This window comes from Mesoplodon bidens, assembly GCF_964165515.1.
Source record: "Mesoplodon bidens genome assembly, chromosome: 17".
Lineage (NCBI taxonomy): Eukaryota > Metazoa > Chordata > Mammalia > Artiodactyla > Ziphiidae > Mesoplodon > Mesoplodon bidens.
In genome coordinates, this window is record NC_138174.1 from 7,572,188 (window position 1) to 7,643,592 (window position 71,405).

General features: G+C 48.0%; 1 protein-coding gene across 1 annotated transcript; it reads left to right on the top strand.

Moving 5' to 3' along the window:
- The first annotated feature begins 1,947 nt into the window (after positions 1-1,947).
- ALOX5AP (arachidonate 5-lipoxygenase activating protein) lies at positions 1,948-26,378 on the top strand. The gene is made up of 5 exons (XM_081214672.1): positions 1,948-2,347; positions 8,089-8,188; positions 16,875-16,945; positions 20,482-20,563; positions 25,942-26,378. Exons 1-5 carry the CDS (start codon positions 2,137-2,139, stop codon positions 26,102-26,104), a joined length of 627 nt encoding a protein of 208 aa, XP_081070798.1. The 5' UTR covers positions 1,948-2,136; the 3' UTR covers positions 26,105-26,378.
- Positions 26,379-71,405: the final 45,027 nt, after the last annotated feature.

Below are 71,405 nucleotides of genomic sequence, written 5' to 3' on the forward strand. Positions count from 1 at the left end.
TTTCTTCCCAGGCGCCTTCTCAGCTTTCTAAAGTGGAGCTGGCTGGACATTGCACTCCACGCCTCCGCGCCCCATCCTGTTTGCGGGGCTCCGGGGAACGAGCCGCAGAGGCTTGCTCCTTCCTGCTTTCCTGCGTTCCTGGCACCTGGCAAGATTGACGCCCTGGGCTGACCACGTAGGATTCTGTTGATGCTGTTTTCTGTGTGCCTGCAGATCTTGGTGCAAACTCAGACGCCACAGACCTAAACACTGGAGCAGGAAGGAGGTCAGGATGAGCCTTAAAGACATCAGGCTGTAAGATACAGAGAATTCTTTAAAGCTGGGCATTTAAAATCTGGGATATAAGTGGTGAACAGTCACAACATGGCAGCAGACGCATCGGGCACTCCTCACCCAGCCCCTACCCTGCCCAGTCTTTCTTTATGGAACGGTGTCCCTCAACCACGTGACAACTGTGGAAAGCACCAGGTCCTTTCATTTTCCTGCCATCTGGTGGTCCTAGGAGTAGGTATCTGACCAGCCTGGGCCAATGGGATTGTCCTAATAGTTCACTGAGAAGAGTCAGCCCTTTACAGGTGCCAGAGCTGTAAGACATAAAACTCCAGAGCTGGAGGTGGTGGAGGTATTTTCCACTGTGTGGAGAAAACTGGTCTGCAGAGAGAACATGGCTGCCGAGTTGTGAGAAAGTGGAGAGAGAAGGAGAGAGACTGAGACAGAGAGCTCCGTTTGAGAGGCCCAGCCTCATCTCCGCTCTTTTCAGTGTTTGGTTGTTCAGTTCCTTGGATTCTTTGAGTCAATACATTTCCCTTTTTTGCCCAAGCTAGCTTGAGCTAAGTTTCTATTGTTTGCAACTAGAGTACTTTTCAAGGGGCCTGGCCTTCACTTCTGATGCACTGTCACTAAGACAGCAGAGGTCTTAGAAGGGCTAACACTTTATGGGGACCAGACCCCTTGTCTACTGGGACCTAAGCGTTCCCTGACACCTACAAATAAGATCTCGTTCAGGTGAATACACAGATCTTGCTAGTGCCCAGCCCCTAACCAATCTTGTAAAGACTCCACACGTTGTGAAGTGCCCCAGGCACCCAACGGGAGTTCTCAAGAGCATCATGACCAGCCAGGGCTGCCCTTGCTCCTGGCCTCTGTGCATCCAAGCTCCAGACGCTTGGGTCCTCCATGGACCCCCATGGACCTCTTTCACTCAAGCTGGCCTCAGCTGCTTTAGGTATGAGGCCTGTGTGATCTCTTCCCCGTGCTGGCCTCGCCCACAGCAAGATGCAAATCCTGCTGCCACTAAGTAGAGTGGCCAATGTTCTCTTTCTTTTTACTTTCTTTCTTTTTGTTGTTGTTGTTGTTGTTTTTTCTGGCTGTGTGGCATGCGGGGATCTTAGTTCCCCGACCAGGGATCGAACCCGTGCCCCCTGCATTGGGGTCGCGGAATCTTAACCACTGGACTGCCAGGGAAGTCCCCCAATGTTCTCTTTCAAAGTGAGGTTTTGATAAAAGCTCTTCTTCATCACTGCCAAATAGATGTTGAGCCTGGGATGAAGTTTGCAGAATCTTGCATTTTCTGTGTAACTTCCGAGGGAAGAAAACTGTCCTGTAAGATGCCAGGCCACCACCTACCTCCCTCAGCAGGTTCCCTCTTACACCTTCTCTCGACTCTTATTATGATGCTGTGAAGATTCCAGGGAAGTAGCTCAGGAATTACCTCAGAGAAGCCAGCTGCAGTGGTTAACAGTCCTTCCTGTGTGGAAGTTTTCCTGGGAGACCCCCTTTCTGCTCCTTATCTAAGTTCTTTGGTTTAGTTTTAATTCTCTTGTTGCTTGTTTCCTGTGGAAACAGAGGCATCAGCCGTCCACCTCCTCCTCATTCATTCATTCATCCAGGGCTTATTACTTGGCTGCTACTCTGGACCCTGCCCTGTGTCAAGTAGTTATTTTTTTCCTGGGAATTCAAGGAAAGAAAGAAAGACAGTACTCTGAACACAGATCTTTTTGGTGCTCAATAAATAAAAAACATGCTTCACTTTTTCTTGCCTTCCTGCCTCTCTCCCGAGCCCTGCTTCTTCTGGCAGGACACGCTGAGCCAGGGTACTTTGGTGGCTATTTAAAAAAAAAAAAAAAAAGGAAGAAGATGAAGCCCTGTAATTGTGCTGGGACGTTTGGAAATTCTAATGATGAAAGGCAGAGTCCGGCCCTCACTTCCCCTTCCTGCACAGTGCAGGCCTGGGGTGCCACAGAGCTGAGCAGTCCTTGCTGGGAGCCTGAAACAAACATGGATTACGAAACCCTGGGCGATATTGTCCTGCTGGCCATCGTCACCCTCATCAGTGTGGTCCAGAACGGTAAGGGAATCCCCTCCCTCAGGGTAGATTTTGTTTCTAGTTGCTTGAAAGTCAGGCTTACACAGTTGTGTGTGTGTGTGTATGTACACTTTTGTCTTTATCTGTACTTGTATCTTTATTTGAATGTATAGGGGTTTGAGCCTTTCTGCGTGAATTTAGGTTTTTCCTTCTCCCAATCGTCCTTTCACGTTAATGGGGATGATTAATCATGTCTGTAGGGCCAGGGCAGCAAGCTGTACAAAACCCGTCACTGGAGTGTCTGCAATCAGCATTTTAACTATGAATTACTGTGGCCAGAGACCAGTTGGAGGGCAGGAAGGCTGGAAAGGGACAATCAGATATATGTTCACCCAGACACTGGGTTATACTAATTGCAGCTGGGCTGTCTTCACCTGTCACCTCTAGGCTAAGAAAAAGGAAACTTTTGGTAGCTTCCTGTTGGTCCAGGCCGAGTCGGGGGAAGCTGGAGGGTCTCCTCCTGTGAGAACAGACTCTTTTCATCTCTCCTGAGATGCCCCAGGCCCTGGCCCTGGTCTGTCCAGGGGGTCCTGGACTTTTCCATAGAAGCACAGCAAACCCGGAGCAGACTTGAGGTGGACGATGAGATTTCTAGTTATTTTTGGCAGATGAGATTAAGTCTTCTTCTTTGGTGCAAGGGGGGAGGAGAGATTACAGATGGCCACATGTCTGAGTTTGAACCGCAGTCTTTCGGCCAGCCATTTCAGATAGATAACGACAGGGCACAGTGGTCTCCCTGACACAGTCCCATGAACTGAAGAGGCTTCCTGGTGGGGGAGAGACAAGTGTGGACCAGCTACTGCTTCGGGCTGGAGACTTCTCCTCCTGGGCACACAGATGATTGGGGTGCACGTGCAGCGGTGTGGAGAGCACGGCCCCAGCATCACAGCCTCTGTCCCTCCCCATCCAGTCCCCCCAATTCCCTTTCACAGCGTTGTCCCACCCATGCTCGGGGGAGAAGACATGCTGCTGCCCTTTTGAAGCCACAGAAGGAGCCCTTGCCTCCCGCTCAGAGGCTTAGGATCAGCCCTGCTCCCCTCTGAGGCAGAGACCAGGGCTCCGTGGTGTGATGCAGACATCACCCTGTGAGGACTTGTTGTTTCTAACTGTTAAATGTGCCCATGCAGGGGAACAAGAACAATGCAAATGACTTGGAAGGTAACAGCTCTACCTGTTTTCACCGTTGAGATTTTAGGCAAACACAAAGGTCCAGTTGTAGGTCCAGAACTTCTCTCTGCAGTTCTAATTAACCTCGATGTTGCAGCCACAGGTCTACCTTACTGAGGGCGGAAAATATGCAAAAACTCTGGCCCCACCCCCAATTACATTTGATACCCTTTCTGTTAGCTTTAGGAACTATTTACATGTTGTTGCCAGGCATGGCGCACTTTGTCCTAGTCCCAAGACAAGGAGGTCAGTCCCCGTGTCTGTGACAGTGTTGGAGAGCTCTGCACTCTCGGTACATTGTGTGAGCCCGATTCCCCAGGGGCAGGGCCAGAGCCCACCCGCCTGGTGGAACCTCCTCTTCTGCCTCCCCGACGCTCGTTAGTCATCAAGATCTTTGAACTCATGGCCCTCTTCCAGCTTGATCCAGCAGTACACACGTTTGGAAATGCAGACCAAGTTTAAAGTACCTCGTTCCAAGAGACCTGGACCAGAACTACCAAAGCCTGGTTTCCCAGGGAGTGTAGAGAGATGGATTTCCTATGCGTAGCATCCAGAGGGCCTCCAACTTCTTGGCCAAGGTGCCAGCAGCTTTGCCATGAAGCAAACCTGGGAAACAGATTTAGAGAAAGTGATTTCCATAGGAAGCCAAACTAATTAGACTGGGAGGAGAGGGTGAGCTGAGGGGAGGGACCCGGGCCTCGTGCGCGGAGGCCTGAATGGTGACCGCAGAAGTCTTCTTTACAGCATCCTCAAGAGCCCCTGCTGAACACTCCCCTGACGGGGGCTCACAACGCACTGGCCTTGCCCTTCCCATTGTTAAGTGTATTGAGAATTTGCTTTGTGTCAAGTATGGTGCTGGGCATAATATTATCTCATTTAATCCTTGCACCCTATGAAATATATAGTATTATATTGCTTTGTTTTTTATTTTTAAAATTTTTTAACATCTTTATTGGAGTATAATTGCTTTACAATGGTGTGTTAGTTTCTGCTGTGTAACAAAGTGAATCAGCTATACATAAACATATATCCCTATATCCCCTCCCTCTTGCGTCTCCCTCCCACCCTCCATATCCCACCCCTCTAGGTGGTCACAAAGCACTGAGCTGATCTCCCTGTGCTATGCGGCTGCTTCCCACTAGCTATCTATTTTACATTTGGGAGTGTATATATGTCCATGCCACTCTCTCACTTTGTCCCAGCTTACCCTTCCCACTCCCCGTGTCCTCAAGTCTGTTCTCTATGTTTGCATCTTTATTCCTGTCCTGCCCCTAGGTTCCTCAGAACCTTTTTTTTTTTTTTTAGATTCCATATAAATGTGTTAACATACGGTATTTGTTTTTCTCTTTCTGACTTACTTCCCTCTGTATGACAGACTCTAGGTCCATCCACCTCACTACAAATAACTCAATTTCGTTTCTTTTTGTGGCTGAGTAATATTCATTGTATATATGTGCCACATCTTCTTTATCCATTCACCTGTCAATGGACACTTAGGTTGCTTCCATGTCCTGGCTTAATTCACAAGTAAGCAAAGTGGAGCTTGGAGAGGTTAGACCATTGGTTGGAGGTTCCAGAGCCAGTAATGGCGAAACTGGGATTCAAACCTACTCCAAAGCATAGATCTTTAAACAGTGTATTTTGTCTCGAATTCATTCATTCAAACACTCACTACTCAGGAAGTTCTCTCTTATATGGAACTGAAATCTGCTGCCTTATAATTTCTATCCACTGGTGTGTCTGTTCTTTGGAAAAGCTGAGACTGTGCCTGCTGCTTCTGTGTTTACAAAGTCACCTGTAACATCCCTTCTTCAATGTATCATTCCTCCTATGACTTGGTTTCCAGAGTCCCTTGTCATTGGGTTCCCCCTCCTACCCCACTCCCCAACTTGCCATGTTCTTTCTAAGATGCAGGTGGGTGTTTTCCATGCAGGGAAACTGTGCCCGAGATTCCGACACCAGTTCTGTTAAAATAATGGATGTGTGAATTGTTCTTTTGTATCACGCTGCTGGCTCATACTAACTTAATGAAAATCTCAAGAGCTTTGTATGTGATCCTGAGAAAGTTATTTACCTTCTCTGACCACCAGTTTCCTCAACAGAGAGATGGAGTTACTAATATCTTCTATGTGTGATGGTTGAAGGTATTGCCTGAGATCATTAACACAGGTAGAGTAGCCAGCAGAGACCAGCATGTGATAAGTTCTCGGTCACCGTTTGCAGCCTTCTCTCTCCGTGTCTCTCTCTGTCTCTCTGGTTTGGCCTGACGTTAGCAGCCAGCCAAGAGAAGCGTGTGAGTGGTCTTTGCACGCATAGTTTCTGTAACGTGGTCAAGGAAAATAGGAGTTGGAGTGTCAGTGTTTGGAGGAGTGGACAAAGGTGGCCCAACTCTTTCACGTTTAGCTTAGAAGGAGGGGGAGGTAGACCCTAGTGGGATACAGGACTAAGGCAGGCCTGTTTTTGTTTTGTTTTGAGGGTAGGAAAGATCTGAGTGTGTTTCAAAGGTAAAGATTAGGAGGGAAACAGAGACTGAAGGTCAGGAAATGGGGCAAACACTGATGAACAAAGACCCGAAGAGGGTGGCAGAAGCAGCGTCAGGGTTGCAGGTGGAGGGCTAAGGCTTGGAAAATGTTCTTGGGCAAGGAGAGGAAGAAGAGAGGCAGACTCGGAGAAGGACGGCCACGCCGTGCAGTTGGTTGCAGAAGTAACCTCAGACTTTCTTAATACGGTCTCTGTTTACATGTTCAGGGGCAAGCGGTGCCACCTTGGGTTCTGGAAAGACAATGATCAGAATTTTCCACTGTATTCTATGGTAAGAAGGGACGTCCAGAGTGGACAGTTGGATACTTAAACCCTGTGTAGTCGATGGAATCCCTGAAGTGAGCTTCTATGTGACAGTAGGAGCTTCTTTCTATGTGACACACCCTTGAATGCCCAGCTGGAGTTGAGTCCCAACCTCCCTGCTCCCCGGTGGAGTGACTCTGAGAAAATTATTTAACCTCCCTGAGCCATAGGGCCCTTGTCTACAAAGTGGGGACAGTACCACCCACTTCACAGAGCTGGTGCCAGGCCCAATACAGGAGCATATGTCCAATGCCTAACAGAGGGCCTTCAGACAAGCCAGCCCTGCAGCTCTGCTCAAAACGGGCACAGTTCTAGGAGAGGAATGTACTTTTGACAAAAAGGAAAACGTGAAGACTTTTATTCATGTACACAATGGATAAGGCATCCTTTTTATGTCTTTTTGAGGAGCCTAAGAGGAAGTTGATGGAAAGAAACCCTGTGAGTGGGTCCCTGACAATCACCCTTTTCCCTTTCTCACTCTTGAAATAGGAGGAAAGGAATAAAATAGGAGGGGTGAGAGAGAGAGAGAGAGAGAGACCTTTATCCCACCATCCCCACCATCCAGCCTGCAGATTCGGTCCCCTCAGCATCTCTTAATCCCACAAGCATCACCCTAACCAGCTCCCTTCTGTCTTTCCCCTGTCCTGGGTCTCACCCCTTTAAACACTCACCATGCTAAAGACACAGTGGCTTTCTGGCGATGCCGCTCCTCAACTTACATCTGCCAGTAACTCCTTGTTGCTCTCAAGGTGGAAGTAAATTCAGAAGTTCTTAATGTGGCTCTCATCAAGGTCACGGTCATGCTGCCAAGTCCGGCAGGCACTTCTCAGCCACCGTCTTCTTCAGCCTTGGTTCACTTACTGCTTTCTCCCTGGGGCTCCCTCTGGCCACCCTGTCTGCACCCCCAGCGGCCCCTGTCGTGCTGTGCCTTCTCTTTTGTCTACAGCGCTTGGCACACTGTGTCGTTCTAATTTTTGCATTTTGTTTACTGTGTGTGGTCTGTCTTCTCTTCTTGTATCCTCGCCAGAATGTAAGCTCCTCAGGCCAAGGCTCTTTGTGTGTTTTGTTCTCAGACGTAAGCTGAGTGTGTGGCACATGGCAAGTGATAATAGAGAAATGTCATTGAAAGAACAATTCACCACCTACCTCTTTGGTCTCATCTGTAATTGTACCAGGTTCCACTTCCCATTCCCCACCACCAATAAGCTGGATGTACTGACCCCCAGAGGTTCTTGCCTCTGGACCTTTGCACGTTCCATTACACTAGAGTGGAGTGGTCTCCTCTGCTTGCCACACTTGTTCTTCAGATTTTATCTTAAATATCACTTCCTCTAGGAATCCTTCTGTGTCCCAAACACTGAATTAAGTTGCGCCCTTTGACCCTCGATGGCTCTGTAGTCTCACTCAATCTGATCTTAGCACAAGTCCCTTGTAGTGTAATTTCTTTACTTGGTTGTCTATTTCTTCCGACGGTCGGATCTTTGAAAGTGCGGGTCGTGTCTTGCTCACCGTTGAGTCACCAACACCAAATGCAGTGATTAATGGAGGGTAGCTGCTGAATAGATTTTTGCTCAGTTACATTTGATGGAGGACATTTAGGGCTCTTTAGATGTCAAGTTAAGGAACCGTCTAACATTCTAGTAAAATAATGGGATACCAGGCTCGTGAATGTTCCCCGTTATAAACCAAATCCAAACCTTTCCCTCTGGCAGGGTTCTTTGCCCACAAGGTGGAGCACGAAAGCAAGACCCATAATGGGTGGAGCTTCCAGAGGACGGGGACACTTGCCTTCGAACGGGTCTACACTGCCAAGTGAGTCCAAACCCTGACACTGCTAACTGACAGAGAGGGGGCCTGGGCACAGGGCTGCACGTCTGTCTGGGCCAACCTTCCAAAGGTGGGGGAGGCGGGGTTCCCAGGGAAGCTTGAACTTCACCTGGGAGACTTCGGGGGCACTTTTCCTCATCTTAGCAAGTGGTGGTGCGTAAAGAGAGGAAGCCGGGCTGTGAGGTGGCGGGTTGGAGCTCCGCCTGTTCGGGAACCTCTCAGCCAGTCATTCAGTCGTGGAGTTGACTGATTTTCTGGGGCGTTAGTCCAGAGGGGCTGCCGGGAAATCCAGCCATTGCTCACCAGCCGGCTTCGGAAGCAACAGGCAGGACCAGCTGGCAGCTGCCTGCAGCCCCTCAGGTCCCCTCGGTGGGGTCTGGAGGGGACTCTAGTGCGTTTCCTAAGCCAGGTCTCATGGAGCAACCAGAACGGAGAGAATGGGGGAATTATGCAATGGCTTCCCCACCTCTCCTGCTTTACTTCTGAATGAAAAGCTGTTTGAAAACACCTGAAGAACTCAGTGAAGGAGGCGGGTGCTATTTGGGATGCAAATCCAACATCCATTTTCCTCTCTGCTGAAGCATTCAGACAGAGGGTTCAGCCAGCGGCCTGTCACCTGCTTCTCTGAGCCTGTGATTGGCCTGTGAGAAAGGGAGGCTGAAGCTCTGAGCTGGCCTTCAGTCTCGGCTTGGAGGTGACTTGGATGTCTCCAGAGATCCTTCCAGAGTGGGAGTCGTGGCCACACAAGCAACGGCAGGAATAGCACAAGCCAGTGCAGCCCCTCGAGGCCCCTCTGTCTCCCGTGGGCCCCAGCCCCTCAGACCCAGCACTGCTGCGCAGTCTGATTCCGAGGAAATCCCTTCCTGAACTACTTACAGGGAGATTTCCATCTTAAGATTCGGACCTGCGGTGGGTTAATTCTCAGAATCCATTGAAGAAGCGTAAGGGCGCAATTTAAGCCATATTAGATGTTCACGTTTACAGGACGTGGAGGAGAGTGTGTGCGGTGCCCGCAGCCCCTCTGTGCTGTTTGCAGGGGAGATGGGAGAGGGCCCCTCAGACACACCCACGTGCAAGAGTGCAAGAGGGGCAAGGACAGTGTCCTTCATCAGGGGTAACGCCAGAACCTCCCCGCACATGGAATCCAAAGAACGTGAATGCCATTCTACCTGTTGGGAAAGGGAAGCTTCTTCCCGCCCAGATCACTACATTCTCACCGGCTGCCCCGGTGTTACACCCGGTGCTACACCCGGTGTTCTTAGGGGCACAGCCGGGCCCGTCTGGAGAAGTGGCGCAGGGCTGCATGCGGCGGAATTTCTCGGTACCGGGTGAGAAGCTAAGTTTCCATCCTGCCGGAAATGAAGAAGAACCGGGCCAGGCCAGGCCGCCTGGTGTCTGCCATCTCCCCCAGGAGCGCACTAGCCCTGCTTCTCAGAAGACGCCTCGCTGACGCCTGGTCCCCGCTGCCAGCCTCCAGGTGGCATCCCTGACGTCCGAAGGCGCTAGAGGAGAGTGGTGGGTGATTGGTGCCGCCTGGGGGTCCCCACCGCATGGGTGCTGCCACCCAGCTCCCAAACCCACGTGACTTTCCCACTTACCCCCCCGAGAGAGGGATGGGGGGAGAGAGAGCTGTGGAGAGGTCGGAGCTTTGGGGGGAGGGGGGAGCGGAGGGGGATTTTCTGTAATTAAAAGGTTGCCCAGACACTGCTGTGGTTTTGTTACAAAGACTACTTCCTCCCTGACCCAGCTGGCAGCGCCCTGTGTGTGCCTGGGGTGGGTTGTGGACGGTGCTGAAGATCAACCCAGAGGCTGCCGCCTGCTGGCGACGCTGGGAGCCCCCGGGTCTGTGTGCCCCAGCCAGGAAGCTACCAGGAAGGGCCTTATGTGATAGCCCGGTAGAAAGTCATCCCCAGTGATAGCTTCTCCAGGGGCCTCCAAAAGCACCAAAGAGGGGTACAAGAAGAGCCGGAGGGGTGTGAGAAGAAAAGAACATGTAGTTTATGTTGCTATCTAAAAAATAGGAAATTGAACTTTACTCAATTTTAATATACAGATTGAGAGAAGGATGTGTATATAATTTGTACATAAATACACCCGTCATAGGGTTGCATGATCAAAACTCTTGGTTGATGGCGTGTGGGATCATAAATGTTTAGAGACTGTATAAGGGGAAAAATAGCAGAAAGAATAAATGATGCTGGTGGATTGAAAGGGCTGATGCATGTTTTTCAGCATAAAGTATGACTGTTGAGTGATCCAGAGAGTTCAAGATTTGGGGGCTGTTGGTAAACAGACGTCCCAGCCAGGTGAGGCCTTCAGCTCAGACTCAGCCTCGGTTAGTGGGCTGCGCTACCACCCATCTCCCTCGAGGGCAGAGCTGAGTCAGGGTTTGAGAGTTAAAAAGATCTCGACCTTGACTCTGTCTTCATGTGTCTAAAACATAGATCAAAGTCCTGTCCCCAGCACAGCCAGAGCCGTCAAAGTTTGATTTTTGGAGAAAAGTCTCAGTTAACTGACCTAAGTTTCTTCTCCATGAGTGTGGGTGAGCACAGGTTGTGGAGAGAAGATGGGTCTCTGCAGATGTGTCATTTTCCAAAATGTGACCCATAGATTACAAGTTCATGGGCTGTTAACAGGTGTTAAAGAAAAGAATAAGTTCTGTACAGCAAGACTTTTGAGAAACTTTAAAGTACTAAGACACTGTGATTCTTGGTTCTACAAGAAGGAGAGGTCTTATTTAACTACAGACACCCTTCCTTTTTTTTTTTTCTAGAGCATATCAAAGGTTTAGTGTTTCACAAAATGCAGTTTGGTAAATGACACCCTGAGGTCCCTTCTCCCTCCACTGGACTCACTTCCAAGTAGCAGGGACTTATCCCAGGGTTGCAGGATTCTTCAATATACGTAAATCAATCAATGTGATAAACCATATTTTGAAGAATAAAAACCATATGATCATCTCAATAGATACAGAAAAAGCTTTTGACAAAATTCAACACCCGTTTATGATAAAAACCCTCCAGAAAGTAGGCATAGAGGGAACTTACCTCAACATAATAAAGGCCATATATGACAAACCCACAGCCAACATGGTTCTCAGTGGTGAAAAACTGAAACCATTTCCACTAAGATCAGGAACAAGAAAAGGTTGCCCACTCTCAGCACTATTATTCAACATAGTTTTGGAAGTTTTAGCCACAGCAATGAGAGAAGAAAAAGAAATAAATGGAATCCAAATCAGCAAAGAAGTAAACTGTCACTGTTTGCAGAAGACTTGATACTATACATAAAGAATCCTAAAGATGCTACCAGAAAACTACTAGAGCTAATCAATGATTTTGGTAAAGTAGCAGGATACAAAATTAATGCACAGAAATCTCTTGCATTCCTATACACTGATGATGAAAAATCTGAACAAGAAGGAAATGCTCCCATTTACCATTGCAACAAAAAGAATAAAATACCTAGGAATAAACCTATCTAAGGAGACAAAAGACCTATATGCAGAAAACTGTAAGATACTGATGAAAGAAATTAAAGACAATACAAACAGATGGAGAGATATACCATGTTCTTGGATTGGAAGAATCAACATTGTGAAAGTGACTATACCACCCAAAGCAATCTACAGATTCAGTGCAATCCCTATCAAACTACCAATGGCATTTTTCACAGAACTAGAACACAAAATTTCACAATTTGTATGGAAGCACAAAAGACCGTGAATAGCCAAAGCAATACTGAGAAAGAAAAATGGGGCTGGAATAATCAGGCTCCCAGACTTCAGACTATACTACAAAGCTACAGTAATCAAAATAGTATGGTACTAGTACAAAAACAGAAATATAGATCAATGGAACAGGTTAGAAAGCCCAGAGATAAACCCATGCACATATGGTCACCTTATTTTTGATAAAGGAGGCAAGAACATACAATGGAGAAAAGACAGCCTCTTCAATAAGTGGTGCTGGGAAAACTGGATAGCTACGTGTACAAGAATGAAATTAGAACACTCCCTAACACCATACACAAAAATAAACTCAAAATGGATTAAAGAACTAGATGTAAGGCCAGACACTATAAAACTCTAAGGGGAAAACATAAGCAGAACACTCTATGACATAAATCACAGCAAGATCCTTTTTGACCCAGCTCCTAGAGAAATGGAAATAAAAGCAAAAATAAATAAATGGGACCTAATGAAAGTTAAAAGCTTTTGCACAGCAAAGGAAACCATAAACAAGATGAAAAGACACCCCTCAGAATGGGAGAAAATATTTGCCTATATTTTGAAGCAACCAACAAAGGATTAATCTCCAAAATTTACAAGCAGCCTATGCAGTTCAATATCAAAAAAACAAACAACCCAATCCAAATATGGGCAGAAGACCTAAATAGACATTTCTCCAAAGAAGATATACAGATTGCCAACAAACACATGAAAGAATGCTCAGTATCACTAATCATTAGAGAAATGCAAATCAAAACTGCAATGAGGTATCACCTCACACCAGTCAGAATGGCCATCATCAAAAAATCTACAAACAATAAATGCTGGAGAGGGTGTGGAGAAAAGGGAACACTCTTGCATTTTTGGTGGGAACGTAAATTGATACAGCCACTAGGGAGAACAGTATGGAGGTTCCTTAAAGTACTAAAAATAGAACTACCATATGACACAGGCATCCCACTACTGGGCATACACCTAGAGAAAACCATAATTCAAAAAGAGTCATGTACCACAATGTTCATTGCAGCTTTATTTACAATAGCCAGGACATGGAAGCAACCGAAGTGTCCATCAACAGATGAATGGATAAAGAAGATGTGACACATATAACAATGGAATATTACTCAGCCATAAAACGAAATGAAATGGAGTTATTTGTAGTGAGGTGGATGGACCTAGAGTCTGTCATACAGAGTGAAGTAAGTCAGGAAGAGAAAAACAAATACCGTATGCTAACACATATACATGGAATCTAAAAAAAAAAAAAAAGGTTATGAAGAGCCTAGGGGCAGGACAGGAATAAAGATGCAGACATACAGAATGGACTTGAGGACACGTGGAGGGGGAAGGGTAAGCTGGGACGAAGTGAGAGAGTGGCATGGACATATATACACTACCAAACGTAAAATAGATAGCTAGCGGGAAGCAGCTGCATAGCACAGGGAGATCAGCTCAGTGCTTTGTGACTACCTAGGGGGTGGGATAGGGAGGGTGGGAGGGAGATGCAAGAGGGAGGAGATATGGGGATATATGTATATGTATAGCTGATTCACTTTGTTATAAAGCAGAAACTAACACACCATGGTAAAGTAATTATACTCTATGTTTAAAAAAAAGAAGAAGATAAAAGGTGGTAAAGACAATATAAAATTAAACATTTTAATACTGAAAAAAAAAAGTGGCAGCCCCGAGTGGGACCCAGGCTTTGTGACTTTAGGGACCACACGAGTGACCTCTAAGGTCTCTAAAGGCAGCTGTATCACTGACCAAAGGACAAAAGCTGCTTGAGTTCAGCCCAGCAGCGGCCCTCTGGCGAGGAGGGGCATGTATGCACGCAGCTGTGGATGGAAGATGTGTCAGAGGTCCTGGATGGGGAGAGGGACTGGCTTGAGCCAGAATGGAGGTTAGGACTCTGGGCGTATTCTAGAAATCCAGAGAAGAGCTCATTTTCTTAGAGTTGGGAGAATTTCATTCAATTCCAGGCAGACTGTGTTGTACCAGGGCCCATGGTGACTTGATATAAGAGGCAGGAATGACTGAATGGCTGATCTAATGCCACATCACTAGACACTTCTCTCTATGAGCACATCCCTTGGACAATAAAGAATTTTTAAAAATTTTGCATCACCCAGACAAAATCACAACTTCAAAACAAACAAAACAGAAGCTTGAGAATGAGAGGAAGCAGGGGAGAGCTTTGATATTAATAGATTTTCAAACTGTTGGAGCGTCAGGTATTAGATCCCATCAGACATGGAACATTATTCAACTAAATAAAGGAATTTTCTCTCTAGTTTTCTGAAACTGGGAGATGGATCTTTTCTCAGTCCTGAGTCTGCAGTTTTGTGTCTCTAATGAGGTGTAAGAATAGACGTGATGCATTTGCTTTGCGGCTGCTACAGTTATCACTTTCGGGCTTGTTTACTCACTAAGTGCTTCACCCCAAATGGCAGATTTGTAAGGGACTCCCGCCCTTCGGAGTTCTTACTGTGTCCATAGATCATTGGAAATCCTGGGTATCCAGAGCCCCCAGCAGTGTCATCTGGGCTCTTCTGGCTCTCCTGTGTCTATCCAGGACAGGGTACATTGGTTTCTTACCTTTTCCATTTGTTAACTTCTCCGGTAAAGGATTTTTTGACCATTAGAAAGGTCTGAAGGCCCCTGAGACCCAACCTCTGGGTTCTCTGCAGGGGACAGCCCAAAGGCTGGTCATTCCAGGGTTCTCAGTGGTACCAACTGAATCATGAGATCCTATCGGTTTGAACGAGGCTTCAAGGCTGATTTTTAGGGAACTTTATGAGAAACAGATCAGGAAGGATCCAGATGAAGAATCCAAAGAAGGAATTTGGATAAAAGGCCAAATGTAATTTGAAAATTGCGTCTTTGCTTTTACCTATACAGTTCGAATTACCTTAGACCAGTGGTTCTCAAACTTGAGTATGTATCAGAATCACCTGGAGGGCTGTTAAAATTCTTGCTGGGTCCGCCCTCAGAGTTTTTAATTCCTTAGGTCCAAGGAAGGCATTAACATTTGCATTTCCAACAAGTTCTGTGGTGATTCTGACGTTGCTGATCCAGGGGCCACACCTTGAGAACCAGTACATTAGACCATCGACTCTTAGAGCTTAAGTGGATCTCAGAGTTATTCTGTATTAGTCTCTTAGTTTTACTGGTAAGGAAACTAAGTCCAGAGAGATTGCTTTGCCAGTCACAAACAGCAGGTTAATGTCAGGTGGGGGACGAAATCCTAGTCACCAAATCCTTCCCGCTCTATTGCATTGCCCCTCCTCTTTTGAGTCTTCTTGTGTTGTGTTTCCACGGACGTGCATATTGATTGTTCTGATCTAGGCTGTAAACTCAAGAGAACACTTGCTGTTTGCTTTAGTGCAGGCATGCCTCTTTTTATTGTGCTTCACAAATACTGTGGGTTTTTTGTTTTATTTTGTTTTGTTTTTACAAATTGAAGGTTTGCAGCAGCCCTGCATTGTCACATGATGGTTACCATTTTTTAGCAATAACATTTTTAAATTAAGGTATGTACCTTGTTTTTTAGACATAATGCTATTGCACATATATTGGACTATAGTATAGCATAAACATCACTTTTATGTGTACTGGGAAACAAAAACATTCCTGTGACTTGCTTTATCCGGCATTTGCTTCATCGTGACGGTGTGGAACTGAACCCACACTATTTCTGAGGTGTGCCTGTAGAGTCGAAGAGGTAACACACCTGGTTTTAGAGTCGTACTGACCAGGCTGTGAATCCTGGCTTTGCTACTCTGTAGCTGGGTGACCCTGGGCAAGTTATTCAACTTCTCCAAGATTCAGTTTCTCATCTGAAACATGAGACTAATTGTGGTAGGCCGAATAATGACCCCCAAAGGTGTTCACATCCTAATCTCGGGAACATGTGAATGGGTTATGTTACATGGCAAGGAGGAATCAAGGTTGCTAACCAGCTGAATTGAAGTTCAATTTAAGAGATTATTCTGGATTATCTGGGTGGGACCCAATGTAATCACAAGGGTCCTTCAAATGTGGAAGAAGGAGGCAGAAGAGTTGGTGTCGCAAAGAAGACATGATCAGACATTGCTGGTTTTGAGGTTGGAAGGGTCCACAAGCCAAGGAATGCAGGCGATCTCTAGAAGCTGGAAAAAGCAAGGAAACAGAAGCGATACATCTCCAGAAGGAATGCAGCCATGCGGACACCTTCATTTTGGCCCAATGAAACCGATTTCAGACTTCTGACCTCCAGATAATCAATTTGTCTTGTTTTAAGCCACTGAGCTTGTGGCTAATTGTCCCAGGAGCCACAGGAAACGCATGCAGTCACCATGTGTACTCACAGGATTGCCTGAGTTTAAAGAAGACCAAGGGTGTAAGACACCAACACGGGGGTGAGGACTGAGCCCTACACAAAGCCATTGCTGCAGCAGCAAGATAACGCCGGGAGCACCAGCTTTGCTGAACCAACCCCGGTCCCTCTAATGCTTGAGGCTCGCCTTGCCTTCCTCAGCCTGGCCTGCGTGTCTGGGCTGACTTGTGTGTCTGACCTGAAGGTTTCTTAGTTGGGTCCCTCTTCCCTGCTGCCCCGACCCTGACTGCCGCCCAGCCCTGCTGTCCGCGGCGCTCACTTTTCAATTCCAAGAAGCGCTTTGGCGTAACTGGGAACAGGAATCCTGCCAAGGCGAATCCATCAAGAAAGTGGGTCTCCGATCGGCTTCACCAAGGAAGGGAGCGGATGGATTCCGAACACGTGTCCGCTTTACACACACCACTGTCTGTTTCTGACGTCTTATCAGGTAAAGGTCAGTGGAATTATGAATGGGGTTTGTGCTGTGCGCGACAGTGATTATTAATTCGGGGTTTCAGGTAATTTTCAGACTGCACTGCAGTAACGTGTCTTCTGATGTTTCCCCTTGTGTATTTATTCTACAGCCAGAACTGTGTCGATGCGTACCCCACCTTCCTTGTCATGCTCTGGAGCGCCGGGCTCCTCTGCAGCCAAGGTAACCCAGGCTTCTCCTTGTGTGTTCTCTTTCTGAAACATGATGCATCACCCGGAGATTCGAGTGCAGGCTTTTTGCTGAAAAGGCTTTGCCTGCCCTCCAGCTCCAATCCATGAAGCCCTGGAGAGGCGAGACACTCCGGACGCCATGTTTCAGCGGGCGGGGTGCCCGCGCGGAGCCCTGCGGTAATGCATCGCTAATGATGGCCCCCTGGTGGCTGGTGGAGAGTGGCTGCGCTGACAAGGGTGGTTTAAGGCTAAATGTGACTCAGAATCCTTAAGCAGTGTTAGCTCAGATACAAGGGCATTCTAAATGAGAGCGCCCGAGGGGTCTATTCTGGGCCAGCTGTCACTTGGCGGTCCTGCTAATCGGCTCCTGCATGTGGTCCTTCTTCGGTCCAGGTCTCCAGCCTCCCCGGTTCTTAGCAGCCCACGGTCTTGACTTCAGCAAGTTGACACCCAGAGTTGATTTAAAATTAAATGGAAACCCGAGTGGTGGGTTTTTTTTTGGGGGGGGGCCGTGCCACGTGACATGTGGAATCCTAATTCCCCGACCAGGGATCGAACCCACGCCCCCTTCATTGGAAGCACAGAGTCTTAACCACTGGACCACCAGGGGGAGTCCCTCTGTGGTATTTTTGGTCCCCTTTGGAGACTGGCACTGTGTCTGGTGAAGGCTCGGCATGACCTGGCCGGCTTCCATGCTGTGGCCCAGCGGTGCGTGAGAAAAGGCCACTAGTGTCCTCTGGCCTTCACTCATTCTATAAAGTAGGTAAAGTGGATATTATTTCCCCCTGTTACCTTTGAGGACCCTTTGGTTCAGGGACATAAAGTGACTTTTTCAAGGTTGCTCAGCTGGTGAATAACAGAGCCAGGATGGGAGCCAAGGTCTTTCTGACTAAATCCTGGATTTTTCACAAGTATCCTCTTTATTTATTTCCATAAAAATATACATTGAACACCTACTATGTGCCAAGCCCTGTCCCTGGATACACAGCGATAAATAAAACAGAGATGGTGGTGAAGCACACAGCAGTTGGCGAGATGGACCATAGAAAATAAATGAATGGATAAATTTTTGCCAAGAGTGAGACATGCCATGAAGGAAAAGAATAAGGTGCAGTGAGAGAGAAGAGAGGTGAGGGATGGTAGCAGAAACCACTTCAGGAATATCATGTGCACTGTAAGGCTGTCAGTAAGCTCACTCTTTATTTCCCACTTTCTGTCCTCAGTTTAACAAGAAACATGTCTGGCATCACTTGAAAAATCAAGTCAAACTACACTTAGACTCCCGATGATTCCTTTTATGCCTTAGACGATACTTGATACAGGTGAATCTGGAGTTGTTCTGGTTAGTTAAATACAAAGGGAGTTGGAAGGGGTTTCAGGGTCCTGGAAATATGCATTTTCTACCAAAACAAGTGTTGGCATTGCTGGGAGACAGAAGTGTCAGTCACCCCTGTTCAATAATCATCACTTCCTATGAATATGGTAGATTGTAGAGTTTTTTAGGTGAAAGGAGCCCCAGCCCAAACCCATCACTTTACAGAGCAGGAACCCAGACCCCAGGAGAACTTGCTCAAACCTGAGAATTTTAGACCCTGGATTTGAATCCACGACACCTCTCCTGGTGTTCCAAGCAGCCCAGGTCCACACCAGAGGTGGGCGCCATTCCCTGCATATGGGTGATGAGTTCAGCCACTTGGCACCCTGATTTCTTTTAGGTCATGTTCACCTTAGCTCCCAGTGAAAGAGAGATGGGCCGGTAAGTTAAAGCAGAGCCACCCTGAAGGGACCAACCAGGAAAGACTTTGTCCAAGGCAAATTGTGAATTGTGACAATTTTGTGACCTTCAGAGAAGAGAGGGTCAGAGACCAGAGTACCTGGTATGCCTCGGGCAGTAGGTGACACATAAAAAGTGCTCGGTTAATGCACTTAATTTGGTATTTGAATAACGCTGGGGGGCTTTCACAGAGCTTTTATACCCATACTTCTGTTTCACCCGCCTATTAATTCCTGATAGGTAGGAAAGCTGGAATCAGCCCTTTGTCCAGATGTGGAATGAGTTAAGCATTAGCTCCAGGTCATAATAGTCCTGGTGGGTCTGGGTTTCCTAACTCTCAGCTCCAAGTGTTCAGGACTCCATGGGGTTCTTTGGCTGGAATGCAAAGGGCATTTCTTTCCCCAGAGATCTTTCCTGAACTGTAGCAATTGTTCAGAAAAGGTTGCGCATCGCAATTCCTGGAGGCCCACAGGTGAAGGGTGTACTTTGAAGAGAACCAGCTTCAGAGCAGGCCTCTGGGTTCAAGTCCAGCTCTCCTCCCAAACACACACACACGCACACACACATTTACAAGCTGACAGTCTTACACAAGCCCCTTGGCCAATGGAGCCCATGTTTCCACATCTGGAAATAGAAAAGATGATATCAGTCATGTGAAAAGGATTCAAATTAGATGAAGGGTTTGAAAAGACTTTGTGAACTACACCGTGATGCCAATACAGGGTAACATGACTATTATTATTATTTTTTTATGTGAACATAATTTTTTATTTCTCTGAGATAAATGCCCAAGTGTACAGTTGCTGTACCATATGGTAATTCCATGTTTAGTTTTGTAGGAAATTCTTGAAGTCTTTACCAGACTGTAACATTTCACATTCCCACCAGCAATATGTATCCTCATCAGTGTTTGGTGTTATCGTTATTTTTTGTTAGCCATTCTGATAGGCGTGTAGTGATGTCTCATTATAGTTTTAATTTGTGCTTCCTTATAACGTCTAATGAGAATAATCTTCATGTGCTTTTTTTTGCCATTTGTACACCCCCTTTGCTGAAATATCTTTCATGTCTTTTGTTAAATTTCTAATTAGATTGTTTCGTTTTATTTTTTCTGTTGAGTTTTTTTTTTTAACATCTTTATTGGAGTATAATTGCTTTACAATGGTGTGTTAGCTTCTGCTGTATAACACAGTGAATCAGCTATACATATACATAAATCCCCATATCCCCTCCCTCTTGTGTCTCCCTCCCATCCTCCCTATCCCACCCCTCTAGGTGGTCACAAAGCACCGAGCTGATCTCCCTGTGCTATGCAGCTGCTTCCCACTAGCTATCTATTTTACATTTGGTAGTGTATATAAGTCCATGCCACTCTCTTACTTCGTCCCAGATTACCCTTCCCCCTCCCCATGTCCCCAAGTCCATTCTCTACATCTGCATCTTTATTCCTGTCCTGCCCCTAGGTTCTTCAGAACCATTTTTTTTTTAGATCCCATGTATATGTGTTAGTATGCGGTATTTGTTTTTCTGTTTCTGACTTACTTCACAACATGACTATTATTAAAGACCTCAGGTTTCTTCCAGCTGCAGGCTCTTTGCTGAACTTCACATCGGCCCCGACTGGCAGAAGCTGAGGCCTCTGCTCAATTTGGTGACCAACATTGATTGCATAATGACTGTATTAATATTGGGTTAACTTAGCATGCTTTGGGGTCAGCGACACTAACGCGAGGTGTTTTCCTTTCTCCACTTAGTTCCTGCAGCTTTCGCCGGACTGATGTACCTGTTTGTGAGGCAAAAGTACTTTGTTGGCTACCTGGGGGAGAGAACGCAGAGGTAGGCCACTGGGACTGTTTAAGAACCGTGCAGGGAGTCGTACTTTTTCAGCTGGAAGAGTGATCATTCACAACGGTATTCTGTCTACCATTTAAGGCCCCGTGGGACCACTCAGGGTGGGAGGGCAGAGGTCGACTGGGGTCCCTCGTCCTTTTCTCCCTGAGCTTTGCTGGTTCTGGAATACAGCTGGGGCCCTTGACTAGTTTTCCCATTTAAAAATTCCTCCACTCGGTGCTGGGCTCACAAAGGATGCTTTAACGCATTCTTTGCAACCCCACACCCTCTACTCCCACCCTGCAGAGTCTGGGGCTTGAATGACGGTCTCTGTCTGGCTTCCCAAAGCCTCCAGTGAGTGAAACATTTCATTGTTTGCCTTGAGAAACGAGAATGAAAGCTTGCACCTTGTGAGGAGCTCTCTTGAGTAACAGATCATCCGGGGACCCGCAGAAAGAATGTTGAGACAGTTAGATGGGCTAGCCGGCATCAGACGGAGCCAGTAGATAGAGTCACCCCTGCGCTGCTTACACACGTCGCCCAAAGCGGCAACTGTACTTTCCCTAGACCTGGGTTGGGAAGGCTGGATTTTAGTAAAATGAATGATAATACTTGAAGAAGAAATGTTTGAGTTACAATTTCCACCAGTTCCTGAGTGATCAGAATTCCTCATGGGCTCTGAAGGCCGGGAAGCTGCTCTGGGAGCTCCGCCCACATGCTGACCCCAGCCTCCCGCTCCATGTCTCTCCCTTGTGTGGCTTCACTTCTCTCTGTCTCTCACAATAGCGCCCCCTCTAGTGGATAAGGGACTCTCCGTTCAGAGAGCCTCCTTCGGCGGTGATGAAGGCAGTGCCATCCCAGAAGGTCACCAGGTGAAAACACTGCTTCTGGGGAACCCGGGGGCCTGCGAAGCTGAGTGATTTCGGGTGGTTGGATGGTCAGCTGCAGCCGGAGAGGAATGCTGGTGCCCCAGCGAGTCTCCTCCAAGATCACCTCCCCCTCATTCCTCTCTAGTGACGTTTTTATTTATCCTCTAAACCCACAACTCCATTACCTCTCACATCCTTATCAGTGCTGTCCTCAGTGATATTCTTTATCCTTCTTTATCCTGGAAAACCTCTATTCTGCCTTTCCCCAGAGGTTTATCTGTTGTCCAGAGTTGAAGGCGGCAGAGTAACTATCAGTGAAATGAGGGGCCCTGCTCTCCTGGCTGGCTCTCCCAAAGTCCCATCTTCCTCCCCCAAAGTCCCAGGAATTCAGCCCAGTCACTGGTCTCCTCTGTATCCGTCACCACTTGCCTGAGATCTTAAAGTTGCTTTAATTTTTAAATTTTTTTGGCCACGCCGCGTGGCTTGCGGGATCTTAGTTCCCCGACCAGGGATTGAACCCGGGCCCATGGCAGTGAAAGCACAGAGTCCTAACCACTGGACCAGCAGGGAATTCCCTTAAAGTTGCTTTAATTCCAAGACACTCTGTGGGACATGACGAAATATGTCCATTTACCCACAGGCTCTTTTTATTTCAAAGGTAGTCACTACTAGGGAATGAACAAGAATAAACAACAGGATATAGATTTAAAAATGGACACATCTCTGGACCTCATTGAAATGAGGCCTATGCTCTTAAATCCCTCCCTGGTCTCCCCCATTAGGTGGTAGGAGGAAGATCCCATCGCCCCTTAGCCCACGGTCTGTGCCAGTTCTGGACCCTTCTCACCACCGCTGCATATGCATTACTAATCATCATGGGGCTCCTTCCCGCCGAGACCAAGGATGGCCTCACAATACTTTCTCAACACAGTGTTCTGGGCAGTTGTCATCAGCAGAAATGATATACACTAGATGAACTGTCTGATCCGAATTTAGACCAAAATATAGCCTGAGGTAGCTGTGAGCCTGAGGGCCTCTGTGGTCATGTCAAGGGGATTTTTTTTTTTTTTTTTTTTGCTGTGCCGTGGGGCATGCCGGATCTTAGTTTCCTGACCAGCGCTCGAACCCATGCCCCCTGCATTGGGAGTGCAGAGTCTTAACCGCTGGGCCGCCAGGGAAGTCCCCAGGTCAAGGGGGTTTTTAATTCTGCCTTCTAGAAACTACTTGCTAATCCGTCTTCTGTTGTGGACTCCTCTCCTTCCCCCACCTTCTGTCCCTGGGCTGTGTCACCCTTGGACTCTGCAGACGCCTTAATGCCCTCCGGACCTGCTTTAGTTCTTGGCCTCACCAACACATGGAGGTTACTGCTCAGTGAGCTCCTTCCCCAGACCTTTCTCCCTTGGGCTCTAGATCATCTCTTGGGTCTGCTCCCTGCAGAAGTTCCAGTGTCATTTTTGGTCCAGTGGGTAGGTAAGTCACTCCTTGAGGTATCTCCCTCACCAAAGCTTCGCCTTCTGGCTTCAAGCTGCCCTGAAAGGATTTTACATCTCCCTCCTTTACTCCTAGAAGTTATGGCTCTTATTCTCAGTCCTTCTCCTGACACGGTGACCCCTTTCTCCCTGTCCTGATTAGGTCATCAGTAGCATCCTTAACGACACTGCAGTGTAGGATGAATTTTAGTTTCTTCCCCTTTCATTCTGAGCTACTATCTGGGCCCAAACTCAATGGCAGTTGGCATGATGTTACAAGACTCTCTGCCTTTTATCACCCGCCTTGCATCTAGGCTGCTCTATCTGTTTGTCCCTCAGAGCCCTGTTCCCTGTTGGAGCTCCCACTAAATTCCTCTTTGCAATTTGAAGCTCTCAACTCAGAGCTGGTTTGGGCAAAGATTGGCTGCGACTCGAGGCCTGTGAATTCGGGTTACCCAAGCCCACCTTCTCCTCATTGCCCACGCCCCCCTCGTTCACTCAGCATCATTCAGGACCTTTACTGACCACCTGCTCTGAGCAGGTACTGTGTCAGTTGTAAGGTGATAAGAGTAAGCATGGCAGAGACCTGGCAACCTCCCAGAGTCAGGGGCACCGTGCAGGACCCCAAATATTGAGCTTACAGAAATGATAATGGACACAGTTTTCAAAAGCCTATCTCCAAGCTTGAGACTTAAAAATGCAGTGAATGAAAGGCCGGAGCTGGGGACCCCCCTGTTCACACTTAGCCCTGCACATGGCAGCGTGCTGAGTTCTTGTCTGGGAAGAGTTACAGCACCATAGACCCATCTCCTTAGGGGAGATACGCCTCGAATCCTTAGAAATATCCTACCCAAATCAAGAACACCACTGTTTCATCAGGAGGTACTCCTGTTCCATCCTTCACCACAGATTTATCTTGAGCACGTTCTGAAATAGCTTCACAAATCACTTTTCCTTGTTTCTGTAATGAGCATATGGTGGCCTCATTCATGTGATAAATCTGAGTCACTACAATATTTGACTTTTAACAATTTAATTTCTCAGAAGCCTCTATTCTCTGGCTGAAAAATAGACTCCTTTGCTTTCTTTTCAATTCCTTATCAGCATTAGCAGGCAATTCTCTGTATTTGTCTTTGAGGATCACCATAACAAAGTGCCACAGACTGGGGGGCTTAAACAACAGAAATGCATTTTCTCACAGTTCTGGAGGCTGGAAGTCCAAGACGAAGATGTCAGGAGTGTTGGTTTCCTCTGAGGTCTCTCTCCTTGGCTTGCAGACGGCCGTCTTCTCCCTTTGTCTTCAGTGGTCTTCCCTCTGTGCATGTCCATGTCCTCACCTCTTTTTATAAGAACACCAGTTATGGTGAGTTAGGGTCCACCCCAGTGACCTCATTTGATCTTAATTACCCCTCTTTAAAGACCCTCTTTCTGGGCTTCCCTGGTGGCGCAGTGGTTGAGAGTCCGCCTGCCGATGCAGGGGACACGGGTTCGTGCCCCGGTCCGGGAAGATCCCACATGCCGCGGAGCGGCTGGGCCCGTGAGCCATGGCCGTTGGGCCTGCGCGTCCGGAGCCTGTGCTCCGCAACGGGAGAGGCCACAACAGTGAGAGGCCCGCATACAGCAAAAAAAAAAAAAAAAAAGACCCTCTTTCTAAATAGTCATTCTGCAGTACTGGGGTTTAGGAACTTCAACACATGAATGCAGGGGATACAATTCAGCTCATGACACTCTCTTTTGGGACCAAACTTTTTTTTCCCCAACAAAGAGCTAGAATGTGTCACTTCATGAGCAGGACTGTGAACAGGAAACCAAGGAGAGAGGAACACAGCCGGCTAAGGAGCTGGCAGTGCCTCCCAGACTTTACTGGGCCCAGGAGTCACAGAGGGAGCTTGTCAGTGGCACAGACTCTGACCCAGTGGATCTGGGGAGGGACCTGGGATTCTGCATTTCCAACAAGTTTCCGTGCTGCGGGTCCACGGGACACTGTGGGCAGCGAGGACGTTCATACTCAACGGTGGAATGATTTTCAAATTCTCGACACAGGAATATCAGGAGTTGCCTTATGAACCTTGGGGGTTCCTTTCAAAAAGATAAAATTTCTAACGTCGAACCTATGGATGACACATTCTGCTCTCTGACTGTAGCAAACAAGGGCCAAGCAGCATTAAGGCATCTGTTTAGCTGAGCTGGCTGATCTCAGGGAGCACTCCTGATTGCCACAGGGGCCCCTCGCCGGGGTCTTTACTAACAGCCTTAGAGTTCACTTGGCTGGACTTTCCAAACATGCCAGTGCTGCACATATGGACCAGCCACAGCTGTCATAGGAGGATGCTGCAGGGGAGAGAGGAAGCCAGGGCAGCCCCTGTGCACAGCTAGGTGGTCACATGTCACTGGGGAGACGCCTCCTGACACCAGCTGATGCTCTGTCTAAGCGGCTTAGGATTTCGAGCCTCTGACAGAAGGCGAGGAAAAGTCTCCCTCCTCGGATTCACTTAGACTGTAAGGGCCTGCCTTCCAGCGCTGGGGGTCGGCCCTCTTTAGTGCGAGCGTGAGTTATTCCCAGGCAGCCTCAGGAGACTAGATGGAGCCCTCAGAGGCCAAAGCACCTCTTAGACTCCACCAGCCTTCTTGGCTCATTGAAACCATCCTTCTCACATAGAGGCACTGAAAGTCCTGCATTCCACACATTGGCCAGCACAGCTCCTCTTAGGCAGCCCATGGGTTCCCAATCCCCGGTCAGAACCCTGCTGACCAGCAGAAGCCACCACCTTCATGCCATCCAGGAGCTGGCATTCCGATGGCACAGAGAAGCCGGAGAGAAGAGCCCTAATGGTGATGGGTTTGAGGTTCCTTTAGCTTGGTTTTGAAATAGATTCAATGACTAATAGTAGCTAAGACACTTCCATCCTTCATATGAAGTAAATGGAGCATTCTAGAGTAAAAGGAGCTGTAATTTAAACCCCCTGTATCTCAAAGTGATAATATTTTTTGTTAAATTGGTATCATTTGTGCTGCTTCTACAGTTTTCTATTTACTTTCTTTCCAGCACACCTGGCTACATATTTGGGAAACGCATCATCCTGTTCCTGTTCCTCATGTCCCTGGCTGGGATAGTCAACTATTTCCTCATCCTCTTTTTCGGAAGTGACTTTGAAAACTACATCAAGACAGTCACCACCACCATCTCCCCGCTCCTTCTCATCCCCTAACTGAATTCCGGGTGGGTGTGCTCAGCTAATCAATACCTAGAAGCCATCATAACTCAACCCTTTAAACGATGCTGTAAATCTGATGACCCCCTGGGCTTTGCAGCTTGAGTGAACCTCACTTTTCCTGGAAGAGAATATCTTCATGTCAGCTCCACCCTGGAACATGATGGTGGCACCAGATTTGCTCTTCAGATCCCGTCTGTGTGTTTCTTACTTATCCTGCTTTCCGAAGATGTTTTGTGACCCGATTTATGTTTTCCTAAAATAAAATGCAGACACATATGTGAGGCTGGTGGTTGAGTTTTACGTGGGTAAATTGCTACAGTTGAATAACTGCTTTGTTTTCCTTGACCTTAATGATGATGATAAAAAAATACGCTGTCTTCACACACACACACACACACACACACCTGGAAGGTCACCAGTGGTCAAGTGTGATTATCTCTGGGTGAAGAGATTTGGAGTAAGTGTTAATCTCTTATTTATATTTTCATGTATTCTTCGAAAATATTTAAGTGGCAAAAAATACCACTAAACAAAGAAGGAGACAGGACACAACTGAAGGCTGCCTTTTCCAGGTTGGTCTAGTATTGCCCCGACCCCCAGCATAGCACCCTATGCACGTGTCAACCACAGCAAATCCATAACACAATGTCAAGGTGTTTTTAGTATGTGCCACCCATCCCCACTAAACCATCAGCTCTTGAATGTTCCTATTTATTTTGCTTTTCCTGTGCCATGCTTAGAGGCTGGCACATAGCAGGCACCCAATGGCTCAGACTATTTGGGAACTCAAAAATTAACGTCCTGTATGGTGATGTATCGTAGGGGACAGTAGGCGTACGTCGTATGAGATTAAGATTTTTTTCTAACGGTTTTAATGAGATAAATAAATTGGGGAGAAATGCAAAAACAAACAAGCAGTCCTTCCTATGGACAAACAGACTTCCTTAAGAATCTTTTGTTTCCTTAAGAATCTTTTGTTGAACGTGTGCCCCCTACCCGCACCCCATGAGAACTAGGTTGGTATCTTTATGTGCTAGCATTGTGCCCAGCACTCTTTGTATCATTCAGTTTAAAATGTGCTGCAGGGCTTCCCTGGTGGCGCAGTGGTTGAGAGTCCGCCTGTCGATGCAGGGGACATGGGTTCATGCCCCGGTCTGGGAAGATCCCACATGCCGCGGAGCAGCTGGGCCCGTGAGCCATGGTCACTGAGCCTGCGCGTCCGGAGCCTGTGCTCCGCAACGGGAGAGGCCACAACAGTGAGAGGCCCGTGTACTGCAAAAAAAATAAAAATAAAATAAAATAAAATAAAATGTGCTGTAACTCAGTGTCAGAGCCTAAGAGGATGCCAGACCCATCGTAGGGGTCCCCAAATATTAGTAGAACAAATGAATAAGTAAAGTGCATGAGTTCATGAGTCACTGGCTGGTAATACTTAATAAAGTATGTGTGTTGAGCCATTGCCCGTATCAGGTACAGATTCGTAGTGGTCCAACCACTGTCACACCTGCTGTCCCTTGACAAAAAGAGCACAATTTGGAAGACAGCAGGGTGTGCTCAGGAGTCTAGAACACCCAATGGAGAGAAGCCAGCTCGTCGGGACTGAGCTCTCAGTTGAGGTGACCAGCAGTAGATGAGTTCCCTTTACCCCCAGCCGAGTTGCATCATGGTCACCATCCCAGGGAGGACGAGGCAGGACTGGGGCCACCTCTCCCCCCGGCTTTCTCCTGTTGGGAGCAGAACGGACGGAGACGTGGAGTCTGGCTTCAGGGATGTCTGCATCAATGTGTTGCATGTGTGATGCTCAAGGCAAGCAGGTCTCTCATTTCACGGGAACAGTCCTCACGGGGTCATGGTTTCCTAGCCCGTCTGAGGGTCCAGGCTGAGGACCCCCATCCAGCAGGAGCCAGTTGCCTCAGTGGAGCTGCTTCTGCTCTCAGTTCTTGGGGCGGGAGCAGGACTCAATATCCTAGCTGGGCCTTTCTTTTCTTCTTGGTTACAGGAAAGGTCATGGCAAGCTTCAGGATGCAAGTGGCCCCTGGGCCTACCTCAGCCTCGGTTGGTTCAGAGGATGGTAGGGTGAGAAATCATCCCAGTTTGCTTGGGACCAAGGGCTTTCCTGGAAGGTGGGGCTTTTGTTTTTAAAACTGGGACAGTCCTGGGAAACCAAGAAGAGTCGGTCACCCTAAGGGTGGGCTAGGCCAGAATATGCCCACTGGAGCCCGGGGACACCTTAGCTCCCAGAGGCCAAACTGGCCATGGGGCCTGCAGAGGGCAGGAGAGGAAGCAATGTGGTGGCCCATCAGAGGAGGCTCTGCAGGCCGTGGCCTGGGCAGGCCGGGCAGGGCTGAGGCACCGGGGGGATGAGACCCGCGTAGAGCAGTCCTCCTCCACATTGTGAATAAGGGGCTCTCAGGCGCAGAACTCCTGCACGAGGGACCCCGCCCCTAATAGGAGGCAGCGTTGCGCAGTGACCAAACTCTCTGCAGAGTTCCGGCCTCAGCTGGACCCCTGCTGTCACGTGTGCCGTCTTCCTCAGCCTCAACTTTTGCATGTGCTAAACTGGGCTACTAACAGTGCCAGCTTTACGGGGTGTTGTGAGGAACAGAGATAAAGCAATTGAATATGTTTTGCATATAATAAGTGCTGAAGATTATTATTGCTATATTTATTATATTCATTATTGTTATCTTACTGCATTCGTTTTCCGTTGCTACAGAACAAAATCCCACACACTTCGTTGTTTAAAGTCAAGTGCATTGACTACCACAGGCCTCACGCTGCTGGCTCTAATGCAGAGCTCTCCTCCCAGACTGCTCCGGGGCTCCCTCCATCCTTTCATTCAGTGTCTGTGGTCATCTCTTCCCAGAGCCCCCAAGACCACCGCACTGCGCCTGCCTAGAAGCTCATCCTTCCTCCGCCCCACTCCCTGTCCTCCTGCCTTCCCGCTTTTCTTGTCTGTGCTCATCACCACCAGAAATCAGACCACTTCTTTACCCCTTCCCTGGTTTCTTCTTTGCCTCCTCCACTGGAATGTAAGCTTCCAAAGGGCAGGGCCACTGCCTCTATTGTTTACTGCTCTACCCCAGAGCAATAAATACCCCAGAGCAATACCCCTATTGTTTATTGCCGAGAACAGTGCTGGAGCGTGATCAGTGCTCAAGAGACGCTTGTGAGCCAATAACAGAACAGACTGGGGTGTGAGCTTGTATCTCCTGGTTTACATGACGTGTGGTGGTGAGACAGGCCTGGAACCTGGACCCTTTGCTGCAGTGCTTGCACGTGGACACACCTCTCCTCGATCTACAAAATAGAAAGAAACTGTATGGGACTAAAAAGAACTGTGTGCATGCGCAGTTGGGGCAAATTCTGGACCCAGAAGATACAGAGACCAAAAAAAAAAAAACCCCTCAACTGCCACTTTTGAAGAGCCTGGAGCAAAAGCAGGGTATTGAGCCTTCCCCCTGCACACAACACCACCTAAGGGGTGGGCAAACTCCCTAAGCCACCCTTCCGGCCAGACCCCTGGACACACCTCACTCTCACGCCCTGTAAGAAACAAGCCTGCCCCGCCTCGGGAACGAACAAGCAAGGGAACCTGTTGTTAGTTCTCCCTCCCCGCTGCTGCAGCAGGGGCCCCGGTAAAGCCTTGCCTGAATTTCTTGTCTGGCCTCTAGTCAATTTCTATTGCCTGGGGAAGGCCAGGAGCCCTGGTCGGGAACAGTGAGGGTTGTGGTGGTGACATCTGAAGGACTATGAGTTGGGAGGCGGAGCCTAACGGATGATCTCAAGTTTTAGTAAGCAAAGCTCCAGCTATGGAGCTGTTAAAAGATGCAAATCCCTCAGTGCCACCCCCAGAGATATGATTTGGTAGGTCATGAACAGGGCCCAGGAATGCACCTTCTTATTCAGATTATCAGGTTTTTCCTGATGTGAGTGGTTGCAGACCACCTTTTCAGGAGCACTTTGCTCTAAGCCTGCACCACCCAATATGACAGCCACACGTGACTATGGAGCCCTTGAGCTTGGCTTGTCGGAATGGAGATGGGCTGTAAATGGAAAATGCACACCAAATTTTGAAGACGTAATATAAAAAATGTAAAATATCCCATTAAGAATGTTTTTATATTGATTACACATCCAAATGATAATCTTGTGGATATGTTGTGTTAAACAAAATGCATTCATTCATTAATTAGAATTAATTGCACCTGGTTCTTTCTACTTTCCTTAATGTGATGACTAGAAATTTTTAAATTCCATATGCAGCTTGCGTCGTATTGATATTTCCATTGGACAGCACAGGTCCAGAAGTTCTGTGGGAGCCATCAAGTTCTTCTAGCTGAAAAAAATGCTGGACCTCAGGCCAAGCACGTGTCTTTGGGTAACGATTCCTTGCAGACGAAATTGAAAAATTACCACAAGAAGGAAACAGGTCCTGTCTAAATCTGGAAAAGAGTTCTTTGAAGCTTGTTACCCATATGATCATGAGAGTGTTTCATTAAGTATTTCTGATCACAGATGTGGCACATTATTAAAATATCATTTTTCTGGTCACCCTAGAGGCGAGGGTTATCTGAATATGGAGAGAGAAACAGCTTGTGGAGTTGTTGTATAAATGAAATTACTAGAAAGCACTGCACTCGATTGCATACTGGCTCAGGGGCTTATTCTTATTAAAATGTTTAGATAGCAGTTTCTGTTCATTTCTGCAGAATTGCTCTCCAAATTAAAAATTCCGCTTGGCACACAAATAGACCAGAGTCCCAGGAGAAGTTTACCCTCCTTTCTTCTTGTTACCCTGGCCTATGCACTTAGATGCTGTGCTGATAGGTAGTACAGATTGTAACCAGCATATGTATTAAAATTTCCTGCAGCTCCGCAAATTGACACACTCCTGCTGGCCTAAAAGATGTCAGCATAGGCTTCAACGAAATCAGAAATTCTATCTATAGAAAAGCAACAACTCTGTCTCTCTTTGGATAATTTTTGAAAACAATTTTTAATGGAAATTGGCCTTAATGGTTGAGGAAGTTTGCTGCAAAAATGGACATGCTATTCATAGACTGGAAACCACTGCATAAACATAATGAAACATAAGCCTTCTCAGAATTCCATCGAATAAATATCTGCTCAGCCAGCCAACAAGAGAGCAAAAGAATGAATATTTGGTGCGTGATTACTTGCTTCTGTGCGTGTATGTTCGGTTCTCATCGTCAGTGCTATGGCAACCTGACGGTGGCCACAGCACTGTCTGGAAAGGCCGATTCTCACCTGGAGCCAGGAGGCCACGCCCACTGGGCACACTACCTCCCTCCCTCAACCCAATTATATTTACACTTATGGATGCGCTGGCCAGTGACAGATGAAAAGAGTGCTGGCTGGCGTGACTGACGCCATGCGGCTGGATGAGGCTTGTTATTTCCAGCCTCTGAAAAAGGCTGGGGGAGGGGCCGGAGGGAAAGGGGTGTGTGTGTGTGTGTGTGTGTGTGTGTGTGTGTATAGTTCGTGCCCACTGAGTGGAAGAAAACCTCAATAGCATTCTGTGATTCAGCTGACACATCCTTCCATTGCCCTTTCAATCACCTGGGTTAATGGGGACCACAGAAAGCAGAGCTAATGACTGAAGCTCATCTCAATTTAACCTTCTGTTTCAAAGCCCCTCCTTCCATGAGTTCCCTGCCTTCATTCTTCCGTTCGGTGGGGCTGTTACTGAAACATGAAATGGGAGAGGCCGGGCAGAGAAAGGAAGTGGGTCTCCAGGAAGCTGAGAGTTGCTTGTGTACTTTTCTGAAATGTTCCACTTTCCTTCAGAGAGGGATTCTCAGCTGGTGTGTTATCATGAAACAAGCCAAATAAATCTCTGAGCACAGGGCCTGCCTTTGATAAAATGCCAAAAACAGACAAACAAACAAATAAATAAGCCATTGTGTGTTACTCTTATCACTCTTTATATTGTTCTGTTGGAAGCATTTTAAAGCATAGCATCAGAAAAACTCCTACCATTGAGAGAGAACTCAGTGTTTGGTTCACTCAGACCCGAAATAGGAGAGAAGGAGAAAGAAATGCCATTGAAGGGATGGGAAAGAAAGAGGAGAAAAGACAAGAAAGAAAGAAGTCAATGTAAAGTGGAAATGTTAAAGAGACACTTTAAAGCATATGAGGAACACAGAAGATGTTGCTGAGGGCTGTTTGCGCTCAGAGCTTCGTGCCACTGGTGTAACAGAGGGTCTTTGTCTCCAAGTGCCTACCTTTTATTTGGGGGAACAGAATTGTTTATGAAAAGATGGTCCCCAGTTCAAGCTACAGTGAGTAGGATCTCAGAGGAGGCGGTGACTGCTGCCCGAAATAGTCAGGGTAGGGAGGAGGGAAGCCAGAAGAACAGACTGTGGGCTTGTGATGGTGGGGAAAATGGTGCTTTGTGGTAAGCTAGAGGATTCACAAACCATCGGCTTACCTGGGCACATCTTCTTGGACCCTGGAGATTGGACTCATCCAGTTTTACAGAGTGGCTATAATCTAAGATGTTTATATATTAATACAAACACAGATGGATCTATTATGTGCTATGAATGCAAAATTCATATGAGTTTTTTATATAAAACACAGGACTTGGAAGCAGCATCTCCCTCTGTGTACTTGAGCCACCCTCTTCTGGAGTTTAGGGAGCCTTTGGTGGAGATGTTTGAGAGACACTGGTCTGTGAAAACAGGGGTCAGCAGAGATAATGAGTAAACCACTGTGACTGGAGTGAAGGATTTCCTGAAAGGAAGGTCCATGGGTTCAGTCGTGGAGACTCCAGTTGCCAGCCAGCCTGTGGGATTTGGATGGTCTCAGTAGAGAGTTGTTGAAAGTGGGTTTTTTTGTATGTTTTTCTTTTTGTTTTTTGAGAGAAAGATGATTTGTGCAGAGTTCTAATAGAATAATCTGGCTGCTTTGTAGAAGACAGTTTGAAGAAAGAACTAGCCAGACACGGGAGGAGAAACAAGCTGGATATAATCAGTAGGTGAAGATGTCAATGGTCTAAATGCAAGATGGTGCCTGGACTAAGAGGGCGGCTGAGAGGTTGGAAGATGTAACATTATGAATAAACAACAAACGGGAAGCATGGTTGGTGGAATGAGAGCAGGGAAAGAAGAGGGAGAATAAAGAACTCCTGGTTTTGAGCTTGGATAAGAGAAGATGCACAGTTCAGTTAGGTCCCTATCATTCCCCTGCCACATTCCAGGCCTGGGTCCAGGTGCCGGGCATCAACAGTGACTAAGAGACAAGATCCCTGCCCACAAGGAATGTTCATCCCAATGGGGATCTTAAAGACTCCAATAGGTAAAAGAAGCACCTGAGCAATGTAGGTCACAAGAGCCCAAGAGTGGGCACTTTCGACTTACAGTTCTGCGTAAAATTGTCATGTAAAATAAACGTCTAGGGCTTCCCTGGTGGCGCAGTGGTTGAGAGTCCGCCTGCCGATGCAGGGGATGCCGGTTCGTGCCCCGGTCCGGGAAGATCCCACATGCCGCGGAGCAGCTGGGCCCGTGAGCCATGGCCGCTGGGCCTGCGCGTCCGGAGCCTGTGCTCCGCAACGAGAGAGGCCGCAGCAGTGAGAGGCCCACGTACCGCAAAAAACAAAACAAACAAACAAACAAAAACATCTAAAGACGTTGGAAAGCCACTTACAATTAGGAGAAGTGAGAATCCCTAAACAGTTGATCATAACCACGATGATGCCTTTATTACTGTCTCGCTGTGTGCCAGGTACTGTTCATGTGCTCTGTCTGCCTTATCTTATTTAATCCTTTAATGACCCACAGGTAAGGACATCTGCCCAAGGTCAAAGGGCTAGGAAGTAGCACGTTTGAGAGTCAAATTCAGGTCTATCTTATCTTAAAGCTCTTGTGGGGACTTCCCTGGTGATCCAGTGGTTAGGACTCTGTGCTTTCACTGCTTGGGGCCCAGGTTCCATCCCTGGTCAGGGAACTAAGATCCTGCAGGCTGCGCGGTGGGGGTCACAGGAGAAAAAAAAAAAAAAGCTACTGTGAACTGATTTAATCCATTTGGGCTGAGCACCACTCTTGGGTAATTTGGGTTTATGACGTCACTGAGACATTGAAGGTGCTCATTATCATGATATTAGGAAAGCAATTCTCAGACCAAATTTGGACACAAATACAGCACTTTTATTAAACAAGGATTCCTTTAGAAAGCAGGCCCAGGACAATTCGTACAACTGTGAGCTTGATGGATTCTATCTCTTGACTAAAAATGTCCCCTGAGGCACAAGCAACAATATTGCAGAGGTAGGGCCCTAGAACAGGCATTAGGCAACCAGAAATTTTAACCAATAGCAGCTCACAGGACTGTCTTTGGCCTCAGTGACATCCCCCAGCCGCACTGGGTCCTACAGCATGCATTGGGGAGCATTTTTACAGTATTTTACCCAGTCCTCCAAACTTGAATACCTTTAATTCTACCACTGAGAGTCTATTTCTGATATTCATCATGTAGACTAACGAGTCTCTCATTTTGCCAATAAAAACTCATTTCTGACATGCATTATCTTAATATGCAAAGCCTCAGGTGGTGCTTGAAATTTGAAGAGCTGACATCTTTCTGATATATTGCCAGCTGACCGCTCTCGGAGGCTGAATTTTCTATTACAGCAACTCAATGCCCCAAGAGTTAAGGCTTCAAATAATACAAACTCATGTTTCCATTCTCGATGTCAAGCTATTTTCAAGTAAACTATGGACATTAAAGTAAACTAATGCTCTTAACTGTTACTCCATAAAACCTGCCATATAGATTTAAAAAAATTGATACAGGGACTTCCCTGGTGGCCCAGTGGTTAAGAAGCCACCTGCCAATGTAGGGGACACGGGTTCGATCTCTGGTCCGGGAAGATCCCACATGCCGTGGAAAAACAAAGCCCGTGCGCCACAACTACTGAAGCCCGCACGCACCTAGAGCCTGTGCTCTGCAACAAGAGAAGCCACCGCACTGAGAAGCCCACGCACTGCAACGAAAAGTAGCCCCCGCTCGCCGCAACTAGAGAAAGCCCGTGCGCAGCAAAGAAGACCCAACGCAGCCAGAAATAATAAATAAATAAATAAATAAATATATTGATACAGATAAACTATAAAGTACCTACATTATTCTTTTTGACCAAGGAATCTTAAACTCATGGCCCAGGCATGAAAATAACAGCTAACAATGACCAGCTTTCATTATGGGCAAGGCATTGTGCTGAGAGCTTCAGATACATCTGCTCATTTAATCTTTTTTTTTTTTTTTTTTTTTTTTGCGGTACGTGGGCCTCTCACTGCTGTGGCCTCTCCTGTTGCGGAGCACAGGCTCTGGACGCACAGGCTCAGTGGCCATGGCTCATGGGCCCAGCCGCTCCGCGGGATGTGGGATCCTCCCAGACCAGGGCACGAACCTGTGTCCCCTGCATCGTCAGGCTGACTCTCAACCATTGCGCCACCAGGGAAGCCCTGCTCATTTAATCTTTAAAGTCAACTGATGATCAAGGTATCGTTATCACATGCCCACTCACGAAGGAGGAGAGTGAGCCTTAGAGAGAGCAAGTAAGTAACCTGCATCACAGAGCTCAGATGTGGTTTTGGGGTCTGGACCTCTGGGGTGGGGATGCTTGAAAACCCCGAAATTATCCTCAAAACGTACATGTGTGGGTCTCCATGTTGTTCATGTTGTTTCTGAGGATGGGGGGTGGGAAGGGACTTGCTAAGGGTCCTTGAAGGCTTTCAGCCTGGGGGTCTAAATCAGCTCAGCCAGAATCCAGACGCCTCGTCTGACAGCAGCCCATTGTTAAGTCATCTTCTTGATGGAGGCACAAAGCAAATGCTTCATGTCCTCTTCGGCGGACAGACATATTGAACTGGGTCTTTTAATCTAAAAACCTAGCATCATTGTCCTAATTTATGGAAAATATGTCAGGTAAGAAAAATCACATTCATAAGAAATCAACTGACCCTTTGTATTTCCCAATTTAGGACCGGGCTCAAAGAACAGGATGGCTCCACACCAGTGAAAAAGAAAAATCCAGGTCTTTTGCTTACTGTTTGTTTGTTAAAGAAATGTGACTTGAGGGAATTTTCCTGATAATGGCCTTGCAGGCCTTCCAGACTTTACAGGTCATCTCTAACGCTATGGTCCTTGGCTGTTTGAAAAAATAATCTACTCCCATATTTATTTACACCAAAGCAAAATGATCATGTTTACCTTGGCTTTGGTGAGGTGTTGACAGAACGGATAATTGAAATATCTTACTGTCGGTAAAGCAAACTGACTTGAAAAAGAAGAAGAGGAGAGATAGAGGAAGTAGACATTTTTTTGGAAAGACTTTGTCTTTCCATCTTCCTTCTGAGGTATCTTGAGTCTTCATGGAAGAGTACTTCAGGAATTCATACGAAAAAGAAAATAGATGGTTTCTTTGATCCCTTCTCAAGCCATACACATTTATCTTAAGAATTGCCCGAGATTTTTATAGAAAGAGGTGTATAAATTTTGCAAAAACGTGAACCATGTTCTACGTACACATGCCCAGCAATCCACCACTTTACTGCCTTCCTTACACTCTAGAAATGAGGCTAAAACAAGTAAATGCCTGATTGTCCTTTGAGGCTCATCTGCCCCTTATACAAAGAGTTCCTGTGAGCACTGAAGCTTTGCTCCTTATAATACGAGAATTTGGTTATATAAATGCAGAAATTCATGAATTTCCCATTATAATGCTGGGGTATGCAGAATTGAGAACCTATTTCGGGTTAGAATATCAGACCTGAGAGAGAAATTGGTGTGGAAATTGATTTTTCCAAAGCCTCCACATTGCAAATGCAAAACCTCTTTTATCTGGTTACTTCTGGGGAAATCACAGCTGGGAGCTAATGAATGGGAAGAGACATCAAGATGTCTTAGCTTCCTGTTGGCCCTAATTCCCCTTCCACCACCAATCCTAGGGGATACTAGCTCTGAGCCTGAGCTCCTAGGAAAAGTCTCCTCCTACTGTCAGTCCATGGCCAGTGGGCATTGGGGTCATTTTTCAGAGGTTGTCATGGTCATGTTGATCTACTCACATCCTCTTGCCTGATCCCAACTTCCTTGGGACTCCCAATCCCAATACATATGTGAACCACAGCAGAAGGGAGACATTTCAGGCTGGAGGACGGTAAGAAGACCTTTCAATAATGAATAGCTTCCTCCTTCTTCAAACACCTAGAGCATCTCCACTCTCCACTATATGTCTCCTCTAAATCTCCACGCCTAGACTGTAAATTCCATGAGATGAAAACCTTTGTCTTGCCTTTCTCTTGTGTATTTTCAACCACAAGCAGCGGGCTGTGAATATAGCAGACACCTGGTGAATACTGATAGATTAATTCCTTCTTTTATGTGGCAGAAGCGTTCGTTGATGTTGTATCTTCTTTAGTAGATGGAAAGCTTCATGAGGACAGGGAGTATGTATTAAACACTTTTGCATCTTGTGCAACATCCAATTTAATTACTGATCAGAGTAAATGGAGAGACTGAAATAGATAAGGCAGCGATGAGTAGACCAGGTTTTGTGATGCTTCACCGGAACAATTTATAACGTTGGAAAATGTTGGAAATTTTACAGTGTAAAATTGTAATGTGATCAGTATGGGGGGAAAGGGTGAGGCTAGACTCCCTTTACTTCTAGAACTTTCTCCCATGGCTCCCAGGAATATTAGGAAAATAAACTAAAATAATGAATCTAAAGGGAGAAAAACAGCATCTTCACAAATGTTGACAAAGAATTCTGCGCTGACAATGGATTTATTTATTAAACAGCAAGTTTTTGATAGGGACAATAACTACATGTGAAAAATGTTTGTTTTAAGAATTTTGATAAAAACACGCAGAGATTTCTTCCAAAGTTTAAAAGCAGAAAGGCCCCTTGTTCTCCCCATTCTATAAATTCTATTCTGAATGAGGCTGTATGATTCACATTTAATAAACTGTCACTGGGTTGGAAGAATTTCTTCTCTGGATCTAATAGACTGAAGGCCAAAGGGTTTTTTGGTTTGGTTTGGTTTGGTTCTGGTTTTTTTGAGTTTTTTTTTTTTTTCTGTTCTAATTTACACCACTATTTACAAACCTGCCATTTTCTGTGCTTAGAATACTTTCCAAAATGCAGAGAAGAGGCCCAGTGAAGTTGTTAGAGGTCTTCTACCTCCTGGCTATTCAGAAGAAGCAAACAGGTGCTTCCCTGGTGGCACAGTGGTTGAGAGTCTGCCTGCCGATGCAGGGGACACGGGTTCGTGCCCCGATCCGGGAGGATCCCACATGCCACGGAGCGGCTGGGCCCGTGAGCCATGGCCGCTGAGCCTGCACGTCCGGAGCCTGTGCTCCGCAACGGGAGAGGCCACAGCAGTGAGAGGCCCGCGTACCGCAAAAAAAAAAAAAAAAAAAAAAGAAGAAGCAAACAACTGCTGAGCCCTGAAACAGTGGTCTTTGATCAGCCTATGTCAGATGTTTCCCCCGTTTGTCCATACAAGATCACTTATTGGGCAGCCTGGATTAGGGTTGCCAGATCAAATACAGAACACCCATTTGCATTTGAATTTCAGATTTAAAAAAGTGAATAGTATTTTGGTATAAGTATGTCCCAAGCATCACAAGGACAAATAAGAGCTGTTTATTTGAAATTCAAATGTAAGTGGGCACACTGTCTGTGTTTTTGTTTGATTGAGTGGCATCCCGAGCCCTGGCTGGGGCTGGGTGGGAAGCAGTTCCAGCAGCAGGGGCTGCTCGCTCACGCCACACACCTGCCGCCTCCTTGGGCCTGTCCACCTCTGGTCACCTGTTCTTCTTCACCCAGTGGGACTTGCCAACATACCCTGAGAGGGTACTGTCACTGGAGTGACCAGCTCTCTCTCTTTACCTTCTTTCTCATGTCTCAGTTAGACTCCCATGTCTATATTTAGGACATTCCCTCCTTCCCCTGCCCTGCAGTAGAAGCCATGATCCATCCAACCATCCATCCATCCATCCATCTATCCATCTATCCATCCATTCAATAAGTATTTATAGAACACCTTTTAAGTACCAGATACCATGCAGCAAAGCCATAATCTCTCTGGCAACACGTTATGTGAACAATTATTGCTCTGTCTTGGAGCCAACTCCTTGGAAATCCTCCAGAGCACAGGAAGAAGCTATCGTGATGAACATACCAGCATCTCTGGACCTTTCCAACTGAGCCTACATACCTCTGATGCCACCAGTTGTCCTGGAACTAGTCCTGTGAAATGGAGTACAAGGAAGCCGAAAGCTTCCTGTCCCATTGTTCAGTTAAGGAAAGCTACTTGTTGTAACAAACAGACCCCATGTGTAGTCACACGAGAGGTTTATTTCTTATCCGGGTCATACTCCTGCGCAGGGGCGGAAATTGGTGGGCAGCCCGATTCAGCACAGTTATTCAGGGGCTTGGATTGGCAGAGGCTCTCTCCTCTTCACCAGGTCACTGGTCACTTCCAAGGTTGCCTAGAGTCCTCATCATTCCAGCCGGCCAGGAGAGCATGGAGGCACGCACGGGGGACTTATAAGACCACGCCTGGAAGAGGCCCAAGACGATAAGAACATGGATTTGGTTAACTTCTCTGAGCCTCAGCTTCTTCATCTGTGAAATACTCCACAGATGCTTCTCAAAGTCAATTGGTAAAACCTCTGCTGGGATCCACCATTGGCAGGTCTGACAACCTTCCCTGGTGCCCCTTTCCCAGCATCAGACCTCCCCACACACCCCAAAAGCCACCCTGTGGGTAAAGGAGAACTGATCCCTCTTCGATTTCCCCATCCTGCCTGCTTCTTGGTTCTCGCCCTTTTCAACTCACTGCCAAGTGTGAAGACACTTCATCTGACAGGATGTGCCCCAGCAGCGCATTTACTGGCTGGTATCTTTGGAACTTTGAATGCCTTTTTCCATAAAAGCAGCTGTAGGTGGCGTGGTCCGGGCCCCACCGAAGCCCAGCCCCCATCTTCTGGCCTAAGGGATGGGCTGGAGGGAGGCACTGGAACCTGGGAAGTTCCCATGGCAGCATCTGAGGAGGATCATGGGCAGGGAGTTGGGGGTGGAGTTCAGGGCTCCCTGGAGGCTTTGTGAGTGGCTGGTTCCCATGACAACCGTGGGGTGGCCTCCACCACAGCCAGGAACCAGCGGCCCTGGCTTGAAGCTGACAGTAAGTTCTGTGCTTGTAAGTAAGCCTGGAGCCACCTGTGGATGCAACGTGGAGCAGACCGCCTTTCAAGCTGGGCTGTTTCCATCACCAGCAGGCCCCGAAGAGCTCTGTTTCTATCTCACTGGAAGAAACATTTACTGAGCATCTGTATGCTAAACACTGTCGTGGATGCTGGGAACCCCAGAAGAAGATGGTCACTGGCTCCACACAGAGGGACAGTGCCCATGGGACCCAGGCAGGAAGGAGGTGGTGGGAAGGCTCTGGGAGGAGGAGAGGCCGCAGGGTGAGTAGGGTTTCAGGAGGAAGGGGAAAGGTTTGGTCTAAACGGCACCTGCAGAAGCTCAAAGAGGCTTTGACAAGGTCATGTGCAGGGTGAGTGTGTGTGGGGGGGGTGGGGGGGAGTGGCACAGGGACTGCTGGTGGCCTTCTAACAGGAGCACCTAAGGACTCTCGATCAAGCTCCAGGTGGCTGTGGACCCTGAAGCCTGCTCAGAGATGAGCACTTGAGGACGATGAGTCCAAAGGATGCATGAATACTTTCAAAAATTTTACCTAGATTTAGATTTCTTGGATTCGTTGGAAAAAAAAGAGAAAAACCCCAGGATGTTTCTCTAATGTTTGGCAAACCTTGTCCGCTGACAAGTCCTGTGTGCACCCTTCAAATGATCATGATTATTATATTCTGGCCTGGAGACCAGCTGGAACTTTTCTCAGAGGTTGGAGAACTTTACATTGTGGTCCCTGCCCTGCAGGGGGCGTCCTGTGGGCCGTGATCTTTCCCCTTGGTCCACGCAGCCCGGCATCTACGCTTGAGGCCATGGTAATGTCCAGGTATCCACATCCCCACGTGGGGTGACCAACTGTCCCGGTTTCAGCACCCAGAGTCCCTCATCCCAGGACACCCCTCAGTCCTGGGGCAAACCTCCAGGACAGAAAGGAAAGACTCAGCCCAGACCTCAGGCTTCTAAGACGCTGCCGGGCAGGTGGGGTCATAGAGAGAAGGTTGGCTTCGAAGCCAGGCCTGACCAGCTGATGCTTGATCTCTCTACTTTGCTGAGTGATCTTAGAGAAGTTACTTCACCTTTTGGATCCTCTGTTTTCGCATCTGTTATAGGGAAAAAAGAATACCTATCTTATGGGTTTGGTAGTAATGTATGTTAAACACTAACACGTAGGAAGTGCTCAGTAAATGACAGTTCATATTTTCCAGGCGAAGGCATAGCAACAGTCACCATATAATGTGGTACAAGCTGTGTCGAGCTTTTCTATAGAATGTTGAGGACGTAAAGGAGATGCATATAACTTGCAGTTGCTTCCAGGTGCTGACCAGACTCGCAGGTGGGGTCTCCTGCCTTGCCCACAGCCACTGTGGACTGTGATTAGAAGTTAGAGGAGGGCTTCCCTGGTGGCGCAGTGGTTGAGAGTCCGCCTGCCGATGCAGGGGACACGAGTTCGTGCCCTGGTCCGGGAGGATCCCACATGCCGTGGAACGGCTGGGCCTGTGAGCCATGGCCGCTGAGCCTGCGCGTCCGGAGCCTGTGCTCCGCAACGGGAGAGGCCACAACAGTGAGAGGCCCGCGTACCGCAAAAAAAAAAAAAAAAAAAAAAAAAGAAGTTAGAGGAAAAGCAAGTGCAGAGCCGGGAGGATGTAGCGCGTAGCAAGAAAATTTGAGCACAGAAGGTAACACACACACAACACATCCAGGGCTTCCCTGGTGGCGCAGTGGTTGGGAGTCCGCCTGCCGATGCAGGGGACACGGGTTCATGCCCCGGTCCGGGAGGATCCCACATGCCGCGGAGCGGCTGGGCCCGTGAGCCATGGCCGCTGAGCCTGTGCGTCCGGAGCCTGTGCTCCACAACGGGAGAGGCCAGAACGGTGAGAGGCCCGCGTACCGCAAAAAAAAAAAAGCACAGAAAAACAAAAAAAAACCACATCCAGTCTCTGATCTTGAGTTTCGTTCATGTCGGGGAAGGACAGGCAGGGGGAGATCCTGAAGCCTGCACGTGCTGCACGTGCCTGGAGCAGAAAGCTGAGTTGCCTAGCTGGAGGGAATAGGCATTCCAGAATTCCCAGGGAGTTCTGGAACATTCTAGGATATCCTGGCATGAACTCCCTTTCTCCCAGGGGGCAGGGAGAAATTCACATTCTGTTTGTGAGAAGATGCTGCTTTTGAGGAGGAGGTTGAGTTTGCTGACTTGTCTGCTTGAGGATGTCTCTAGGAGGACCACAGCAGCCGTGTGGCCACATCTGGAGATGGCTGCCCCTCTGGAGAGGTCAAGGCTCTGGACAGTGAAGCAAACTTCCTCCAAGAGAGTGGCCAGGTGGAAACTGTACTGTGATTTCTTTCCCAGAAAGTCTGCAGAATATTAACTGTGAATATTAATATTTCCTCCCATGCCCTCTACAGCTGGATGTCTCCTCTTGAAGGTCATCTTTTGTGCTGAAGCTGCAGAGAAGGCACTTTTCTTCCTCGTTCAGGAGCCAGAGCTCCTTTAAGCACGGCATCTACAGTGACAGGAAGCAAGGTTAGTGATGAGAAGGTGTCCAGCCTCCCGAGGCCGCTCCTTATCTCAGGACCAATGGCTCCAATAATGGTGATGGGGAAGATGAGGCTGGAAGGAACAGCTGGGCCTGGCGGCTTCGCTCACCTGCCCTCTAAAACGGCGGAGAATTCATCAGTGGCCACATTTCCCTCCCGGAGCTGTGTGATGAGGCAGCTTATTAACAAGGCCAGGTCTAGGTCTACTGTCCTGTGAGGACCAGAACAGCGTTCTGCCTCGACTTCTCCACTGAGCCGTCTTTCCACCCCTCACCTGTGCACCTCTGATGGCTAAATGTCATCCCCAGGGCCACGTGCATCCCCTTCACCTGTTGACCCGCTACCTGGGGGGCCACTGATTAGAGACAATGACCACGGGCGTTTCAAATCTGAGCTCTTTCGGGTGGAAACGCCCTTGATGGTAGCATCTCATCAGAGTGACCCTGGCAGCAGGTGGAGGGTGGTATTGCGTGCTTTGCCTTTTTATCTGCATACTTTGGGTTCTTAATAAATATAGTAAATTCCTATGCAGGGCCCCCCAAATTCAGTCTCATAAGATGTGGGCTTGTGTTCTAATGGGGTAGGTGAAATGACCAGGTGAGCTCGGTGCAGAGGGCAGGAGATCAATCACCCCTCACTTTATAGCCACCCGATCTTACATTATTGTAGGTGAGTTATCTTGGGACTTCATTTTGTATGGAATGAAGACGTCATTTCCACTAGGTGCAAAAGGAGCCCACTTGACCTGCATTTTGCAGACAGTTAGCGTGATGATGAGAGATTCAGATGATTAGGTCATGGTCTGAGCTGGGGAAAGCTCTGGCCTCGGTACTACACTCGTCCTATCGCCTGAGCCAGGCATCCATGTGTGAGAGCGGCTGACCCTGGCGCACACCTGCCGGGCCCTGGGGTCAGGCAGTGGGAGTGTTGAGCCCCCAAGCTGGGCAGGGAGCCCCTCAGAACAGCGCCTGCACGCCCTTCCCCCAAGCGCCCGCTGGAAAGCTGAGCAGGGCTGCTGGATCTCATTAGGCCACAGCTGCCCCGCAGCCTGGATACCGTGAGCAGAGCACGGGCCTGGCTTCCATCACCTGAGTGCTGATTCATCCTGTAATCATCGTCAGAAAGCACATTCCAGGTTCGTGGTTTAAGAGGAAAACGAACTTTTGTCTACAATCAAGGAGCCATGCCTCTCTGAGCGTTTAATGCTTCGCTGAGGCTCAGCACCACTCCTCCTCCTGTCTGGATCGGACCATCTAGCTTTGATTTCAAACACAGACCAGGAGGATGCTTGGAAGGGCACGGGGGCCCCCAGTCTGGATCTGCCTAAGATCTTAAAAGTGCAGATGTGGCCAGATGAATGTGCGCCGTGTGGATTCCCCAGGGAACGTTGGGCCCTGCATCTTTATTGGAAACACCCAATAAACCACGGGCCTCAACTCTCTGTTGTTTTAATGCAGGGCTTAAATGCAGCCTCCTTCAGGCTGCCAAGGCACCTTTGAGCACACTGCGGCTTGCGGTCCCCAGCAAACATGACGCCCTGAGGCCCCAGGCTGCTCCAGCACGGCCAGCTGGGAGCAGGGAGGCTCCAGTTTGCTCTCCGTGTGCAGGGCATGTTCTCGATGCAGGAACCCACTCTGCTCTGTGCACCAGATGACGCAAGGGCCACCCGTCATCAGGGATGGGGAGGCGGGAGAGCTGTGCCCAGCCAGGCACCCACTCACCCACGGGAGATTTTGAAAGCCAGCTGGCTGAGGCTCAGGGTGCGCCCTGGGGTGACGGGACAGAGTTTGTGTGAGTGTGGCCACCCCACCTTCCACATTTCTCTAGGTCACAACCAGCCCAGACAGCTATCCAATCATCAAGCTCAGACGGAATTTCTATTGGCCGGAGAGCCAGGAAATTAAGGCCTGTGTGTTGCATAGCTCTACGTATGAGGAAATATGTGTCTTAGCTACAGGGAGTTTCTTTTGTCGCTGAGGCCTGGAGAAGGCTGACCTCCCGGCCAAGGGCTCAGCTGGCTCATGCTCGGAGGGTGGCCTTCCAGGCTGCACTCAGTGGAACGCCACCAACGGACACGTGCGCAGCGGGCCAGCCAGACACAAGTTGGGGCAGGCTCCTGGCACTCAAGAATCTGGGGTCAATTAGGGATCAATGGTACCAGAGGACTGAAAACAATTGCAAACAGCAGGGCAGGCACTGGTGGTAACAGCAGTGGAATGCAGAATGCACAGATACAACTGTGCTATCCCTAAAGTAAATCAACATTTTACCCCTCTGCAAGGCCTTTTTCTCAACAAGTGGGATTGTCCGTGGTCAAGGTCGAACCACTGGTCAGTGCAAAGACCAATGACTCGATGGATCACTTACCCTTTGCCATGGGTGCCAAATTCATAGTCATTTAGGGGAGGTGTCTGCAAACTTCTGAGGTACCACTGATGCTTTCCTCATCTGATTTCACCCACACCTGCCATTTTTAAGCTACAGGTTTCCATGATTCTTTGACTAACCAGAATGCTAGGTCTATATTTGTCTCTGTCATTTTTTCTCATGGCTGTGCCTGCTGTGACCTCCATGGCAGGGGTTGGGGGTGGGTTGACTTTCTAACACACAGGGAGGGACACTGACTCAGGGGAGTGGAGGGTAAGTGGCGACTCTTGGCAGAAATCAGAGGCAGCTGGACAGGACCTGGACACCCCGGTGACGACATCTGGGAGATGACAGAGCCCTCCCAGGCCTGCTTTCCCCACAAGCTGCTGTGTATACACTGAAGTTTGCGTCTTGGATCAGAATGACTCCTTCCTGCTCTTGCTGCCTGGCCCCCCCTCTTTGATGGAACTGACTTTTGTCCCTGAATGGGAGCTGTCATCCCTCCCTCTCTAGGTCTCTGCCTCCCCTGGAGGGGAGGATGTCTGAGCCAGCCCCTCCCTGAGATGCATCGGGATGACAGCTGGTGGGGAAGAGGTGCTCCTTTTTAGGAGAAGAGCCTGGGGGCCACTGGTGGTCATGGTCCCCATCTCCTGGAGAAAAGCGTCCACCACCTTCTGGTGACAATGAAACCAAAATGTGGAGAGCATCGTATGGTGAGCGGGCCTGCAGGTTCGGTCTGAATTTGAATCCTGCTCCCGTGGTCCCTGCGGGGCTCCTGCTGTCTCTTGGGTCTATGAACCGATGCTCTTCCTTCTGTCCAAGTTCAAGTTGCATTTCTTGCTATTATACTTGTTAACAGATTCTTAGTGTTCTGCGTCATATTGTCACTATTATTTCTGGTGCACAAGTTGGGGCACGTTTTGGCAGCTGAGCACCCATTCATTTCAGCAGCTCCCGACACGTGGGGTGGGCTTGGGCGGCGATCGTCCCAAGCGAAGGCTCAGAAGACAAGCAGGACTTTGCTTCTTCCCATCAGAGTCTGGCACTGAACGAACACGTTCAAGCTCCTGTTTTATAACTGGGTCAAGACTCAGGGACACTCAGTTATAAATAGCCAACACTCAGTATAAAAAGTGTTATTTCATGTTGCACTTAGTGAAACACTTAGTATTTGCGAGGCAAGATGAAAGGCAACAACAAGAAAAGATAAGCTGGAGACGACTCTGTAACCTCTTGTGAATACTAGGGTTTGTGGTCCTTATGGAGGCTGGCAACCATTAGCTTCCTCTCCCGTGAGGACTGAGCACGTGGGATTTAGATCAGATGTCAGATCTCCCCGTTCTTTCAATCCATCCTGCAAATCTTAATTCAGTCCAACAAATAACAACAGAGCAGGCAGCAGAAAGGTAAGTCCCCGTCTTACAGACAGACCCATAAGTATCCCTAACACGTTGATCTCATCCTGTTACTCAAAAACCCTTCAGCAGTCCTTCCCAAACGCCCTCAGCCTAAAGTCTCAGCTGGAAGTAGCTTTCAGGCCCTATGGGACCTTGTGCACTCAGCCTGTCATCCTCACGTCCCCAGAGGCTGGGGGGTCTCTGTGCTGGGCTGCTCGCCCAGCCTCCAGCCTCTGGGAGGACCAGCCTCCACACTGAGAAGGAAGGTTCCTCCTTCACCCCCAGCCCCCCGCCATCTACTCCCTTTCCCCTCGTAAGTTCTGACTCACATCCTTGCCTCTCGAGCTCTTCCCCACGTCCAGTCCTTATACATCTTTCTGGTGGAATTTCCCCTCCATTTACTTTGAAACTCTCTCAAACAGGGACTTCTATGGTTGATTTAAACTGTGCCCTCAGCATGCATCTGGTGGTCCCTTTGTAGACGATATACTCCTTGAGGGCCGCCAGCAGCTTAGTCATACGTGCAGTGTCCCAAAGCAGCAGAAAGTGCAGGGGACGCAAGGTCTAGGTCTCAGCTGTGGGATCTTGGCCAGCCGCCCCCCGCCCCGGGGGGCCTCCCTGGCTCCCCCTGCCTGCAGCTCCCTCCCCCGGGCTGCCTGGTGGTCTCTGCTGTCTGCCTTTTTTAGTTCAAGGCTCTCCTCATGAGAGGGACCTCCCAGTTAGCCCCACTCTCCTTCCTCTGGGTCCCTTCCCACCTTGGGGATAGTGCTAACTGGTCTTGTCACCCATGCTGGCTGTCCTTGCTGAGGTGTCTGCCTCGTCTCCTGCCAGGAGCTCCCAGGATTCATCTAGGGTCCCGGCATTACTTCAGCACCTGGTGTCTACTAAGGACTTAATACGGGTTCATTTCATGAGTATAAGGTGGATCTGCTGACCTCACGGGATAAGATCTCCCAAATAAATAACAACAAAATCATAATTCTCTGGTAACAGTAAGTCACTAAGTGGCCTTGTCTTTGTCATGTGTCTCACCTAACAGCACAGCCTATGATGTAAGTACGGACTATTGTTATCTGCGTTGTAAAGATGGTGTGTATTGGGGCTTCCCCAGTGGCGCAGTGGTTAAGAATCTGCCTGCCAATGCAGGGGACACGGGTTCAAGCCCTGGTCTGGGAAGATCCCACATGCCACGGAGCAACTAAGCCTGTGCGCCGCAACTACTGAGCCTGCACTCTAGAGCCCGCGAGCCACAACTACTGAAGCCTGTGCGCCTAGAGACCATGCTCTGCAACAAGAGAAGCCACCGCAATGAGAAGCCCTCACACCGCAACAAAGAGTAGCCCCCACTCGCCGCAACTAGAGAAAGCTCGCGTGCAGCAATGAAGACCCAATGCAGCCAAATATAATAAATAAATTAAATAAATAAATTAAAAAAAAAGATGTGTGTATTAAATTACCTGTCATAAATTACCACAAACCCAGTGGCTTGAAACAACACAAATTCATTACCTCATAGTTCTGGACGTCAAAAGTCTAAAGTCAAGGTGTCAGCAGGGCTGCAGTCCTTCTGGGTGCTCTTGGGAGGGTCCTTCCTGTGTCTTTTTCAGCTGCCGGAGGCTGCCTTCATTCCTTGGTTCACGGCCACATCACTCCAACCATCTGCTTCTCTCACCTCATCTCTTAGGATGGACTCTGACCCCTTGACTTCATCCTATTAGGACCTTGGTGATGACACTGGGTTCATCTGGATAAACCAGGATAATCTCAATCTCAAAATCCTCAATCCCATCTGCAAAGTCCCTTTTACCATGTGAGGTCACCTATTCACAGTTTCCAGGGATTAAGACGTGGGCATCTTGGGGGCACTATTCTGCCGGCCACAGTGAGGAAACTCAGAAACACAGAAGCAATTCTGTGAAAGTGTGCTGAGAAGTATAAAGCGCTTTGTAAGCAGGCGATCTTGATAATTTTCCTCATAGTGGCAAGCACTTGGGAGATATTCAACAAACATTTTGGAGTTGAAGTGATTCTTTAAAAGGGAAATGAATTGTCCCAATATCTATTAAAATACCTGCTTGAAGATTTTAAACTTTAGTTTTCCAGGATTTTTTTTTTATCTTCGAATTCTAGAGGTCTTCTTATTCTCATTTTCCTATGATCTTCTGAACATGAGGTTATTATTTAGTTCCTGATTATTCCTTAGGAGATATCTATGAGCCAGTGTAAGCTTATTTACCACCTGAGGAAACAAAGTCATAGCGACTGTCTTTGAGTGAGAAAGTACTGCATTAAGTTTGCAACAAAGCAATGATCAGGCCCTTCCTGTCACAGAATATGGATTGGAAATGCGTAGTTTCTCTTTCCAGGCCACTATGCATTCATTCCTCTGCCATTCGGCATCTATAGGGCGCCTTCCAGGCACCAAGCCCTGGACGACATAGGCGCAGAGCATAGATGAACACAAGAAGATCCACCCTCTGAAGAGCATGCAGCTCATAGCGGGGGACAAATGTGTAAATATGCGATTATGACGCCACGCAAAAGGAGTCTAAACCAGCAGGGAACGAGCAGGCTGTACTCCTCGGCGGGGGTGTGACTAGGGAGCCCAGGCACCAAGCTGTGTGAGAAGGAACTGCGGACGTAGCTGTGGCTGCGAGTGATGCAGGGAACAGAGGCTGGAAGGGTCTGCTGTGGCTGGTGACCCCTGAGGTCTGTGTGAGGAGCGGAGGGAGGGTGCTCAGGAGGGAGCAGGCACAGGGGCCGGGGTGACGGAAGGTGAGGGCAAAGCAGGCTCTACGTCTCTTACGATCTGGCTTCCCTGGTCCTGTTCACCGCCCAGTCCCTTAATCCTGCATTGTTCTATTTGCTTTTGTCTCTGTCCTTCCATTCCCTTGAGTCTTAATAAATATATACGTTGAGATAAGACAGAATATATTGGCCCAGTGGGCATCCAGGAGGCATCAGAGGTTTAGCATTGACCTGGGAGAGACCTGGAGGCGTCCCGAGCGACACGAGACTTCTCTCTAAGTCTCTGAAGGTACGTTACTGACGAGGCTGCAAGGTTAAAAAAGCAACACAGGTTCCCTCTCCCCATCGGCAGATCTCCCACCTCTGGCCTCATCCTCTAGCCCCCTCGTCCTCTGAGCAGACAGTTTAACCTCTCTGAGCCTTCATTTCCTGGTGACAGTAATAAGAGCCCCTTCTCTGGCTGTTGTAAGGATTAAAAGATTCAATACAAACGGTCCCCAACTTACAGTGTTTCGGCTTATGATTTTTCGTCTTTACGATTGTGCAAAAGCAGTCTGCATTCAGTAGAAACCTTCAAGAACTTCAAATTTTGAATTTGGATCTTTTCCTGGGCTAGTGATCTGTGGCTCGAGCCTCTCTGGTGATGCTGGGCGGTGGCAGCGAGCACAGCTCCCTGCCGGCCACGTGATCGAGAGGTAACCAGCTGATACACCTACAACCATTGTGGACCCAGACTCTGTTTTTCAGTTTCAGTATAGAATTCAATACATGACATGAGATATTCAACACTTGATTTTGAAATAGGTTTTGTGTTAGATGAGTTTGCCCAGCTGTAGGCTAACGTAAGTGTTCTGAGCACGTTGAAGGTAGGCTGGGCTAAGCTATGCGGTTCTGTGGGTTAGGTGTATTTACCGCATTTTCGACTTAAGATATTTTCAGTTTACGATGGGTTTACCGGGACGTAACCCCACTGTAAGTCAAGGAAGATCTGTATATGTAAAGTTCTCAGCTTAGAGCCTGGAGCTTAACGGGCACACAAGAAATGTGTTAATTCCCATCACTGGGAAATTTTGCTCAAGGGAAGCTTTAATTACAGTTCCTTTCTCTCTCTCTCTCCCAATTCAAGGATTTGTTTCCAAGACAATTAACAGAATTCTGCCACCTATCAGCCCCTGGTAGCCAAGAGACTCCTGGTATTGGCATCAACACCATCTCTCTCGAAGCCGGGACGCTTAGGCAGGTGACAGTGTGTTGCTCCATGGCTCCCTCTGCATCCAGATTGGTGACCGTTACACAAGACATGTGCTTAAATATTTACTATGCGCAGAGTCACCCCAGCACGGCAGGGCTCAGGAGAAAATCCAAGAAGCAAGACGGCTTTGGTTATCATCCGCTCCCTAGCCTGGTGGAGCATATGCCTTGATGGGAGGTATCGTCAACAGCCTGGGCAACTGTTGCTTTAAAAATCTAACAATAATTGTCTCCCCTCAGGGACTTCCCTGGCGGTCCAGTGGTTAAGACTCTACTTCCACTGCAGGAGGCAGGGGTTCGATCCCTGGTCGGGGAACGAAGATCCCACATGCCGCGCAGCGCAGCCAGACCACCTCCCCGCAAAACAATAATTATCTCCCCTCAAACTCAGGAATAAACATCAGGTGTGACAGATTGGATGTCAAACGTAGGCAATTAGAATGGCTCCCTGGTACCATTTCCCTGAGTGTCCCAGTACCTGAGTTCCCGGCTTGGATGCCTGGTGCGAATGCTATAGGCAGAGCGGGGGAGGATCAGACATGTTTCACATCATCTCAAAGCTGAAGGAACATTATCTTTATTGTTATTATTATTTCTCTTTTACAGGTAAGAAAATCTCTGGCTCAGAGAAGGTGAGTAATGTACCTAAGACCACGCGGAATGAGAGGAGGAGCCAGGGTTTGGCTCCCAGCTCCTTGCTTCTACAGGCATGGCACAGAGGAAAGGCTCACACAGGAAGAATGTCCCAGCATCCTTTCGAAAGTCTCCTTGAGGAGATGGGTCTCAAGGGCTACCCCCGTGGCCAAGAGGCCCTGGCTTCATTTGGCAGTCAGAGGTAGGGAATTCCTTCCACTAAGGGCAGCCCTGATCCTCAGGCCTCTCTGTAAATTTCCTCCAGAGGAGGTTCATGGCAGTGTCTCTGGGGATGCGAACAAGATAGGGCCAGATCCAATGCCAAACAGGCAGCCAGGGGGACTGAGGCCATAGCCAGGGTAACCAAAATCCATGCTATCGAGGGATTTCTGGAAGGATTCGAATTCTCTCTTGGATCCTACCCAGGGGCGTGGAGAGGAAAACAACACCAGCGCACACAAGAAGATTTCAGAGTCCGGAGGGGAGGCAGGCACAGCCGGCTGACCGCTGCATTGGGAGGGCACGCCTCAGAGGTCCCTTGCAGCCTCCAGGCAGCATTCCCTCCCGGGGAGCCTGGTATTTCTACAGCTGGAAGAAAGTCTGCTCAGACTATCACGGGAGCCCAGGAGGGCAGCCTGTTTCGGGGACCCAGAGGCTGGTGCAGACACCCTTTAGGTCTCTGCCCTGTGTCGAAGCCCCGTCACCCCCCCGATCCCTGGGAAGATCCTGATTCTGGAGGTGGCGGGGCTGCTGGTGACGCTGGGGGAGAGTCTGCATTTTCCTGGTGACTTTGATGTGGAGGCCTATGGGCCGTATTTTGAACACTGCTGCTTTTCCTGCCAACACAGCTTCCACTGCCTCCAGTCTGCCCACAGCAACACTTACAGCCACCTGGAGTCTCAGGGCATTCTCTAGAAGACGAATCCACACTGGAGTCAAGAGGAGTCTTCCCTGGGCTCATCATAGAGCTGTAGGGGGCCCAGGGGCAGGGCTGCTCCTGTGACTCTGCCCAGGGAGCAGTGTCGCCACCAAGAATAGTGTCCCTCTCCTGCCCCAGAGCCCGGAGAGGGCAGTCTGGGCTCACCCAGAGATAGACAGGCATGTGCTCAGAGCAGGACGGCTCCCTGCAGCCCGCTGGCCCCGAGAGGGTTAAGGGTCTGCCTGGAAGCCTGGATTCCAAGGAGTAATTTGAGCACCGGGAAAACAGGACCCTTTCTGTATGGCGCTCTGGGCACCCCAGCTTTGGTGCCTGCCCCTGGGGGGTCAAGACCCCGAGCCTCCCCGCCGCGGTGGGAAGAGGTTAGCCAGCAGCCCCAGGACAAAGAACGCACGCACGCACGGAGGAGGATGGGGCTCCATCTACACAACACTTCTGAACGTTCTCGAAAGGAAAATAAACAAGTGCGTGAGGTAGTGACTGAGATATTCAAACTATTTCCCTCTGAAGTGGGAGAAGTCTGTCCCCTGTCTCTCACTTCACTTCAGGCCCTTCTGGCTTTCTTGATCTTTCAGGGTTATAACTGCTATCTCAGTGACTAGTAGAAAACTCCATTAGGCTCCTTCTTGAGGAAGGGAATTAATGACGGAAAATTTAGTGCTTTGTAAACACAGTAGGGAAAGCATTTCCCCCAGGCTTGCTGATTCCTTGGCAGGGAGGGAGGCTGGATGGAAAAGTGAATGTTTCCAGCCTGTGGAGAGGCCTCCACACCAAACACTGCCTGCTTCTTGTAAAATCCAGCCCTACAGCACTGGGGTGCTCAAAACTCCTGAAAAAGGAATCCCAGAGAAAGCAAAAGAAACAGGAGCCAGGGAGAATGAGACCCGTCTGTTGAGTTGAAAAAACACCAATGGGTGAAATTTTCTAATCTAAATGCATATTTTCAGTAAAAATGTATGTCTTTGGCAAGTCCAGCTTTTGACCTGAATTAGAGAAATCAGTTGTTTACACAGCCCAAACCCTCAGACTAATTACCCTCTTTGTTCTCTTAAACGGTTAGGCTGGGCCAATGACATAAAACCCTTGGAAATAGAAAACCTCTCAGGACAAGCATTCAGAAGTAGGCATGGGAATCGGGATGGTGGTGTTATGCGTTGCTGGCATCCATACAGCAAGTTACTAACACCCGAGGGAGGGGAGGTCAGGGGAGAGGGCAGGGAGGGGGCACATTTGATAAAACAGCAATGTTCCAGGCCCTTTCCCAGAGAAGTTTCCTGGGCCACCAGATCTTTCTCCTTCAAAGCTGCCTTTCCCAGAGACTGGCCTTTTCCTGCCTAGTTACTTCCTCCTTGAGAAAACCACAGTAACATCATTTTAGCGAATCCTCATAACCCTGAAAGTTGGCCAGTCCCACTTGGAGACCTGGGGGATGGAACTGCCAAGGCCTGACCCAGGAGATTCATTCATTCTTCCCCAGCTTCTTGGTTTGGTTGTGTGAACTCATTTATTCTTTGAACAATAGTACTGAGTGCTTACTGTGTTCAGATTTTGGGGGTGAATCTTTGAGATTCAGGAATTGAGACCTTCAAAGACTGTCTCAATATCTGTCATAGCAACAGCAGCCAAAAAAGTGTATTACTCTGGGGATATCTGAGTTTTCGAGTCAACCCGCCATGACTTTCTCTCTGTTTCTTCCTGTTTCTACGGCACCAGGCAGACTCGTGAAATGGTATTGCTGTGGGTCTTCCAGGCCTCGGAGCTTGGAATGACCCTTCCTATGATTTCAACATCATTATGAATTTAATTTAATTTGCAAAAAAGTTCAGCAATCGTTTATAATAGGATTGTAAACCAATCTAAAATTTTTAAAAATGAATCTGCTACCTAAGTCCTCTGAGAAGTTAGAATATACTTTCCGAGTCTAGAAAATCAGAAAAATTAGGCTTTGTGTATCACATACAAAAGAGAAAAGTCTAGAAGACACAACTTGGAGATGTCCAAATCAAAGATTAAGCAAAATTAAAGATGCTGGTAAGTAAAATAAACAGCATTGGAAAATGTCACCACTCAGGTAGGCTGGCAGAGAATTTTAAAATTCTCTTTTCTTACAAAGGAGTACAGGCAACAAATACTCAGGAGCCCTTTGACCTAACGCTGTGCCACAGAAAGAATGCATCTGATGTCCATTTTATTTTATTTGCATTTTTCTCTGTTCCACAAAGGAAGGATTTAAGGGAGTTTACAGAGGAGACACAAAATATAAGTTTAATATACACCGAAAATAGGAGCAAGTGAAAAAGGAAAGATAAGGGTGGTTGACATACAATGGAGCCAGGAGTGAAGCAAGGAAAAAATAGAAAATATACTTTTCAGGGTTATAGACTTCCCTCCAATGGGCCACACGTTTGGCACTAGGGTTAACGAAGAAAGGGAAACAGATGAGTGTTTAACATAAAAGGGATCAGTTACTTCCAAGATCACTATTTTTGAAACCAAGGAAAGGCAGGCATTTCTCCTGAGGGCCTTTCCCCGCCCATCGGTGTAATGTACTAAGCCACCACCCTAAGAGCATCCCGTATCTGACCTTGCCTCAAACTTAGAACTGTGAAACTTGCTTAGGACTTCAGTTTTTTCTTGGTGCACAGTCCGCTCCTACATACCACATACCTGGGCACACACTTATTCAGTTTGGATCTGTGTACTTTGGTCCAGACAATGGCATCTTCCAGAATCTGCCCTACAGATCAAGTAGACAGAAAATATCACCAATGACTGTATTTTTCAATCCCCACGTTGTAAGGAACGTCCTGACCATGTGAGTGTCCGAGTGGGACTAATAAGAAAATTTGAGTATGAAGCAAAGATCACCTGATGGGTGTGGAGTATTGGACAAGCCCCCAACCTTCAGCCTGTCTGGGGAGGGGGCGGGGCTCCGTGGGATCCAGGCACTCTTGAGACCCATCCCAGGTCCAATATACATGCCACGGAGACCAGAATGGGCGGTTTGGTATTTTTAAACGGTAACAAGTCTGTATTCCATCCCTTAGATGCTTTCCCCCTCTGGTCCCATTAAATGTGTTTAATTGATGCTTCTTCATGTTAGAGTATAAATAAGCTGTTCCCTTTGATAGAAGCCTGGAGCTTTCCCTAGGAGGAGGGGCACATCAGGATCAGCCTTCTCATTAAATGGCAATTAAACGACCGGTTTCCTCGCCTAGTGCCCGGGCTCCCGCGCTCCCGGAGTAGGGAAGGGCGGACGTGCCATCTAGTGGTCGCTCTCAGAACGTCCCCCAAGGGCGGGCTCCTGAGGCTCCCGGCACTCTGGCATGAGAGGCCCCGGCAATCCAGAGGTTAACCAAGAGCTTGTTGGGTCTCGCGTTCTCCTTCCAGCCTGGCTGAGCCTTTCCGTGAGGGTGGTCGCAAAGGGGCCTGGGCTGATGGTAGGCAAGGAACCTGGTTAAGAACGATGCGGCGTACCCTCCCTGCAGGGCAGCGTGCCTTTGCCGCAGGGACCTCCTCCCTGACTCAGACCCCTGGTCCTTCTGCATCCCTGCGCTACGTCTCTCTGCTGCTTTCGCCGCAGAAGCCCTGGGACGCCCCTGGCTCCGCACCGCAGCTGCTTCTACCCCCTAATGCTGGCACATTTCTCCTTGTCCTCTACTGTGCAGGGTTCCCTGGGCAACTCAGAGGATATCTCCCTTGGTGTCTTCCAGGTCTTGGAGTTCAGGATGACCGATGACCCTTCTTACTATTTCAACATCATTATGAATTTAATAGGTTTTTGCAAAAAAAAAAAAAAAAAAAAAAAAGCCCCGGGAAACATTTATAATAGAATTTGCATGAGAAAATGTATTCCATATTCCAAACAACCAGCGTGTATACAATCCAATCATAAGATAAGGGCTTCCCTTGTCTATAACCTCTCCTACCCAGCATCTCATCCCCCTAGTTCTCTTCCCGAGGTCAAGATCAGGGTCCAGGACTCTGGGACCCGGTATTCACTAAGTCAGGGGTTAGGGGCCCAGCTTGGCTTAGGCCGGGCCACTTGTAGGAGTCAGATCAGATCTGCCTGGGCAAGTCAGATGGACTGTGCAGTGGCCGCCCAGAGCACGAAGCAGGCACAGAGATGCACGGCCCAGATCCCATTCTAGAAAGAGCATGAGGCCCAGTTACAAGGAGCACGGCTGGCTGACAGCCTCCAGCTGTCAGCTTCTCCAGGACATGCCTCAGCTTTCAAACCTGGTTCTACTCTTCTTCGGGCGGCCCAGGCCTACCTCAGAGGGAGGCTGTGGTCCAAAGGCCCAGTGCTTCTGCCCAACACGCGACTCCTTTCCTGGACGGGCTGGGCTCCAGAATCCCTGCTGAGATGCTCCTCTTGCCTGATGGTTCCCCTCCCACAGGAGTTTCTCGGCTGCACGCTTAACTCCATCTCTGGGTCATTCCTGGAGAACGAACCTAACAGACTGACTTACCCTATGGAAGTCAGCTTCCTTGGCATTTGGGGGATCATGATCCCCTTTTGAGAGCATGACCATAACTCTGGGGGTCTTCCCAGGAAATGTACACATACACACACTCAGTTTCACTGACTGCAGACCTCCCAGGCCACCCCAGGGGGCTCTGAGTCAGGTTGAGAACCCCTGGTTTGAGGGAGGGTGTGGGCGCAGGAGGGGAGGGGGATGTTGAGATGGGGGTGCGGGTTGACAAGAGAGCTTCAGGCATTTGCAGCGAAGGCTTAATTCTAATTTCTGCCTCAGATGTGACCCTGAGCCCAGCTTCCTATGAGCTCATGGACTCTGTGAGGACAGATCGGAAGCCAATTCCCTTAAGTACTCTGCAAGCCCCTCAGGCAAGCTGCCCAGCTTGGTCCCATATGGCTCTGGCACAATGAGGGCTCAGAGAACAGAGCTGGCTCAGCCTTGGAGCGCCAGGGCCCGGTCGCCCATCTGGCAGGGATGGGGGTGGGCACCACGTCATCTGGGGAGACCACCATGTCTACCAGGCCCTGGAGAAAAGGTTCTAGGCACCTTGGAAGGCAGCATCCTTGAAGGTGGACATCACTGAACTATGTCCAGCCAGAGAGAAAGAGATGCAGCTCGGAACTTGCATCTAACAGGACCTCCTCCAGAAAGTCCCCCGGCCTGAAATAACTGGCCTGGGTTTGCAGGGGGTAGGTGTCCTCCATGAGCAGGTGGGAAAAGGAGCCAGAAAAACGGGATTCTGCAAGCTGGGCAGTGGTGTTGTAGGACTTACAAAGGCAGACACAGAGCACTTATTATCTACCAGGCACCATTTAAGCCCTGACATATAGCACCTGATTTCGTTTTCATACAAACCCGTGTGACAGGTCCTATCATGAGTCCCATTCTGCACTCAAAGCCACTGATGCACAGAGAGGTTTAGCAACCTGCTAAAGTCACACAGCTGAAAATCAGCAGAGCTTGGATTTGATCCCACACAGTGGGGGCGGGTCTATGTTTTTGATCTCTATCTGTGCTGGCTCTGTGCTCCACAGTGGTCAAGAACTTGGACCTTGATGTCAAATGGCTTAGAGTACATTCCCAGCTCCGCCTATTACAAGCTGTATGATGTCAGTAGGTTTCAGACCTCTCCATGACTCAGTTTCCTCAACTGAGTGTAAAATGACATTAATCCCACCTCACAGGGATCTGTGAGGTTTAAATGAGATAGTCCTGTAAAGGGCTTTTGCTGGCACTCAGAAAAATGCTCAAAGTGACATTGCATGTATACGAAGTCTTGGATGTATGCCAACCACAGAACTCAAAGTGCCTTCTTCAGAGAAACTTGTGTTCCAAACCTCCCAGGCTGGCCCAGGCCAGCCCAGCCACAGAGGGCCTTGAGGTCAGGAGGCCTGGGGCAGGCATGGAGTTATAAGGAAGCCAGGCCCATCTTTCCCCACGGGTTCCTTGCTGGGCCCGGGGCCCCCGAGGGCTCCTGGTTGCCTGGAGCTCTCTATCTTCAAAGGGTTTATGTCCTGGGAGCCTGCCCAGGCCCTGCTCATTCCTACAAGTGCCCGAATCAATAACGCTGTTGTTTCCCTGAGAGACGAGGGGCGTGTGGGAGAAGGCTGAGGGGACCCTGTCACCCACCCAGCTGTCTGAAGGCTGGCCTGAGCCGGGAGGGGAGAGCCCACGTGGGCCCGGGGTCCCGCCTGCTTTCCATCAGGCCAGCCTGTGGCCTCGAACAAAGGAGCAGTTACAGGGAGCGCAGCTTGCTTTGTAAGAGGACACCCTTCTAGGGAGTTTAAAAGCCCCTGATGAATACAAATTTAATCAACGTGAAACTTTTCTACTACACGTACTTTGTGTAAAGCAATAGGCACTCACATTCAGGAATACAGAACCCCAGTTCTACAGAAAAGTTCCTACAGGCAGAAAGAAGAGAGAATCCCGGTTCTAAGACAGGGGAGATTGGGGAGAGGCAGTGGATGAGGGCGGGGCTGTGTAGGTGTAGAGCGTGGGGTGCAGGGCTGGGAAGAAAGGAGGGGTTTTTGGAATGGATTTTCACCGATTAATACATTATGTGGGTGTTTGTTTAAAATAGGATATGAAATAATTAAAAACACAATGCAATTTCACTATATAATTTGCATTCCATCAATCAGGATCCAAATGGAGGCTTTTCTTGAATGAACCTAAATTTTAATCTTTTACTTCTCATTTCAGAGTTCATTACTCTTGTCTCCTTAGAGGCTTTTTTTCTCCTGGCATGGCATTAAGAGCTGGAGAGTGTAGTCTCATCATATAAATGAACTTTATAAGCCACGGGTTCCTCCATTCTCACTTTAGCTGGAAGCATGAGCTACTTGCAAGGACTGCAAATAGCCATTCCACCCCTGACTTTCTTTCCCTGTATGCAGCATCAGAACTCAGGTCACTTTGGGACTTCCCTGGTAGTCCAGCGGTTAGGACTCTGTGCTTCCACTGCAGGGGGCACGGGTTTGATCCCTGGGTGGGGAACTAAGATCCCCAAAGCCGTGAAGTGCAGCCAAAACAAACAAACAAAGAAACAAACAAAACCCAACCCAACCGAAAAACCTCAGGTCACTTAGCATCTTTTACAGATACAGCAATAAGAGGTGTTTTTTTTCCCACACAAATTTGTATAAATATATTTTCCCTAACAAATGATGCTTGATTAAATCAGTTAATTTAATTATAAGAACACCAGAAAAGTTTATTTTTAAAAACTGCCCTAGTGACTTCCTTGGTGGTCCAGTGGTTAAGACTCCACGCTCCCAATGCAGGGACCACGGGTTCAATCCCTGGTTGGTGAACTAAGGTCCTGCATGCCACATGGCATGGCCAAAATATGAAAATTTAAAAAATATAAAAGAATCAGCCCAACATGCTTCAAATAATTCATTGATGTGGCTCTACCCCCTGTAGATTGGATTATATAAGAGATTGCCTATTACTTCCTGCTTAAAAAGAAAAATAAAACTGCCCTACAGTTATTAGTTTCCATTTTGATTCTTTTTTGTTGTCTTTACTCAACAAATTGTAAGTGCTTACTATAGACCAAGCACTAGTCTAGCCATGGGGATATAACACTGAACAAAATAGACAAAGGTTCTGCTTTTCTGGAGCTTTGATTTTAGAATAAGCATATTTGTCAAGCGAGTGAACTAATTTCTGAGTGTTATGGTAGTGGTGTGCAGGAGGGAAGAACTGGCAAGTCCTTCGGGGGGGAGTGTCTGGGTTGAGATGTGGATGCCAGCCACGTAAATGTGGGGCAGTAGGCTGTCTAGGGAGCAAGGACAGCAAGTGCAAAGGCACTGAGGTAGGCATCCACTCAGCGAGTCCAAGAACAGAAGGGTCTCCTGGCTGGAGCGGAGTGAGAAGATGCCATCCAAGTGGTCAAGCAGTGCTCTGAGTGCCCCAGTGAGGTTAGGGCTTCACTGTCAATGCCTTGAGAAGCTCTGGTAGGTTTTTAAACTAGGAAGTGACTAGATCTGATTTGCTTATAAAGATTCTCTGCTGTCAAGGATTTGCTGCAAAACAGTGTGGGAAGAGGGGAGAAGTGGGTCAGGGTCTAGTTAAAACAAGACTGGCTGTGGGTTGCTAAGTATTGAAGCCGGGTGTTGGGGTTTCAGGGGGGGGTATTACATTCACTTTTGTTTTGTGTGTGCTTGAAAATTGCTATAATGAAAGTTTACAGAAGAACTCTTTAGACTGCAGAAGAAACAAAAGTGGGAAAAAAGAACCCTTTCAACTGCAAACGGACAAAACCAAGCAATAGCAAAATACCTTCTCTGGCCACTCTGGTGAACAGATTATGTCGGGATGGAGGGCAGGGGACATCCAGGTAGAGGGTTTCTGCAATGGTTCAGGCAAGCACCGTGGGGCAGGGGGACTGGAAGACGTGAAGTAGGTCTGGGGCATTTTGGAGCTGGAGCCCACTGGACTTGCTCGTGGGCTGGGGGTGTGGGGAAGGGTGGGAGGCGTCAGCACAAAGGACTGTAGGGCAAGTCATTATCCCCAAATGTGCCTCTTGCCACTAGACGGGACTGTCATCTATTGAACTGCATTAATTAGCTTATTAATTGGAGGATGTGTATTTATCACATCTTTGAGTTTCTGTATTTTCTGGTGCTTTGACCTGTGGGCTTTGCTGTTCCTGGAGGGACTGCCCCTCCCGGGGTTAGCAGTTCCTAGAAAGAAGCAGCAACTGGCCTGTGAGAACACTTTTCAAATACAAACCAACCAATCCAGAGCCCACAACCCACATCCTAGCCACCTCCCTTATCTATCGGGCTCTTACACTTGGGGCCACTAGTCCCCGGCCCTAATCACCCCAGGCCTAGGAACCAGACAACTCAGGACAGCCTATACCCCAGAGCCTGCTGAACTATTCCCAAAGCCAAGCCCAAGCCTGCTTGCCCTGCCTTGTCCATCCCCGCCAGCGGGTAAACCATAGTGAAGACCCTTCCCCATCATCCCCGCCTCCGTCTCTGCCTCCTGATTACCTGGTGCTTCCCCGTGTGGCCCTGCCCTTGGAAACCGTGAGTCTTACTTTACAATAGCAGTTGTCTCCTGATCTGCTGGCCTCACCATACCTGAATAGTCATACAACTTACATTTCAAAACAGAGAGCATTGCCTGGTGCTATTTGAGGGGCACCAGGAAGCCCTCCCCACCAAAATGGATGACCCTCACCATTGGCAGCCTGAAGTCCTTCCCTTTCTGTCTGCACGGATCTGTGTCTGCCCCTGACCTCCTGCTTAGAGGCAAGTGTCTCAGAGTTGAGTTGTGTTGTGTTGCCTTCTCAGTCCTTTATGACTTCCTGGGAGGAAACCCAGTAGGACTTCTCTCTTCCAAGCACCCAATTTAAGCCACGTTGAAAAGGGGGAATTTGATGAGAGAAGAGAGCAAAAAGGACCATTTGCCAATGGAGCCCTCTTGGGGCTGATAGGCCTGGCAGGATACTGAGGGACGCGGGGCAGCCAGTGGGGCCACGTTAGGGCGCTGCTACCTGCTAGAGCGTTCCAGAGAAAAGCCAAGAAGAGGGATACAACGAACAAGGGAAGTGGAAGGTACCTAAAAATTCTCTCGTGCTCTTACGTGTGCAGGGCTGCACGTTACACAGTTCCAGGGGAGTGGTAGCTGTGTGGATGGTGCCCTGGAGATGGTAGGGCACTTGGTTCTTCCAAGAGGGTATGAGAAGTGGCAGGAGGTCAAGGAGTTATGGGAGCTTTCTCTCCTACAGGCTGTGACCTGCTGCCATGGCAGGGACTCTCAGGGTCCCCTTGTGAGAGCTACTGCTGGACACGGCTGCCCACCACAGGGTCCATCTCTGATGCCTCTGCCCAGTCCCTGTATCGCCGTGGGACCATGTGACCACCTGGCTAATGGAACTGAGTGCAAGCTGTGTGCATCACTACTGGCCAAGAGGGGGAGGTGTCCAGGTGTCTTCCCATGATCTTTTGTCCATCAAGGTGACCTGGGAGGCCAGGTGTTGAAGATGGAAGTGCCACATGATAGAAGGAGCCTTGAGTCACTCCTTGGAGGAGGACATTCATGAGTGAGAAATGAACTCAAATGGCATTCATTTGAGCTTCTGAGATTTAGGGGTTATTTGTTAAAGCAGTCAGCCTATTCTGACCAATACGACTGCCTGCTCTGAGTGGACAGAAATCTCATGGATAATTGGAGTCATAAATAATCCCCACATGATAGCTTAGCCAGTAATTAGAGCTCTGGTCTGACCAAGTCTTGTGTGGACTCAGTGAAAGAGAAGCAAATGTCTTTTTCTACCCACTCCATGATAAGGCTTGTTAATGAGCATCAAAATGGCCAGGAGACTGAGAACAAAAAGCAGGAGGAATGAAAGGCCTTTAAAAAAGCACAGATCGAACAACCAAACCTGAGAACATCACTTAGCCAAGTTGTAGAGGGAACTGTGAATACGAAAAAAGGTTTAACACAGTGACTGCCAAACCAGTCATCATTTAAGCAGTAAACATTTAGTGACCACCTGCTATGTCCAGGCACTGTGCTGGGTGTGCTGTGGAACATAAGTCAGACAGGGTGCCTGTCCTGAAGGAAATTATAATCTAGGTGTGGGAGATGGAGACAAAAATGACTATGTAAAACAATAAGTGAAATAATTGTGAGTTGTATCAGGGGCTTTGAAGGACTCAGAAAAGGGATGAAACCGAACAGCTGTGGGAAAGCGTAAGGGGGAGAGGGGAGATCTCTCCCTCAGAGCCAAAGGGAAGAGAAGGGTGGGTTACAGGCTGTGCAGGGTAAAGGTCAGGGCTTGGAAAGCAAGGAGGATGGAGAAGGGGCGCCAGAAGCATTCCCGGCAGGGAGGCAGCATGTGCAAAGGCCCTGAGGCTGCGGCTGTACATGCTTGAGCAGCTGAGTGAAGACCACTGTGAGACCAGGTCGGGGTGAGGGAAGGTGGCATGAAATGAGAGACAGAGAGGCTGGATTAAACAGGGCCTGGGCCGTGGTGAGAATTTTGACTTTTATTCTCATTTCAGTCTCTCACTGCTTCCTGGCCTTTCTGTTTCAAAGGGCCCACCTCCTACAAACTATTAGGTAGAAAATAAACTGCAAAGATCTATTGTACAACATGGAGACTACAGCCAGCATTTTATAATAACCATAAATGGAATATAACCTTTAAAAATTGTGAATCATTATATTGTACCCCTGTAACTCATATAATATTGTACATCAACCATACTCCAATAAAGAAATAAAGAGATTAAAAAATTAGTAAGTAAAAGGGCCCACCTCCACCTTCATCCAGGCACTCTGGAAGTTTTACAGAGAACCTCTTTCCAGCCTCTTCTGAGTGGGTGGCCGTCTGCTCCAGACTGAGTGCAGGCCAGCGGGGGCTTCACTGTCTCCACCTCCTCTAACTCTAGAACCAGACACAGGGCATGGCTTCCGGCCACATGAAAGGCAGGACCCGGGCTTGTGGGGACCGGGACCTGGTCATGGCTGCTGGAGGTTTCCATCCTGTCTCCGAGGAGCCAGGTCAGCCTGTTGCTGCCAGGAAGCTTCACACCCTGTGCTTTTGGGATCAGGGGAAACACACACATAGAGCACCATCCTCCCAGGGCCCTGGCCTGAAGCCAGCATCAGAGGGGCGTAAGCTACAGAGGAAACTGATCAGGGACCGCCCTGGGTGTACCGAGGGGCGGGGCTGAAACTGCCTGCCCCGTGGCAGGCCGTGGTGCCGGTGAGCGGAGCCCCGCCCGGGGTGATGAGGTCAAAGCCAAGGCATGACCGGGGCTTGCCTGACACGCTCTCTGACACCAGCCGCAGTGGCCAAGCTCTGCCTTGAGGAGTACTCATACAGTGTCCAAACCAGCCCTTGTCACACAAGCCACACTATTTCTGACAGGCAGCCGCAGCGGGGCCGGTGCCGGCCGCGGCGCAGGTGTGGAGCCTCCATGCTCAGGCTCCTCCCACCATCCTCCTTCCCACCCAGTTAACTCCCCAGAGACCCGGGCCTGAGGCCTGATTTGTCATGAGGACAGACAACACGAGGGTCTGTAGAGCAGGCTGCACGGAGCCGAGGCTGGAATCCCAGGCGCTGTTTCCTAGCGGGTCGTCTGCTCAGGTGGCCTGACTTCAGCAGAAATCCACAGCGGAGGCCCAGAGCTGCACCAGCACCTGCACTGCAGAATTCAAAATCACAAGTAATGGGTCTCAATGGGCAGGCTTTCATGAAAGTCCTACCAGCCTTCAAGGGTTCAGCTGCCACGGGTCACGTAAAAGCTGGTAGCTTTAATATACAGTTTCATTTGCTTGACTAGCAGCCTGGGTGCAGATCATCAAAGAATGGCTTGGGCTGGACAATTTCATAAGAGAATCCAGCCAGAGCTGCCAAGCCATATATGTGTTAATGTTGCAATTTCCACCCTGGACTTCAGGTCAAGATTAACTCAGTGAAAAATATTATTTCACAAGGTAGTAGACACCTTCTGAGTTGGAGAGCAGGGGGGATCCAGGGGGATAGATGAGGCATGGGGTATGTTTTGCCAAATGGTGAAAGCGGGGAAGTCTTTGAGAGAGGCTCCAGGGAGAGCAATATTTTTCTTTGCCTCAACGACTCAACTCGGCTGTCATAGCCCCAAAGCAGCCCCAGATGGTACACAAATGATGTCGCTGTGTTCTAGTAGAATTTTACTTGTGGACACTAACATTTGAGTTTCACATGATTTCACATGTTATGAAATAATCTTTTTGTCTTTTTCTACCATTTAAAAATGTAAAGGTAACTTAGTTCATGAGCAGTGTAAAACTAGTTGGTGGGCTAGATTTGGCCCCCAGACCTTAGTTTTCTGACCCTTGAGATGGTTAAGGGTTCTCTCTACCCATCACTCAGTTTCAGCAAAAATCAGCTCATGGGGCTTCCCTGGTGGCGCAGTGGTTGAGAGTCCGCCTGCCGATGCAGGGGACACGGGTTCGTGCCCCGGTCCGGGAAGATCCCACATGCCACGGAGCGGCTGGGCCCGTGAGCCATGGCCGCTGAGCCTGCACGTCGGAGCCTGCGCTCCGCAACGGGAGAGGCCACGACAGTGAGAGGCCCGCGTACCGCAAAAAAAAAAAAAAAAAAAAAAAAAATCAGCTCACGGTCCTTCTTGTTTCATCTCTTCCCCTATTCTTTCTCCCTCCCCTTGGATTCTTGGAAGCAAACGCTAATCAACAAATTATTCCATTCATATTTATATTTCAGTATTGATCGCCAAAAGAGGCTCTAATTTTAAGTATAAAACTACAACACCATGATCACATCTAAAAATATTAACCATAATTTCTTAATATCATAAAATATCCAACTTGTATTCCGTTTTTCCAACTGTCTCATCAATGTTTATTATTGCATATTTTGAGGGGTTTTTTCGCCCAGTTTGTTTGTTTGACTCGGGATCTAAAGAAGGTCCCTATATTGTAATTGCTTGATAGGTCGCCTAAGTCTCTTCAATCTATGAATTCCCTTTCTATCTTTTTTGTTTCTCTTTACAAATTATTTGTTAAAGAACTTATAATTTTGTTCTGCAGTGTTCGCAGTAGTCTGTGTTTTGCTGGTTGCACCCCTGAGTTGTGGTTGGATATACTGCTTTGTTCTGCATATTTTCTACAATGAGATGGTATTTTCTGATGATTGGAAGTTAGAGCTAAAGGTTTGATGAGATGCAAGTTTTCTTTTGTTTTTGGTTTGTTTTGTGGTACCATTATTCTGCGGGTGGTATTCTGTTCTTCCATCAGGAGGCACATAACCTGCGGTTGTTTTGCTGTTTGTACATTAGCAGCCGTTGACGACTGTTGCCTAGATCAATTCCTTTCTAAAGAATAAATAGAGTTAATTTTTTTAGGAGCAGTTTTAGATTTACAAGGAACTTGAGCAGACATTACAGAGAGTTCCCACAGACCCTCACGCTGCCACCCACAATGTCCCCTATTAGTAACATCCTGCACTAGTGTGTACCTTTGTTACAACTGATGAACCAGTATTGATAAATTCTTATTTAATCCATAGTTTACATTAAGGCTCACTCGTTGTTTTGTACAATTCTATGGTTTTGACAAATGTGTAATGACATGTATCCACCACACACGATCATGCAGAATAGTTTTACTGCCCTAAAAATATGCTACACTCCACCCGTTCATCCACCCCTGCATCTCTAAGTCCCTGGCAACCAATGATCCTTTTACGGGCTCCATAGTTTTGCCTTTTCCAGAATTTCAGGTAGTTTTAATCATACAGTCTTTCAGATCGGCTTCTTTTACTTAACAACATGCATTTAAGTTTCCTCTATATCTTTTTGTATTTTGAGAGCTCAGTTCTTTTTATTTCTTTTATTTACGTGCTGAATAGTATTCCACTGTATAGATGTACCACAGTTTGTTGATCCATGCATCTACGAAAGGTTCCAGGTTGGGGCAATTACAGGTAAAACTGCTATAAACATTCAGGTACAAATTTTTGTGTGGGCATAAGTATTTAACTTGGGCAAATACCAAGGAGCACAATGACTGTAACGTAAGGTAAGAATATGTTTACCTTTTAAGAAACTGCCAAACTGTCTTCCAAAGTGGCTGCACCATTTTTACCTTCCTACCAGTAATGAATGAGACTCCCTGTTGTTCCACATCCTTGCCGGTTTTTGAGATGATCCCTTCTTTGGATTTTGGTCATTCTAGTAGGTGTGCATTGGAATCTCGTTGTTTTAATTTGCAGCTCCCTAATGACATGACGTGGAGCATCTTTTCAGATCCTTGTTTGCCATCTATGTATCTTCTTTGGTGAGGTGTCTTTGCCCATTTATAAATTGTTTTTTTTTTTTATTGCTGAGCTTTAAGTGTTCTTTAGACACAAGTCCGTTACCAGATTTGCGTTTTGCAAACATTTCCTCCAAGTCTATAGTTTGTCATAATAATGTCTTTCACAGAACAGAAGTTTTTAATTTAATAAAGCCCAGATTTGGATTATTTTCTTTCTTGAGCCATGTTTTTGATGCTGTATCTAAAAACTCATTACCAAACTCAAGGTCATTTAGATTTTTTCCTTTGCTCTCTTTTAAAATGTTTTATATTGATATTTGGCATTTTACATTTAGGTCTGTCATCCATTTTGAGTCAGTTTTGTGAAGGGTATAAGGTCTGTGTCCAGATTCATTTTATGCCATGTGGATGTCCAGTTGTACCGGCACCATTTGTTGAAAAGACTATATTTTCTCCCTTGTATTGCTTTGCTGCTTTGTCCAAGATTGATTGACTGTAATTGTGAGGGCCTATTTCTGGGCTCTCTATTCTATTCCATGGACCTGTTTGTCTATTTTCTCACCAATACAACACTGTCTTGATTACTGTAGCTTTATAATAAGTCTTTTTTCTTTCTTTTGGCTGCGTTGGGTCTTCGTTGCTGCGTGCGGGCTTTCTCTAGTTGGGGCGAGCAGGGGCTACTCTTCGTTGTGGTGCTCAGCCTTCTCATTGTGGTTGCTTCTTTTGTTGTGGAGCACGGGCTCTAGGCACGTGAGCTTCAGTAGTTGCAGCACGTGGACTCCGTATGTGTGGCATGCAGGCTCTAGAGTGCAGCGCAGTAGTTGTGGCGCACGGGCTTAGCTGCTCTGCAGCATGTGGGATCTTCCCCGACCAGGGATAGAACCCGTGTCCCCTGCATTGGCAGGTGGATTCTTAACCACTGCGCCACCAAGGAAGTCCCTGTAATAAGTCTTGACATCAGGTAGTATCAGTCCTCTAACTTCATTCTCCTTCAGTACTTTGTTGGCTGTCCTGGGTCTTTTGCCTTTCCATAAAAACTTGAGAATCAGTTTTTTTGATATCCACAAAATAGCTGGCTGGAATTTTGCCTGAGACAGCACTGAATCTACAGATCAAGTTGACTTAATAATATTGTCTTCTTATCCATGAACATGAAATTTCTCTCCATTTATTTAGATTTTCTTTGATTTCTTTCATCAAAATTTTCTAGCTCTCTTCATATGGGTCTTGTGCCTATTATTTTGGGTTGACTTGAGGATCACATTTTTGGATGTGTAAAGTAAATGGTATTGTGTTTTTTTAATTTCAAATTCAAATTTTCATGCTAGTGCAGATCCACTCTTTTTTAGGAGGCCCAGAATAGTGATATGTTATCATCCCGTCTTCATTTATTAGCTGACAAACTTCTATATGAAAAAATTCCCCTCATCAACTCTTTGGTTATTCAGAAGAATGGATCCTTTAGGGAAAAAAGTATCTTTATGTGATACTTTCTTTAATTGTCATTATGAAAAATATTTTATATATTTTAGTATCCTATTGTATTTAGTTTCCTTATTGGTGCCCAAACTGTCCCCTTAGCACTGGGGGACCTTTTCAATTGACATCTGACATGCCCCGTGGCTTCTGATAGTTTCTTTCTTTCCTTATGTGACAAGGTGGTCCAGGCTCATCTTATACTCGTCCTTTCTCTGACCTATAACCAGCCATTTATCCAAGGAGTCCAGGTCTCTTTTAGTAGGAAATGGTGTTTAGAAGCCACTGAAATACACATGTCTGACTTTTCAGTGGTCAGAGCTGGGAATTGTACGTTTCATTTATTTAAGATAAAGTATATCATGAGTTTATACTGATATACTCAACTTAGAACAGTGAGGTTTTCACTTAGTCCCACTGGTTTTGTAATGTTTTCCTTTCTTCCATCTTGGAATTGCTTTATTCCACAGTACACATACAATAGTTTCAGAATATAATACCACTGTTACCACCAACAGTATATTTATTGAAAACAGTTTAGGTTGTTTTCTTTTTCTTTTCTAGTCCTGGTCCTTAGGGTATGTCCCATTAGAGATATACAATAGAACATGGTGTTTTAAAATTTTCTGGTGTCGTTCCTGTTTGTGGGGTTATGCCACCAAGAGGTTATAGAGTGAAGTTTGTTTCAATTTGGTTTTGCTTTTTAAAAATTTAGGCATTTAAAAATTGCTACGTGCGTTTGTCTTTTCATATTTCTTTTTATATTTTTGCCAGTTTATCTTTGGAATGAATTCTTAGAACTGGAATTGCTGCTTCAAAGGGCAAATACATATGTAATTTTGCTAGGTACTGCCAAATTCCCCTCAGCAGGGGTTGTACCATTTTACATTTTACTGGCAAAAAGAACCTGATTCCCCATCTTAAAGGTTCATCCCTTACATTTGTAAAGCGTGTTAGGGCATGCTAAGTGTTTTCTTACAACATATTTTATTTTATCCTGGCAACCGCCCTAGGAGTTAGGTATCATTCTCACGCTAACTTTGTAGATGGCAAAACTGAGGCCCAAGAGAGCTGAAGTGTCCTGAACACAATAGGAAATGAGCTGACCGTAGCCTGGGATCCATGCTCAGGATCCCTTGGCACACTCGGGCAAGACAGTGTCCTGTCTCTTGTGTCCAAGTGGCTCTGCCCTCCAGCCTCCAAGTTTTCTTTGAGCTTATGGAAATTTGCCAGGTGTGTTCCACAGCAGATCAGAAGTATGGGCTCGTTAATGTGCCCTGGGGTGTCCTCCAGCCACAGAGAACGGGAGCCCCGCATCCTTCAGAGGCACGGTTCTGAGACCCATTATTCCTCAGGGCGCCTCCAGTGAGATGGAGCCCGTTGTCACAGCCGTAACCTGCTCAATAGCTCACGTTTCACTGGCTTTCCCTTCCTTCCTGACTCCCTCCCTCCTTCTTCCCGGGATCACCTTCCAAATAAACACACCAGACCCAAGTCCCCAGTGTGGGCTTTGTTTCGGGGAAACCTGAACTAGACAAACGGTAACAGCATCTATCTGTCTGGCTCTGAGCTGAGCTGGGCTTCAGGCACCTTGAGGTCCCAGCTGGGTGGACTGTAGCTCCAGCTCCCCGGGGATAAAGCAGCCCGATTCCTACGGGGCCACCTCATAGCTGATCCCTGGCCCTCTCCCCTATAACCATGGGCACAACGCGCTCTTGGAACAGATGCTCTGGGAAGCACGGTTCTATCAAGGCTCTCCCTGCAGTGTTTGCCCCTCACCCTCGATGGCCCCAGACCATTGCTTTGTGCGAGCTTTGCCTGAAGTTGGACCATCACTCGTGTAGAGAGGGGAGGGATACAGCTGTGGCCCTGCGCTGGCTTCAGCATTCTTGGGTTTAGAAGACATTTGCTTCGAACACTCTGGTCTTTCCTCGGTGTCTGGAAGGGGACGACTGGACACAGGGTCTTCTAGGTACAAAACCTGGGAAAGGGAAGAAGATGCCAGTACCTGCTGGCAATGGCAATGCAGTGGCCTAGGTGGCCTTGATGGTCTAGATGTTTCTGCAAAGGTCGTGTGACCCATGAGGTGTGTACTTGGAGTTGTCCAGCAGAACGGAGGTTGCCTGTTTCAGGGAGGGGCCCATTCTCCAAGGTTCAGTCACACACGAATCTTCCGTGGCCTGGCCTGGTGGCTCCTGTTGGGAGTACATACCCCGGGCCCTTCACACTCATGGGACAACTACTCACGTGGGCCTCATGGAGAGTTTTTGCATCCTCCCACCTCCATCCCATGTAAACCATTCCTGCAAACTGAAGTGCCCCTCTGGATGGCTCCAAACTCAGTCCCCTCCACCCTCTTGGTAAGAAAAGCAGAGAGGTAGATTAGGTGAGGCTCAGGATTTGCAGTCAGGAAACAGCTCTTGGTGTTTCCTTGTCTTGTTTTCAGCTGGATTCTCCTCTCCCACTCAGAGTCGGAGGGTGAGGGCATGGCCCCAGCAGGGTCCCTTGGCTATTTAATTCCTTCATTCATTTATTTAAGAAAAGGCACTAGGCAAGAGGCACATACCAGGGAAGGTGAGAGCTCACTCAGAGCTCTTGGTCTGGAGAGGGTACATGTGTGTAAGTCTGCCTCTGCTGTAGAGGAAACCTGGGGAATTGAAGAAACTGCAACGATTTCCAAAGGACTGTAACTTGTAGTGTGTCTGGTTATTGAATTGCAGGTAGGTTCCATAGAAGTCCCACAGTAGTGTCTGGCTGACCAGGTTTTGGAAATCCAAGTCTGTGACATGATCGTAAATATCTCAGGTCCCTCCACCGTCCTGTGCCTTCTGTCACCGCCCCAAAGCTTCTGACATTAGGCAGAAATGACTGTTTCTCAGGGGTCTTCTCATGTCTCCCCCACCCAGCCTGGTGGGAGCCACTGTGGACCAAAACCTGCTGGTGACTGGTATACCAGGAAATT

What these genes read in the sequence shown, in the direction of transcription:
- ALOX5AP (XM_081214672.1), top strand. Translation starts at nt 2,137, where the DNA reads ATGAAGCCCTGTAATTGTGCTGGGACGTTTGGAAATTCTAATGATGAA. An exon ending in CATCAGTGTGGTCCAGAACG is followed by an intron (nt 2,348 to 8,088) that starts GTAAGGGAATCC and finishes TCCCTCTGGCAG; the next exon opens with GGTTCTTTGCCCACAAGGTG. An exon ending in GAACGGGTCTACACTGCCAA is followed by an intron (nt 8,189 to 16,874) that starts GTGAGTCCAAAC and finishes TTTATTCTACAG; the next exon opens with CCAGAACTGTGTCGATGCGT.